The following is a 72089-nucleotide window of genomic DNA, read 5'->3' as shown; positions in this document are numbered from 1 at the left end:
TCAGGCAGGGGGTTCTCGGAGCGGCGGGCGGCGTCGGGAGCACCGCGGGGTCGAGCCCCCGATCTGGATCGATGGGGGAGGGAGAGCGAGCGACATGGGGAGCGGGGAACGAGGGGGAGTGCGGGGTTCAGGAGCGAAGGAAGTGGGGATCGAGTGTGGGGGGTCTCCCGTGGCGGCGCTGGAGGGAGAGGGAGGTGAGGATCGTGAGGGAATGGGGTTAGGCTAGGGTTAGGTCGGGGAAGTCGGGCCATATAGACCAGGGAGGGGTGCAGGGAATGGGCCGGCCTGACTGGTGGCCAGGTTGGCCGTGGCACATTAGGGGGCTTCTTTTCCTCTCTTTTTTGTTAGTTTGTTTTCTGGTTTTGTGTTTTCTCCTTTTTCTTTTATTTATTACTCTTTTCTGTTTTAATTCATTTTGAAATATTTAGGCACTTTCTAAAACTATGTTTTCTTTACTATAATTACCCTTGTAATATTCAGCACTCACCGAACATTTTTGTTTCAACTTTTGAAAACTTTTGTTGTTTGACATATTTTGAATTTAAATTTTGAAACGGTTTCGAATCATTGCGAGGTTAGCAACAGTAACCGAGGTGACGTGGCATGATTTTCGTGGGATTAATGTAGCATGATTATCCGGGCGTTACAAATCTCCTCCACTACAAGAAATCTCGTCCCGATATTTAAGAGGGGAAGTAAGGGGAAGGGATTTGGTTGCAAAATTCTAATGAGCCTTCTCGGTCTTGGTTGCTCTTCTCGAAGAGGTCAATCCATTACTTGAGGTCTCCATTTCTCTGCTTCAGTTCATCATGATGAAGTCGGCATCCTTCCTTCGAGAATTCCGTCGTACTTACGTAAGAATAAAGGGGGTGGGTATTCCGGGGGAGCGAACCTCTGCAAGGTTGACTATCGGGTCTATAATATCGGGAAGGTGGCGGAAGTAACTCTCGAATTGAAACTTAAGAAATTATCGGGAGCAAAGTAAGAAGGCGCAAAATAGAAGTTTCAAGCGCATAGGCAATCGTTCAATGCCTAGTCAAAAGTTGAAAGGGTCTCAGGGCAACGTGAATAAGTATTGCATCTGATACCAGAATAGATCACTAGGAATGTGGCTCGCGAATTGCATACGAAGCCAAGCGTGAGGATTAACTTTGGAAACAGGGTGTACCGGAGAGTCAGGTTTCGATCGTGGGACCTGTGGGTATGGGCCCACCATGTGGGTTAAAAGTTGGAAGGGTGGTGACATCTTGCACGATCATGTAAGCAAGGCATGTCAGAGGATAGTCTGTCGGTTATGTCGGCAACAACATCGGTACCAAGGGCGAGGGATGAAGAGAACCATTTTCCTGCTCGTTGAACGAGGCGGACCAATAAGTAGAGTTCTCATCCATCGGCGGTTACCGGAATGCTATCAACAATAGTAACAGGGTCTTACTGACAGAGTTATACACCGAGGTGTTTGCACAAGCAGGGAATTATTACTGCTTTTATCATATAAATCACAATAAGGGTTAAAACAAACCAATGGAAAGGGAAAAGTGTCTATCAGATTTAATCAGAACAATGGAAAGAAAAATGTGTTTAAACACATATTTCGGGGCTATGTCCTTCCCAAGGACAAGCAGAGCATGAAATCCATGACAGGATATAACGTAGAAAACCATTTAGGTAAGGGGGAAAGGGCTTTCATGACATTACCCAAGCAACGTGTTTGGATAACTAGGCAAGAAACATTTAGCTTTGGGCTTCAAATGTTTTTGTTGAAAGTCAAAGTACCACAGACATGCTTCGAGATAGCACTGACATGGTCTTCAAGCAAAGTTCAGACCTTGGAAACACAAAGGATCCATCAGGATAACTTATTAAACAAGGCATTCAAATTCTTCATGGAAAAATGGTTCTCCTTGCTAAAAAGGAAATTATAACAATAGGTCCTCCGGTCAGGTGTGCTAGGCATGACATCACCTTACCGAGTCATATAAAGACCAATGTTATAACTCTTGGAAATATGTTCCCACCATCATATCTGACTGAGATTCAGATCTGATTGGTGTCAGGATACCTCAGACCCAGGATGCCTGAGAAGAAAAGGTGCAAAAAAAATTGACGAGATGACATTGTAAGATTCTCGGGAAATGTACTATGGAAGGGAGTTACAGAACAAGAGCTCATCATTAAACTAATGAAGGGATAATGAGGTAATTGATGAACTCAGTGACAATTCAGCGAGATTTCAAAAGGATGGGTTTCCACAATTATGTGAACAAGGAGATAACATTTGTCAGATCAAATGATATAATGATGTATGCTCGAGGAAAGCACACACAATTGAACATTGATTGAAACGTGCACCCGAAAGATGGGCTTAGGTAGCATGATCAACGTTAGAATGGTGGTTCAACAACCAATAGTCTAAGAACGAACTATCGACCATCAACTTCAAAGCAATAGGGTTGTTAGAAGTACAAAATCCACGCAGTACCATTCACTTGTTGGAATCCCGGTTAGAATCAACACGGGGACCAAGAAGGGAAGGTTATGGTGAGAAGTATTACTTGCATCAATAATTCATAAGAGGTGGTGAAAGTCTCATGACATTCTTGACAAGACAGATGGTAATACTCCAAGGTAAAGAAGAACAATTGTTGGATAGCATGAAACTCAAGGTACAACACAAAACAAGAACAGGTTTTGTGTTGGAGGGAATGCAATAATGTTGTCGATGTTAACCCAAATCATCGAGGGGGCAAGCATGGAATTTCTCATCAGGAACTCAATGTACGTCTCGAAAGAAGTTAAAATGTTGACGATGATCATGACACATTTATCGAGAGGTTTCAAGAAGATGTAATCGATCGGCAAAGACATCACATCAAGGAAATGGTGAAGTAAAAGGTTACTATAACCATAGATAAGATGCCACCTCAGAATTCGGAGTTGTCTCTCAAGACAAACAATATGATGCGGAAAGTTCGATGTAAGCTTAGAGCACTGTCAGGATTGTGTCCCGGGGGGAAGGACCAGGTAGCATCGTTAAAATTTAGCACAATAATGATATAGCCGATTAGTCTAGGAATGACTTGAAGGATTATTAATCTCATAAGCAACGAAAATTACTTGGGGTTATCGAACCGGAATGTGGAATCGGTTCATATATCGGTGTTCTCGGTTGATGACAACCCAGAACCCGCGAAGTGACTATGACGGGGAAAGGCACTACTTCATCAAAAATGCATAAGATGTAGTGCAATCGGTTGATATCCTCAAGATATCAGGGGGTTAATACTCGGAGGTAGATCAAAATAGAGGTTGGGCTAGGGTATTGCTCTGCAGAAGACAGGTGCTTAAACTTGCACGAGAAAAGGTATTTACAGGAGAACATGGTCGGAACCACGATTGCAAAAGGCCGGATCCCGGATATAAGAACTTATACCAAGGGAATAATTACTTTAAGAGAAGCTTTAATGATAAGATCTACATCGTGTCCATGGGCATGAACACAAAGTTCAAGGTCGACTCCCACTTCTCCTATGCATGACCTTTCATTCACTCCTCAAAATAAAAATGATTACAGTGTCAAAACCTACCCGGTGAATTACCAGATGAGTATGACTCGTGAAAACTTTCGGGTTCACACAGATTATGGAAAGCATAGGTTCAACCCATCGGGGCAACTTAGAACATATACCATGAACTTTAGGGTCAATTAACACGTGCTCGAAGTAGAGCATGGTTGACAAGGCATATGATATAACTTGCCAAAGGTAGAAGACATAATTTACCAAAGGCATTGTGTATCAGGGGAGAAACTCTCAAGGTTATTGGAAATGAAGGACATGATCGGATAATAACCAAGCAAATGGTCTCGCGGACCACAAGGAACCTGATGTGAGTACCGGTACTCAATCAGAAGGGAAAAGAATGCAAGGTATCAGATTATAGAAACCATTGACTAATTAATTCAAATCTCAAATGCAAAGGAATTGTGATTTCCAAATCAAGGGATCAGAAGCAAACGCTCTGATTAAGGATGGATAAGTTGAGTAGACTTAGGGGTACAACCGACGGCAATTCGGTTGGTCGAGAACCAGTTCATGTTTAAAATGACGTCTGATCCGGAAGGATGAATTCTAGGATTTCTACTGAGGATTGCGAGCATTCACCACCTATCAAATCAAAGGCTAAAAATGATAATGACAAGGGATACTAATGAATATTGCTAGACATTTGGAATGCAACCATAATGCAAGCAGACAAGTATTTGCACAGCAACAGCTCGCAGAGAATTACCGGAAGACCGGATAGTATGTCAATGTACCTTGTGGACCATATGATCAACTAGTAATGAACAGTTCCTCGATAAGGGTGAAGAATTATTCATAGGGGTATTCATGCGGCAAGGAACTGCAAGGCGGTAGGCACAATGTATTCTCGGAACAATAGAGAAAACTTCGGGGTATCTGGTAACAACAAGAATCAAGGGGGGATGATCGTATGAATGGCAACTGTAAGTAGTTATCCATAAGGATTTATCGGTGGTCGGGAGTAGCAAAAGTGGTGGGCACAAAGTCTCGAGAGAATATCGAAGAGTATCTTCGGAATCTTCGCGTAGCAGGCCATCATGTGGGATGAAGGGGCTCTCCAGGAGAAGTAGTTACGAGAACCTAGAGTCAGATTTAGTAAAATCGTTTAACCCGAATAAAAGAGAGATTAGAGTCCCAGAGTAAGGATCGAGGAGTAAAAGATCCTAATACCACCCAATGGTGACGAGGGCCCATAGGCCGCACAACCATGTTAGTAAAACAGTTTTCATCGACTAGACTCAACTTCGGCCAAGGAGTGTGGAAGGGGGATTCCTATAGGCAGTCACCTCTGATACCAACTTGTGACGCCCCCGATTCAATCGTACACTAATCATGCACGCAAACGTGTACAATCAAGATCAGGGACTCACGGGAAGATATCACAACACAACTCTAAAAACATAAATAAGTCATACAAGCATCATATTACAAGCCAGGGGCCTCGAGGGCTCGAATACAAGAGCTCGATCATAGACGAGTCAGCGGAAGCAACAATATCTGAGTACAGACATAAGTTAAACAAGTTGCCATAAGATGGCTAACACAAACTGGGATACAGATCGAAAGAGGCGCGGGCCTCCTGCCTGGGATCCTCCTAAACTACTCCTGGTCGTCGTCAGCGGCCTCCACGTAGTAGTATGCACCTCCCGAGTAGTAGTAGTCGTCATCGACAGTGGCGTCTGGCTCCTGGACTCCAACGTCTGGTCGCAGCAATCAGGTATAGGAAAGGGGAAAAGGGGGAGCAAAGCAACCATGAGTACTCATCCAAAGTACTCGCAAGCAAGGAGCTACACTACATATGTATGCATTAGTATCAAATGGAAAAGGGGTAACATATGTGGACTGAACTGCAGAATGCCAGAATTAAGAGGGGGATAGCTACTCCTATCGAAGACTACGCTACTGGTAACCTCCATCTTGCAGCATGTAGAAGAGAGTAGATGGTAAGTTCACCAAGTATCATCGCATAGCATAACCCTAATCGATGATCCTCCCCTCGTTGCCCTGTGAGAGAGCGATCACCGGTTGTATCTGGCACTTGGAAGGGTGTGTTTTATTAAGTATCCGGTTCTAGTTGTCATAAGGTCAAGGTACAACTCCAAGTCGTCGTGTTACCGAAGATCACGGCTATTCGAATAGATTAACTTCCCTATAGGGGTGCACCACATTTCCCAACACGCTTGATCCCCTTTGTCCGGACACACTTGTAGGATCGAAAGTATGTCTAGAGGGGGGGTGATTAGACTACTTGACCAAATAAAAACTTAACCTTTTCCCAATTTTAGTTCTTGGCAGATTTTAGCTAATTTTGGGACAAGTCAAGCAATCATCACATAATTCAAGCAAGCATGCAAAGAGTATATAGGCAGCGGAAAGTAAAGCATGCAACTTGCAAGAATATAAAGGGAAAGGTGTGGAGAATTCAAACGCTATTGGAGACACGGATGTTTTTCCCGTGGTTCGGATAGGTGGTGCTATCCTACATCCACGTTGATGGAGACTTCAACCCACGAAGGGTAACGGTTGCGCGAGTCCACACAGGGCTCCACCCAAGGGGAACAGTTGCGTGAGTCCACACAGGGCTCCACTCACGAAGGGTCCACGAAGAAGAAACCACCCACAAAGGGTCCACGAAGAAGCAACCTTGTCTATCCCACCATGGCCAACGCCCACACATGACTTGCCTCACTAGCGGTAGATCTTCACGAAGTAGGCGATCTTCTTGCCCTTACAAACTCCTTGGTTCAACTCCACAATCTTGTCGGAGGCTCCCAAGTGACACCTAGCCAATCTAGGAGACACCACTCTCCAAGAAGTAACAAATGGTGTGTAGGTAATGAACTCCTTGCTCTTGTGCTTCAAATGATAGTCTCCCCAACACTCAACTCTCTCTCATAGGATTTGGATTTGGTTGAAAGAAGATTTGAGTGGAAAGCAACTTGGGAAGGCTAGAGATCAAGATTCATATGGTAGGAATGGAATGTCTTGGTCTCAACACATGAGTAGGTGGTTCTCTCTCAGAACATATGAGTTGGAATTGTGTATGTGCTCTGATGGCTCTCTACATGAATGAAGAGGAGGTGGAGGGGTATATATAGCCTCCACACAAAATCCAACCGTTACACACAGTTTTCCAATCTCGGTGGGACCGAATCAACAAACTCGGTCGGACCGAAAAGGTAAACCTAGTGACCGTTAGAGATTTTCGATGGGACTGACATGCAACTCGGTAGGACCGATATGGTTAGGGTTTGGGCATAATGTAATCTCGGTGAGTTTGGCTTAGGGTTTAGGTCATATGTGGATATGGGAAAGTAGTTGAGGGTTTTGGAGCATATCACTAAGCACATGAAGCAAGAGGCTCATTAAGCAACACCTCATCCCTCCTTGATAGTATTGGCTTTTCCTAAAGACTCAATGTGATCTTGGATCACTAAAATATAAAATGAAGAGTCTTGAGCTTTTGAGCTTGAGCCAATCCTTTGTCCTTAGCATTTTGAGGGTTCAACTTTCACATCCATGCCATGCCAATCATTGAGCTTTCCTGAAATAATCATCTTGGAATAGTATTAGCTCAATGAGCTATATGTTGTTATGAATTACCAAAACCACCTAGGGATAGTTGCACTTTCAATCTCCCCCTTTTTGGTAATTGATGACAACATATAGATCAAAGCTTCGACAAATGATAATAAGCAAGAAATATATCATCGCTTTGAGAAGTATGTGATAAGTAAGAGCTCCCCCTAAATTTGTGCATATTTAAAATTTGCTTTGGACTGCAAATGCACAAAGAGTTAGAGTCATGGGTTACTCTTCCATGTCACATACATCTTGGTGGAGCGCTCAAAATGATAAGAATGAAATACATGCACTCATCACCAAGAAAAGTGAATGATCACACAAGATAGATATGATAATAGTATTAAGCAAGCATTAAGTGTAGCTTATGATCAAACACATGATCATCAATGTCTCACAAATAATGACGTAGCATCTCAGGCACTCAAAAGAAAACAAGTTCGAAAAACCACCAAATAAAGCAAGAGAGAAAAGCAACACTCTCTCTCTCTCGAAGCCTATGATCTATACCTCTTCTCCCCCTTTGGCAACAAGTTACCAAAAAGTTCCTAGAAAATGCATAGTGCTAAATCGACGCTCAGGCTTGATCTTCAGGTGGTGGTGGAGTCCGGATCACTCCAAGGATGAAGGCTTCGGTAGATGCTGAAGTAGTCGCTGGAGTTGGAGCTGAAGTAGATGCTGGAGCTGGTGAAACTGAGGCTGTGGCTGGTGCTGAGGTGGTGGCTCTTGTGTCAGCAACTGGCACGGCAGATGACCTCGGGCCTCGTGGCACTCTGGCAAAGGCATGAGTGGTAGTCCTGCCTCTCCTCTCCTGCATGTCCTCCTGGAGCTGCTCCACTGCAGACTGAACTTCCGTTACCTTGACATCCAAGTCATAAAACTTCTGTTCCATGATTCTCTCTAGGCTTTGCTGATTCTGAGTGAGGGTGGCCAGACTTTGCTCAATCCTCAGCGTGGATGCAATCAAGTAACCAAGCTGCTCTTGTTTAGTCTTCAAGAAATACTCAGATGCCTCCTCTTGAGTAGGCATCTTGGCAGCTTTCTCCTTCCTCGCCTTCTCCTTCTTCGCGTATGCTTGGGCAGATGATGGCTCGTTCTCGGTCATGACAACTTGATTGTCCTCGAAATCTGGACGGATGGGCAAATGTTCCTTGTCCAATAAATATATGCCCGTGCCCATCTTGGAGTTGATGAGCTCCTGAATTTGAGGGGCATATCCGCAGCTCCTCTTCTGATCTGCTGCAGTCCTCTTGATTGTTTCCACTATGAGGCTCATCACCTTGAACTTCTGAGGCACATCAAACACATGTAGCAAGTTGATAGCATGGCCTCTGATCATCTTGTGATCTCCAGACTTGGGCAGTAAGGTGTGCCTTAGTATCCAATTGATCGTAGGCAGTCCTGACAGAAGGTAATGCACATACCCAAATTTGAAGGTGTCAAGAGCTTCATTGGGAATTTCCTTGTACATATTGGACATGGAGTTATGGTCCATCTTCTTCTTGGCATAGATATCCAAGTCATCATCTTGCTCCTCTGGGGCATTTATGATCTGTGCCCACTCAGCAACTATGGATTGGTACCTTGTACCCTCAGACATCCATGTGATCCTCCCATCTGGATAAAAGTGTGCCGTGGAGTAGAACTGCATGATAAGCTCCTCGTTCCACTTTGTGAGCTTCTGCCCAACAAAGTCAGCTACTCCACAAGCATTAAAGCTGTCATATACTCCTGGCTAGTGTTCCTCCTTCTCCTTGATGTATGTCCAATCAACCCATCGCATATCACAGACAATGGGCTTCTTATCTAGCAGCACTGTCTCATAAAAATCCTGCTGCTCCTTGGTGTGAAACCTGTAGTCCATGGCAGTCCTTCTTCTTGAAGCATATGGGTCTGCTTCTCTCCACTTCCTCAGCCCTGAATCTCTCCTGAGCTTCATATCCTCAGCCACAGGATGAGCATCGTTGTGGTCTGGGATCTTGGGCTTTAGCTTTCTCAGGACATTCTCTTCCTCTTCTTCAGCAACAGTCTCAGGCACTGGGGCCTTGTTCTTCTCAGCTGCAGGAATGCTCCTTGTATTCCTCTTTGGTTTTGGCTTGGATGCATCTTTGGGCTTAGATGCAGTAGCCCCTGACCTTATGGCATCACCCATCAGCTTGGGTGCCTTGGGTGCTGGTGCAGCTACCTCTTCTTCCTCTTCCTCTTCCATGATGGAAGCTTTTCCAAGCACTCTAGCCACAGTCTTCTTCACCCTTTCCTTTCTTTTCTTGCCCTCTGCAGCAACTGGCTCTTGGGGAGTGGGCTTCTCAGTTGAGGCTCTTGCCTTTGACATGGGCTGCCTGCCTGCTGGCCTTTTGATTTTCAGCCCTGGCTTTGTGCCTTGAGCTGGCTCAACTCTCTTGGAAGTGGCTTCTTCCTCTGCCACATAGTCCTCATCTTCGGAATCTGAAGTCCTCTTCTTCCTTTGTCTCGTGGCAGCCTTTGGCAAATTGCTAGGAGTGCTCCTGCTGCCTTCATCAGATGAACTGGAGGGACTAGTGCCCTCACTCATCACCACTTGCTGCTCTGACATATTTTGGCTATCACTTTGATCAGACATGCTGCAAACTGACTGCTGACCCTGTGAATAGATTATAGATGAGATAGAAAAGATGAGCATCACAAAATGCAGAGATTTTTGCAAAAGAATGATCCAAAAACTTAGTTTTAGTTTCCCACTGAAATCATCTCGGATCTACCGATTTTCAAACTCGGTGATACCGAAGCAGTTTTGGAACCTAAACTAGTGAACTCGGTAGGACCGAGTCACAGTTCGGTGGCACCGAGACTGCTAGGGTTTCACTGAGTTCAAAAATCGGTCACACCGATAAGTAATTCTCGGTCAGACCGAGTCTCACTTGTGCAATGGCAAGAGCCAAATCGGTGGGACCGAGTTTTTCAACTCGGTGGGTCCGAGATGGTTTCGGCGGAAACCTAACCCTAAAATTTTCGAATCAAACCTAATCTACGGGCGTTTTGACTGGATAGGAGTGTTTCAATCGTGGCAAGAATCATGAAGAACACAATGTGCTAGGAATTGGACGGGGAATAGCACTGTGATCAAGTCCATACCCTAGTTCGGCGGAGACTTGCTACGGCGGCAACGGCGGGGCAGAATTCCCGTTGACGGCGACGGAGACCAGCGACTGGAGGTTGCTGGCGGCGAGAAGACGATCCGGAGACCACGAGGGCAGAGCAGGCTATCGCGCGGGCGAAGGGGTTCGGAGAAATTTCCAAAATTTTGCCCGTGACTATATATAGCCCGACCCTGTCGGTGTGACCGAGTGGAATGACTCGGTGGCACCGAGATTCATAACTACGTGCAGTTACTGAAACTCGGTGTGACCGAAAGGTTCAAATCGGTTGCACCGAGATCGAAAACCTAGATCAACTTAATGATCTCGGTAGGACCGAAAGTGGAGTATCGGTCAGACCGAGAATCATAAAGAGGTTTTGGAAGTTTAAGTCTATGACGAATCGGGGACTCCGAGCGCTCCTCACACAGAGTGGTTCGAATCTGACTTGATCAAATTTTGTGATGCAGCATGAATAGAGTTTGAGACGAGAAAAGCATAGATAGCTAGAGGAGGTTCTTAGGCATTCTTGTCCATCCACTTGGCAAAAAGAAATAAGGACGAACAATCAAAACAACAAGTGGATGTCCTCGAATGAGTAAAATATGCAACCAGCATGCTCACACAATAAGATGACAAATGAAGTATGTGACAAGGCATGCACAACCAATTCTAGCATCTATCAAGCAATTTGCGATGACTAGGTCATCTATATATGAGTATATTGACTTAGGAGTCAAGTGAGAGCACTTGATCATAGGTCATACTCATCGTTTAAGCTCAAGTGGGGTTACCACTTTTACATAAAGCATTGTTTTGTTCACATCTTTAGAGTTGCTTTAGCTCAAGTCTTAGAGTAAAGCTCCCCCTAGATGTGATATCCCCCCTAAGAGGGATGAACTAACCTTGGGTTTTATCGATGATGACTTCATGTAGATATTGAAGATGTGGATGCTCAATGTTGATGTAGATCTCTTGGAGCTATCCATTTGAGTGAATTGCACTTTCAATACCTACATGGGTTAGTCCCACAAGGAACAAGCAAGGATATCCATAAATATAGAGTGATGCACACACAAAAAAGATGTCCATGAAAACTTTTAGGTTACCTTGTCCCTTGTCTTACCAACAATAGGGTTTGTGACTCCTTGAACTAGTGCAAGATGTGGAAGTTGATTGCACTTGTTCTTGCCAAAATGATAAGAGTGAAGTATGTTGGCGGAGTCACCCTCAAGAACTCTCTAGTTCTTCTTCTTTTGGATCCACACCATCTTGATGGGAATCCTTGGAGTTGTAGTCGTACTTGATGAAGTGGAACTTGAAGTAGTCTTGGGAATCCACTTGACTAAGGTCTTTGGAGCTTCTTCAAATGCATCAATTTCCTCTTGAAGCTTGTCCTTGCCTTTTTGCTTGTAGTCTTGTGGTGGAAGATCATCTTGAGCTTGTGTCCCCTTGAAAGAAGTATACTTCTCTTGTTGGGGGACAAACTTTGTCTTGGGGTATTGATCTTCTTCCCATTCAACTCCATTGGCATTGAACTTTCGTTCAAAACCAACACCTTGATTCTTCCGGTGCATTCCTTGCTTGCGCACAATTTCCTCGAATTGCTTACTCCCGGCAAGGCTTTTGTACACTCCTTTCTCTATAATTCCCTTCAATAAGCTATTTTCTTGCTCAAGTGTAACTTGGCTAAGAGAATCATTAGTGGAATCAAGAGAACTACTAGAAGCAACAATATTGGATTTAGCATGATCATTTTTATTCCTAGAGGAAGAATCTTTCTTCTTACTAGACTTGACTTGAGGCATGTAAGTGGATAAGAGTAAACGCTTGGCAATGTAAGAAGAACTTTTCTTGCGGAGATCATCATTGATTTCCTTTAAGAACTCATGCTCTTGCTCAAGATTGAGCTTTTCAAAGCGTAATTTCTCATGAGCTCTTAAAAGTTCTCGATGATCTTCGAAGATGGTTTCATGAGCTAACTTAAGAGTGTTTAGTTCTTTAGTTAGGGCCTCAATCTTCTCCTTATCATTGTCATTCATTTTATCTTGATTAGCATGTTTAATTGACATTTCATCATAGTATTCATCACTAGAGTTGTCACCAAGCAAATCATCACCTAACAACTCATCTTCATCACTATTGAAATCAACATACTCGGGGTGTGTTACCTTAGGACCTTTGGCCATGAAGCATCTTCCAATTCCTTCATTTGGTGAGTCAAATATGTCGTAGGAGTTGGTTGACACAAGTGCTAGACCGGCAACACCTTCATCTTGAGTATCTTCGGAGCCGGAGTAATAACTTCTCTCGGAGTGGCTGTCGGAGTCGGAGCCGGATACCCATTCACCAACATGAGCTTGATGTCTTCGTCTTGTGTAGCTCCTTGATGATTTTTCCTTCCTTTCCGAATCCTTGCTTCTCCGTGAGTATCTTCGTTCATAACAATCATCTCTACTCCTTCTCTCTCTTGGTGGTGATCCTTTGCTTCTTCTTTTTGGAGAATCTTCTCTTCTCTTGTAGGGAGCCATACACTCATTGGAATAGTGTCCGGGTCTTGCACAATTGTAGCAGTTTCGCTCTCGACTAGAAGATCTTTTGTCATTGTAGGACCTTGACTTGGAGCTTCTATCTTTGCTTCTACTCTTGTAGAACTTGTTGAAGTTCTTCACCATTAAGCTCAATTCTTCATTGAAGTCTTGTTTCTCACTTGATGATGTAGGGGCTTCACATGAGGCTTTATAGGCACCACTTGATTTGTTGTGAAGTTCCTCTTTATCCTTAAGTGACATCTCATGAGCAACAATTCTTCCAATCACCTCCGTTGGCTTGAGATCTTTGTAATTGGGCATCATTTGGATCAATGTGCACACGGTATCATATTTTCCATCCAAGGCTCTTAGAATCTTCTTGATGATGAATTTATCGGTCATCTCTTCACTTCCTAAGCCGACAATCTCATTTGTGATGAGAGCAAGCCTAGAGTACATTTCAGCGACACCTTCACCATCCTTCATCTTGAACTTGTCAAGTTGGCTTTGAAGCACATCCAACTTGGATTCCTTGACGGAGTCGGTACCTTCGTGCATATCAATCAAAGTGTCCCAAATTTCCTTCGCATTCTCAAGGTGGCTGATTTTGTTGAATTCTTCGGGGCACAATCCGTTGAAGAGAATATCGCAAGCTTGAGCATTGTATTGCAACATCTTCAACTCATCCGCGGTAGCTTCACGGTTCGGTTCTCTCCCATCAAAGAAGTCACCTTGCAAACCAACACACACAATAGCCCAAACGGCGGGGTTATGTCCAAGAATATGCATTTTCATTTTATGCTTCCAACTAGCAAAATTAGTACCATCAAAGTAAGGACCTCTACGGTGATAATTTCCCTCGCTAGACGCCATACTCTCCTAGGTTGTGAAACCAAGGCTATGACCACCAAAAGCTATGGAGATCAAAGCAAATGGAAACCTGGCTCTGATACCACTTGTAGGATCGAAAGTATGTCTAGAGGGGGGGGTGATTAGACTACTTGACCAAATAAAAACTTAACCTTTTCCCAATTTTAGTTCTTGGCAGATTTTAGCTAATTTAGGACAAGTCAAGCAATCATCACATGATTCAAGCAAGCATGCAAAGAGTATATTGGCAGCGGAAAGTAAAGCATGCAACTTGCAAGAATGTAAAGGGAAGGGTTTGGAGAATTCAAACGCAATTGGAGACACGGATGTTTTTCCCGTGGTTCGGATAGGTGGTGCTATCCTACATCCACGTTGATGGAGACTTCAACCCACGAAGGGTAACGGTTGCGTGAGTCCACACAGGGCTCCACCCAAGGGTAACGGTTGCGCGAGTCCACACAGGGCTCCACCCACGAAGGGTCCACGAAGAAGCAACCACCCACAAAGGGTCCACGAAGAAGCAACCTTGTCTATCCCACCATGGCCATCGCCCACACAGGACTTGCCTCACTAGCCGTAGATCTTCACGAAGTAGGCGATCTCCTTGCCCTTACAAACTCCTTGGTTCAACTCCACAATCTTGTCGGAGGCTCCCAAGTGACACCTAGCCAATCTAGGAGACACCACTCTCCAAGAAGTAACAAATGGTGTGTAGGTAATGAACTCCTTGCTCTTGTGCTTCAAATGATAGTCTCCCCAACACTCAACTCTCTCTCATAGGATTTGGATTTGGTGGAAAGAAGATTTGAGTGGAAAGCAACTTGGGAAGGCTAGAGATCAAGATTCATATGGTAGGAATGGAATGTCTTGGTCTCAACACATGAGTAGGTGGTTCTCTCTCAGAACATATGAGTTGGAATGGTGTGTGTGTTCTGATGGCTCTCTCATCGAATGAGAAGAAGGTGGAGGGGTATATATAGCCTCCACACAAAATCCAACCGTTACATAGTTTTCCAATCTCGGTGGAACCGAATCAATAAACTCGCTCGGACCGAAAATGTAAACCTAGTGACCGTTAGAGATTTTCGGTGGGACTGACATGCAACTCGGTAGGACCGATATGGTTAGGGTTTGGGCATAACGTAATCTCGGTGAGACCGATTACACAAACTCGGTGAGACCGAATTTGGTAATTAGCTAACCAGAGAGTTGGTCAGGCAAACTCGGTGGGACCGATTTGCTCTTTCGGTGAGACCGAAAAGTTACAAAGGGGAAACACTGAGTTTACATTGCAATCTCGGTGGGACCGATTCGCTCTTTCGGTGGGACCGAAAAGTTACGAAAGGGAAACAGAGAGTTTGCAACCCCATCTCGGTGAGACCGAGATCCTTATCGGTAGAACCGAATTGCTAGGGTTTGGCAGTGGCTAATGACAAGTGAAAACTCGGTGGCGCCGGATAGGAAGAATCGGTAGGACCGAGTTTGGCTTAGGGTTTAGGTCATATGTGGATATGGGAAAGTAGTTGAGGGTTTTGGAGCATATCACTAAGCACATGAAGCAAGAGGCTCATTAAGCAACACCTCATCCCTCCTTGATAGTATTGGCTTTTCCTAAAGACTCAATGTGATCTTGGATCACTAAAATATAAAATGAAGAGTCTTGAGCTTTTGAGCTTGAGCCAATCCTTTGTCCTTAGCATTTTGAGGGTTCTACTTTCACATCCATGCCATGCCAATCATTGAGCTTTCCTGAAATAATCATCTTGGAATAGTATTAGCTCAATGAGCTATATGTTGTTATGAATTACCAAAACCACCTAGGGATAGTTGCACTTTCAACACTTTTCTGGGTCATGCCCGGCCTCGGAAGATCAACACGTCGCAGCCCTACCTAGGCACAACAGAGAGGTCAGCACACCGGTCTAAATCCTATGGCGTAGGGGTCTGGGCCCATCGCCCATTGCACACCTGCACATTGCGAGGGCGGCCGGAAGCAGACCTAGCCTAGCAGGCGTTCCAGTCCAATCCGGCACGTGCTGCTCAGTCGCTAACGTCACGAAGGCTTCGGCTGATACCATGACGTCGAGTGCCCATAACTGTCCCCGCGTAGATGGTTAGTGCGTATAGGCCAGTTGCCAGACTCAGATCAAATACCAAGATCTCGTTAAACGTGTTATCTTGAATTAACCGCGAACGCCGACCAGGGCCAGGCCCACCTCTTTCCTAGGTGGTCTCAACCTGCCCTGTCGCTCCGCCACAAAGTAACAGTCGGGGGCCGTCGGGAACCCAGGCCCACCTCTACCGGGATGGAGCCACCTGCCCCTTCAGCCCCCAACTCCGAACAGTATCATAAGTAATGTACAGTATAAAGTATATAGCATATGCCCGTGATCACCTCCCGAAGTGATCACAGCCCAGTAGTATAGCATGGCAGACGGACAAGAGTGTAGGGCCACTGATGGAACACTAGCATCCTATACTAAGCATTAGGATAGCAGGTAAAGGTAACAACAGTAGTAGCAAGGACAGGCTATGCATCAGAATAGGATTAACGGAAAGTAGTAACATGCTACACTACTCTAATGCAAGCAGTATAGAGAAGAGTAGGCGATATCTGGTGATCAAGGGGGGGGGCTTGCCTGGTTGCTCTGGCAAGGAGGGGTCGTCGGGACGTAGTCGAACTCGATGGCATCAGTGCCAGTCTCGGGGTCTACCGGAGAAGAAGAGGGGGGAAGAAACAGTAAATACAAAGTAAACAAAGCATCACAAAGCATAACATGGCAATACGCGGTGCTAGGGGTGGCCTAACGCAGTACTAGGTGCTACTGGCGAAGGGGGAAAACATCCGGGAAAGTATTCCCGGTGTTTGACGTTTTCGGGCAGATGAAATGGAGGAGGATTGTTGCGTGTTCTCTATGCTAGGGATGTGTGACGGATGAACGGGCTGCATATTCGGATTCGTCTCGTCGTTCTGAGCAACTTTCATGTACAAATTATTTTCATCCGACATACGGTTTATTTTCTATGAATTATTAAAGTTTTTAAATCATTTTGGAAAAACAGAATTAATTTAAATAGAAAACAGGGTTATGACATCATCATGACATCAGCATGATGTCAGCAGTCAACAGGGCTGTTGACTGGGTCAAACTTACATGTGGGGTCATTCTGTCATAGACCTAACTAAACTACCATTTTTAATTAACTAAATTAGGTAGTTAGGCTAATTTAAACATAGTTAATTAAGTTAATTTATTGATTTGCTAATTAATTAATTGATTAATTTTATTTGTTATTAAAATTCGTTCTAAACAGGGGGTGGGCCCCTGTGGTCAGTGGCACAAGGCCACGCCCTGGCTATGGCACACACACACAGGGGGCCATCTACGGCCATGGTGTGGCCAGGGGAGGCACTGGCCGCGCCGGAGAGGCCGGCGAGCGAGGGCGGAGGCGAGCGGCACCTGGCAGCGGCGGCCGTGGCGGATGCGGCGCAGGCGGGCGGCGGCGCTGGCAGAGCAGAGCCGCGGCTGGACGAAGGGGGAGGTCACTGGCGCGGCAGTGGGGGCTGCAAGCATGGGCGGTTTCCGAGGAGTGCGCGCCCAGGCGGCCAACAGCGCGCGGAGGCGCAATAGATGGGGGTGGCGATTGGAGGCGCATGGCACGCGGATGTGCGAGCGCGGCCAGGGACGGCATCGTACGGTGAACGAAGCGTGCTCACGAGGCCCTGTAGTTGTGCTAAAAATGAGCTCGGGAAGGCGCCGGAGCTCGGGGTCGCGATGGTCGATGACAAGGGCGGAGATGACGCGATGCAGCCGCTGGGGAGGAGGAGAGCCGTCGGGCAGGGGGTTCTCGGAGCGGCGGGCGGCGTCGGGAGCACCGCGGGGTCGAGCCCCCGATCTGAATCGATGGGGGAGGGAGAGCGAGCGACGTGGGGAGCGGGGAACGAGGGGGAGTGCGGGGTTCAGGAGCGAGGGAAGTGGGGATCGAGCGTGGGGGGGTCTCCCTTGGCGGCGCTGGAGGGAGAGGGAGGTGGGGATCGTGAGGGAATGGGGTTAGGCTAGGGTTAGGTCGGGGGAGTCGGGCCATATAGGCCAGGGAGGGGTGCAGGGAATGGGCCGGCCTGACTGGTGGCCAGGTTGGCCGTGGCCCATTAGGGGGCTTCTTTTCCTTTTTTTGTTAGTTTGTTTTCTGGTTTTGTGTTTTCTCCTTTTTCTTTTATTTATTACTCTTTTCTGTTTTAATGCATTTTGAAATATTTAGGCACTTTCTAAAACTATGTTTTCTTTATTATAATTACCCTTGTACTATTCAGCACTCACCGAACATTTTTGTTTCAACTTTTGAAAACTTTTGTTGTTTGACATATTTTGAATTTAAATTTTGAAATGGTTTCGAATCATTACGAGGTTAGCAACAGTAACCGAGGTGACGTGGCATGATTTTCGTGGGATTACTGTAGCATGATTATCCGGTCGTTACAGGACAGCACCCGCGGCAGGAGATGCGGACGAAGCGGCGGTGGTGTGCACCGCGAGCTCGTGCACGAACAACGAGGCGGCTGGTGGAGTCGAGAAGAAGGAGCCCATGCTCCTTGTCCCGAGCGGGGACTGCACGGCGGCTGCGTCCAGCGGGCGGGACAGAAGCGCCGCGAGGGAGGCCAACAGGAACCCTGCGTTGGTAGATCCGGATGCGGCGGCACTCGATGGCGGCGGTAGGATCGGAAGTGAGGCGGCGGCGGCGGTGTCTGGTGATTAGGGTTTGGGCGGAAGCGTACGTAACCTAACGTGATACCTTGTAAGACAATAGGTTTATGGGGAAACCGGCACTACCCTCTAGGGGTGACCTTTCATATATATAACTAGTTGAGCCGTTGCGCCAAATGGCGCAGAGACCCGCTAAAGCCATGTTGTCGATGAAAATAGTTTAATTTTGCAAGAACCTATTCAATATTGGTAGTACAAAGCTCATGTGTTAAACGACGTTATATTGAAAATGTGGTTATCGCGGTGCGAAATCCGAGTTTGAAAAAAAGATATTTGTGTAACATGTACAAACCAGCTAAGGAAGCATTGTTTTAGTTGAAAATATGGTTATAATGATTAGATATCTGAGTTTGAAAAAAAGATATCAAAAAGAAAATTCATGGTTTAGTTGTGAGGAAGCACATATGGTAACAAATTTAACCCCTCTTAATAAAAAAAGAAGAGGCATGTTGTGTACAATAAGATGTATAATAAATTTACCCCTTGCGCCACAGGTCTCATTTGAAACAAAGAGTTATTCGACAATAAATGCTTGACAAATTGGCAATAATAAGGATCCTTTTAATAATGAAATTTGAAAGAAGCATAGCTTCAAACTATGTAATAGAGTTTTCAAAATGCAGGCATTCTCCCTATATAATTTTGCTATTTAAGTTGGAACTTAGGAATCCATGTCACGGTTTATCCTCGATACATTGTTGGTAACTCTCCCCTCCCACTCTGGATCCATAGCATTTCGTCCTTCACAACCCCTTTATAGTCTTGACTGGTTTTGAATGTCACGCTGGAAACACCATTCCTGCTCAAATAATAGCAAGCTATAGATATCGAGCAACAATATAGTGTGAATAACTGAACATGGAAATCTGACAGTAAGACTAATGGAACACAAAGTATACCTCCTGCAATTTCTTCCATCTTCCATTCAATTCTATGGGAAAAGGTTGCAACATGAGGAATAGCCTGCAGAAATAGATAGTATCAAATACTGCACAAGTCAATAAAATGTTACTGCTAGCCATAGTCCATACATTCTATCTCTTATTGTACTTTTTGCATCCTACTACGACTCAGAGCACATACATGACATATCCTGGTAATGCCATAATTGTTGTTAGGGACTGAAATGAGTTGTCCAGGTTTTTACTGGTAAATCAATTCAGTTTACATGCAACTAATAAAATTTTCCAGGGAAATGTTGTAGTGATATCATGGTGGCGCAAGCATAGAAGTTGTTATCGAGTGGAAAGAACAGTCTAGATTTTCAGTACTGAATTTGTCCGACCTAGCATTGCAGAAAGCTAAAGTTTATTAAGAGCATTATCTCCCAACACACAGAAGGAATCCAAAAGCTGCAAACAGTGATACGCCTAAAAAATTACAGCATATTATTAGCTGAAAGATCAAGATGTTGTGTGATATGTGACAGAATACTCATTGTATGCTGTACATGAGGAGGTTTGTGAGCAAATTGACGGACTGTTAAATGAGTCATAGGACAGTACCGGATAGAGCATTCACTTCTTCAAAATGTATTCAATAAACTGAAAGAGAAATGCATCATGTTACAGGTGTAGCCAAGTACAGTTGAAAGCAAAATTGATATAGCTTTGTAAAGTTGAAAGTATAAAACTTCACACAAGGTAAAGCAAGTCAAATCAGAGGGGAAAGGAGGGCAGGAACATGCACCTGGAGCAAGAGGGGGCACAATCTCGTGTTCTGTCTTTCTGAAATAGAGAACACTTATATATCAACTAAAATAGGTTCAGGAGATGAACAATCAGATAGAGCTGCTCAAATGCATTAATAACTTCCCTTCGGCCTTGCAGACAACACTACAAGAAGAGGCTTCGTAACTCAACCACATCATCTATACAAAGGGCAAAAAGAAAAGGAAATTGAATTGTGTGTACGCATACACTGGAAGACACTGCAGACCAGTTCCTAATGCTTCTCTAGGTCTTACAGCCATCGGTTAATCCGTGAGAAGGAGAACGGAGAAAAACAAAGTGTAGATCTTAGTCTCTAAGGCATTTCATCAATCATGTAAAGATCTAAAGATGAAGCGGTTCTGGATTTGGGTTGGGAAATTGGCCGAGCAATTATGACCAGGCTGCACCAATAAGTCCTTGCCAACATGTAAATTATCCAGTCAATAGAAATGGTATACCTTCGTAAATAACCTGTCCTATTTAGACAAATAAATTTGTAATCTTTTATTAATCCAGGACAAAGTGAGATGGCAAGGTCTTCAGAAACATCCAGCCGACAGTCTCAAATTAGAGGCTTGAATTAAAAAAAGGATCTTCAACTACTTCAACACACTATCAAAGGCGAGCATTCCACCTTGTTCAAGCAGGCTGTCAGATCAATTTTTAAATGATTCTCATGTTGCCCAAAACAGAAATTGGATAAGGGCTCTGCCCCATTAGCTTAGATCTTTTTTCTTTTGTTTCTATTTTCACCTTTCCCTTTGTAACATACTGTTTTTTAATGAAAATATACCATAGAACTATTGTTCTGCAGTTTGCTATTCAAAAAAAGTGAAGTTACCTAAAGGGCTATGTCCATCTTCTTCAGTCCTATTCACACTGAGAGGAAATAACAGAAAACTCGCAAACATGACCCAAAAAATAGATCTTCAGTCCTATTCATATGGTTCATATGTACCAATGCATGGTTTTTGTATATAAATAGAAAATTTTGAAGACACATATTCCAGTTTTCTTTATTTACAGGAACACCATAGAGATCACATGCCTATAGTTTGCCATGCAAGATTATGCAAATTAATAGCTAGAGCGACATTTCACTACAACAATTAGTGGATAATGTATTTGACTAAAGTAGTACTATTATAGTGTCTCTATTGTATCTCAAGAATTAATTGGATGTTTGTACAACAAATACTATTCATAAGCAATTGTCACATGCTTTCTTATTACATCTAGTCCAGCAAGATGGATCCATATCCATAATTGGCGTTGTAATGAACTGCGGTTTCTTTCAAAAAATTAGTCTGAGAATTGGACAAATATGCTTCTGTGTACAACAGAAAGAGTGAGCACGGGGGGCATCAAGTTACCATGACCTCCAAAACATGTATAACAACGGAAACAAGTGGACAAATCCTGCTCACATGCATACATGAAATATAAGCAACACGAGAACGAACAACACACAACGCCCGACCATATCCGGAACATTTAAATGATCGGCATGACATACAGATATTTAAAAGATCACCAAGGCAGACAGTGTGACACGAAGATACTGAAAGTAAAACACGCACACATGTAGTAGAAAGGAAAGAAGAAAACCTTGATGAGTCGAATGACACAGCAACAGAAGAGATCGTACAGCCTGCGAAAGTGCGAAATACACAAAGAAAACAACCGGTCAGAGCACAACGACACATAGGCATGCAATGAACACTCAGCCAGTCAGAGAAGCAACAGAACGGCCTATTTACCGGAGGCAGCAAGCAGAAGCACGTTGGGTAAGCAGCAGGACGGACGAGAAGAAGAAGCGCCGGCAACAGGAGAAGTACGCTGAACCATAGAACAAGCATCAGCACACATGCATTTCATCAAACATTCTATAGGCAAGCACAAGAGGAGTGTACTAACCTCAATGAGAAGGAGAGACGGACCCAAGGCTCGACGCAAACGACAACAGGAAACCGTACCAAACTGCCCATGAAGGAAACGAAGGCAAACATGCGAAATTAGCACGACGAATCCAAAGCAGCGGCGAAGAACATACGAACCAGAGAAGGACGAACCTCAACCAGCAGCAACATCGAGCAGAGGAGGCCCATCGGAACAGAGCATGGGGCTGCCGCATCTCAGCCACCAAGCGGCACAGCGAGGCAATATATCCCAGTCCATCTGTCCTTTCCCATCATAGTTTCATTCATCTTCTAGATGACTAACACGATTAGCACATCAACCAAGAAAATAAGAGGAACGATGAACATCACACGGAAAAAACAAGAACGATGAACATCACCTCAGCAGGAGAAGAGGTAGATCGATTGGGCTATTTGTCCTCGGCCGCCAGCGGCATGGTCGGAGGGCGATGCTTCTCCTCTTCCAGATCGTTCTCGTCGGCGGCCCGGAGATCCTTGTTGACTGCTACCTCTTGAGCACTGCGTTGGTTTTCCCTTGAAGAGGAAAGGGTGATGCAGCAAAGTAACGTAAGTATTTCCCTCAGTTTTCGAGAACCAAGGTATCAATCCAGTAGGAGGCTACGCGCGAGTCCCTCGCACCTACACAAAACAAATAAATCCTCGCAACCAACGCGACAAGGGGTTGTCAATCCCAACACGGTCACTTATGAGAGTGAGATCTGATAGATATGATAAGATAATATTTTTGGTATTTTTATGATAAAGATGCAAAGTACAATAAAAGGCAATGAAAATAACTAAGTGTTGGAAGATTAATATGATGGAAGATAAACCCGGGGGCCATAGGTTTCACTAGTGGCTTCTCTCAAGAGCATAAGCATTTTACGGTGTGTGAACAAATTAGTGTTGAGCAATTGACAGAATTGAGCATAGTTATGAGAATATCTAGGTATGATCATGTATATAGGCATCACGTCCGAGACAAGTAGACCGACTCCTGCCTGCATCTACTACTATTACTCCACACATCGACCGCTATCCAGCATGCATCTAGAGTATTAAGTTCATAAGAACAGAGTAACGCTTTAAGCAAGATGACATGATGTAGAGGGATAAACTCAAGCAATATGAAATAAACCCCATCTTGTTATCCTTGATGGCAACAATACAATACGTGCCTTGCTGCCCCTACTGTCACTGGGAAAGGACACCGCAAGATTGAACCCAAAGCTAAGCACTTCTCCCATTGCAAGAAAGATCAATCTAGTAGGCCAAACCAAACCGATAATTCGAAGAGACTTGCAAAGATAACCAATCATACATTAAAGAATTCAGAAAAGATTCAAATAGTGTTCATAGATAAATTTGATCATAAACACACAATTCATCGGTCTCAACAAACACACCGCAAAAGAAGAATACATCGAATAGATCTCCACGAGAGAGGGGGAGAACATTGTATTGACATCCAAAAAGAGAGAAGAAGCCATCTAGCTAATAACTATGGACCCGAAGGTCTGAGGTAAACTACTCACACATCATCAGAGAGGCTATGGTGTTGATGTAGAAGCCCTCCGTCATCGATGCCCCCTCGGACGGAGCTCCGGAACAGGCCCCAAGATGGGATCTCGTGGATACAGAAAGTTACGGCGGTGGAATTAGGGTTTTGGCGCCGTTTCTAATCGTTTGGGGGTACGTAGGTATATATAGGAGGAAGGAGTACGTCGGTGGAGCAACAGGGGGCCCGCGAGGGTGGAGGCCGCGCCTGGGGGGTAGGCGTGCCCCCCTACATCGTGGCTTCCCTGTTGGTTGCTTGACGTAGGGTCCAAGTCTCCTGGAACATGTTCGTTCCGAAAATCACGTTCCCGAAGGTTTCATTCCGTTTGGACTCCATTTGATATTCTTTTTCTGCGAAACTCTGAAATAGGCAAAAAATAGCAATTCTGGGCTAGGCCTCCGGTTAATAGGTTAGTCCCAAAATAATATAAAAGTGGATAATAAAGCCCAATAATGTCCAAACCAGAAGATAATATAGCATGGAGCAATCAAAAATTATAGATACGTTGGAGACGTATCAAGCATCCCCAAGCTTAATTCCTACTCGTCCTCGAGTAGGTAAATGATAAAAACAGAATTTTTGATGTGGAATGCTACTAGGCATAATTTCAATGTAATTCTTCTTAATTGTGGCATGAATATTCAGATCCGAAAGATTTAAGATAAAAGTTTAATATTAACATAGAAATAATAATACTTCAAGCATACTAACTAAGCACTTATGTCTCTTCAAAATAACATGGCCAAATAAAGTTATCCCTACAAAATCATATAGTGTGGCTATGCTCCATCGTCATCACACAAAGTATTCAAATCATGCACAACCCCGATAACAAGCCAAGCAATTGTTTCATACTTTTAATGTTCTCAAACTTTTTCAATCTTCACGCAATACATGAGCATGAGCCATGGACATAACACTATAGGTGGAATAAAATGGTGGTTGTGGAGAAGACAAAAAGGAAGTAGATAGTCTCACATCAACTAGGCGTATCAACGGGCTATGGATATGCCCATCAATAGATATCAATGTGAGTGAGTAGGGATTGCCATGCAACAGATGCACTAGAGCTATAAATGTATGAAAGCTCAACAAAAGAAACTAAGTGGGTGTGCATCCAACTTGCTTGCTCATGAAGACCTAGGGCACTTGAGGAGGCCCATTGTTGGAATATACAAGCCAAGTTCTATAATGAAAATTTCCCACTAGTATATGAAAGTGACAAAACAAGAGACTCTCTATCATGAAGATCATGGTGCTACTTTGAAGCACAAGTGTGGAAAAAAAGGATAGTAGCATTGTCCTTTTTATTAATTTTTTATTTGTCCTTTATTTTTTTATTTGGCCTTTCTCTTTTTTTGGCCCTTTTTTTGGCCTTTCTCTTTTTTTATTTGGGACAATGCTCTATTAATGATGATCATCACACTTCTATTTATTTACAACTCAAAGATTACAACTCGATACTAGAACAAAGTATGACTCTATAGGAATGCCTCCGGCGGTGTACCGGGATGGCAATGATGCATGAGTGACTTATATGAAAGAATTATGAACGGTGGCTGTGCCACTACTAATATGTCAACTACATGATCATGCAAAGCAATATGACAATGATGGAGCGTGTCATGATAAACGGAATGGTGGAAATTTGCATGGCAATATATCTCGGAATGGCTATGGAAATGCCATGATAGGTAGGTATGGTGGCTGTTTTGAGGAAGGTATATGGGGGGTGTATGATACCGGCGAAAGGTGCGCGGTATTAAAGAGGCTAACAATGATGGAAGGGTGAGAGTGCGTATAATCCATGGACTCAACATTAGTCATAAAGAACTCACATACTTATTGCAAAAATCTATTAGTTATCGAAGGAAAGTACTACGCGCATGCTCCTAGGGGGATAGATTGGTAGGAAAAGACCATCGCTCGTCCCCGACCGCCACTCATAAGGAGGACAATCAATAAATACACCATGCTCCGACTTCTTAACATAACGGTTCACCATACGTGCATGCTACGGGAATCACAAACTTCAACACAAGCATTTCTCAAATTCACAACTACTCAACTAGCAAAACTCTAATATCAGTATCTCCATCTCTCAAAACAATTATCAAGCATCAAACTTCTCTTAGTATTCAAAACACTCATAAGAAAGTTTTTACTAATCTTGAATACCTAGCATATTAGGATTATTTAAGCAAATTACCATGCTATTTAAGACTCTCAAAATAATCTAAGTGAAGCATGAGAGATCAATAGTTTCTATAAAACAAATCCACCACCGTGCTCTAGAAGATATAAGTGAAGTACTAGAGCAAAACTATATAACTCAAAAGATATAAGTGAAGCACATAGAGTATTCTAATAATTTCCAAATCATATGTGTCTCTCTAAAAAGGTGTGTACAACAAAGATGATTGTGGTAAACTAAAAAGAAAAGACTCAAATCATACAAGACGCTCCAAGCAAAACACATATCATGTGGTGAATAAAAATATAGCTCCAAGTAAAGTTACCGATGGGAGTAGACGAAAGAGAGGATGCCTTCCGGGGCATCCCCAAGCTTTGGCTTTTTGGTGTCCTTAGATTATCTTGGGGGTGCCATGGGCATCCCTAAGCTTAGGCTCTTGCCAGTCCTTGTTCCATAATCCATCAAATCCTTAACAAAAACTTGAAAACTTCACAACACAAAACTTAAAGTAGAAAATCTCGCGAGCTCCGTTAGCGAAAGAAAACAAAATACCACTTCAAGGTACTATAATGAACCCATTCTTTATTTATATTGGTGTTAAACCTACTGTATTATAACTTCTCTATGGTTTATAAACTATTTTACTAGCCATGGATTCATCAAAATAAGCAAACAACACACGAAAAACAGAATTTGTCAAAAATAGAACAGTCTGTAGTAATCTATAGCTAGCCAAGTCTGGAACCCCAAAAATTCTAAAATAAATTTCTGGACGTGAGAAATTTATCTATTAATCATCTGCAAAAATAATTAACTAAATAGAACTTTCCAAATAAAAATGGCAGTAGTTCTCGTGAGCGCTAAAGTTTCTGTTTTTTACAGCAAGATTAACAAGACTTTCCCCAAGTCTTCCCAACGGTTCTACTTGGCACAAACACTAATTAAGCACAAAAAACACAACCAAAACAGAGGATAGATAAATTATTTATTGAGTAACAGCAAGGATAAATATTGGGTTGTCTCCCAACAAGCGCTTTTCTTTAAATCCTTAAAGCTAGGCATTGATAATTTTAATGATGCTCACATGAAAGACAAGAATTGAAGCACAAAGAGAGCATCATAAAACATGTGACAAACACATCTAAGTATAACATACTTCCTATGCATAGGCATCTTATAGGCAAACAAATTATTAAGGCAAGCAAAAACTAGCATATGCAAGGAAGCGGAAACAAACAATAGCAATCTCAACATAACGAGAGGTAATTTAGTAACATGAAAATTTCTACCACCATATTTCCTCTCTCATAATAATTGCATGTGGGATCATAAGCAAATTCAACAAAATAACTATCACACAAAATATTTTCAACACGATCCATATGCATGCAAAGTTGACACTCTTCCAAAATAGTGGGGTTAACATTAACTAAAGTCATGACCTTTCCAAACCCACTTTTATCAAAAAATTCATAAGATTGAAAATTATCTGAATATATGTGGGATCTAAAGTTGACACTCTTCCAAACCCACTTTCAATATTATTGCAAACACTATTATCAATCTCATATTCATCATGGGGAGTAAATAAATGTTCAAGATCATAAGAAGAATCACCCCAATCATGATCATTGCAACAAGTAGAGGACATAACAAAACTAGCATCCCCAAGCTTAGGATCTTGCATATTATTAGCACAATTTACATAAATAAAATCATTGAAGTCATGCTTTTTATTCAAAGATCTATCGTGAATCGCTTCATAAAGTAATTCATCACACTTTTCAGGTTCACGAATTTCAAGCAAAACCTCATAAAGATAATCTAGTGCACAAAACTCACTAGCAATTGGTTCATCATAATTGGATCTCTTAAAAAGATTACCAAGTGGATGAGGATCCATAAATCTTAGGTTCTCTGTTTAGTAAAAAAATAAACAACTATTCCAACCATACGAGCAAACAAGAAATGGGCAAAAAGAGGCAAATAGAGAAAGAGAGGGAGGATGGAGAGAGAGGGCGAATAAAACGGCAAGGGTGAAGTGGGGGAGAGGAAAATGAGAGGCCAATGGCAAATAATGTAATGCGGGAGATAAGGGTTTGTGATGGGTACTCGCTATGTTGACTTTTGCGTAGACCTCCCCGGCAACGGTGCCAGAAATCCTTCTTGCTACCTCTTGAGCACTGCGTTGGTTTTCCCTTGAAGAGGAAAGGGTGATGCAGCAAAGTAGCGTAAGTATTTCCCTCAGTTTTTGAGAACCAATGTATCAATCCAGTAGAAGGCTACGCGCGAGTCCCTCACACCTACACAAAACAAATAAATCCTCGCAACCAACGCGATAAGGGGTTGTCAGTCCCTACACGGTCACTTACGAGAGTGAGATCTGATAGATATGATAAGATAATATTTTTGGTATTTTTATGATAAAGATGCAAAGTAAAATAAAAGGCAACGAAAATAACTAAGTGTTGGAAGATTAATATGATGGAAGATAAACCCGGGGGGCATAGGTTTCACTAGTGGCTTCTCTCAAGAGCATAAGTATTTTACGGTGGGTGAACAAATTACCGTTGAGCAATTGGCAGAACTGAGCATAGTTATGAGAATATCTAGGTATGATCATGTATGTAGTCATCACGTCCGAGACAAGTAGACCGACTCATGCCTGCATCTACTACTATTACTCCACACATCGACCGCTATCCAGCATGCATCTAGAGTATTAAGTTCATAAGAACAGAGTAACGCTTTAAGCAAGATGAAATGATGTAGAGGGATAAACTCAAGCAATATGAAATAAACCCCATCTTGTTATCCTCGATGCCAACAATACAATACATGCCTCGCTACCCCTACTGTCACTGGGAAAGGACACCGCAAGATTGAACCCAAAGCTAAGCACTTCTCCTATTGCAAGAAAGATCAATCTAGTAGGCCAAACCAAACTGATAATTCGAAGAGACTTGCAAAGATAACCAATCATACATAAAAGAATTCAGAAAAGATTCAAATATTGTTCATAGATAAACTTGATCATAAAGCCACAATTCATCGGTCTCAACAAACACACCGCAAAAGAAGATTACATCGGATAGATCTCCACGAGAGAGGGGGAGAACATTGTATTGACATCCAAAAAGAGAGAAGAAGCCATCTAGCTAACAAGTATGGACCCGAAGGTCTGACGTAAACTACTCACACATCATCGGAGAGGCTATGGTGTTGATGTAGAAGCCCTCCGTCATCGATGCCCCCTCCGACGGAGCTCCGAAACAGGCCCCAAGATGGGATCTCATGGATATAGAAAGTTACGGCGGTGGAATTAGGGTTTTGGCTCTGTTTCTGATCGTTTGGGGGTATGTAAGTATATATAGGAGGAAGGAGTACGTCGGTGGAGCAACAGGGGCCCACGAGGGTGGAGGGTGCGCCTGGGGGGGCAGGCGCGCCCCCCTACCTCGTGGCTTCCCTGTTGGTTGCTTGACGTAGGGTCCAAGTCTCCAGGATCATGTTCGTTCCGAAAATCACGTTCCCGGAGGTTTCATTCCGTTTGGACTCCGTTTGATATTCTTTTTCCGCGAAGCTCTGAAATAGGCAAAAAACAGCAATTCTGGGCTAGGCCTCCGGTTAATAGGTTAGTCCCAAAAATAATATAAAAGTGGATAATAAAGCCCAATAATGTCCAAAACAGAAGATAATATAGCATGGAGCAATAAAAAATTATAGATACGTTGGAGACGTATCATCGACTGCACGCACGCCGCGACACAACTCATCGTGGCGGGAGGCGTCGAGGCCGAGGCCGGCGGCGCCGCCTGGACGAGGCCCTCGGCTCGGTCGTAGGACTCGCTGAACGCATCGAGGCAGCGGTGGAGGTCCATGAGCGCCACCATGCACCCGGGCTCGCGGACTGCGGCGGCCGCGGCGTCGACCAGCGCGTAGTAGGCACCAATCCATCTCTCTCTCCAACTGCAGATGGAGGTGAGGCACGCACGATGCATCGGTCAGCCAGGCCCCACAAGTACATGCACCGGGCAGCTGCAGTCTATCCTCTCTCTCCAAAGTCCAAAAGCAGACGAGAGGCAACACCACGCACAGGAAAGGCGTACACGTGCACTAGACACAGGAGTAGCAGCCGACGAGCGGGACCGGAGCAGCGGCGGCCCACACATCATCGCGCTAGTACAAACGCGTGTGCACAATCCGGGTGCACATCGTCGACCCACCCCTCTGCAGCTGACACAGGAGGCAGTAACTCCCCACGATGCACGACGCGGGAAGCGCGTGAGGAGCGTCGGGCCAGGAGTAGTTGACCGAGGTAACGAGGAAATATCGTATACACGAGACATGTAATCACCGCAGCTGATGAGCGGGACCGGGGCCAGCACTGGCCCACCCGTCATGAGGACAGCACAAGCACAGGCGCAAAACGCGAGGAGCAGCGCACAGCACCCGCGACCCGGACTTCCTCGCATGCACGCAGTGCAGCAGGACAGGCTGCCCCATGCACCCAACAAGCTGGCACCCAGCCAATGGAATTCGGCCCGAGCCCACATGTCATCCGCTGGCCAAGATCTACCGGCGGGTGAAAACACACAAGTGAAAATGCAACGACCATCGAACGGACAAGAACAAAAAAAGACCGGGTTGACTAAAATTGAACGGTCAACAAATCTTGCCATCGAGGGAGCGCCCTGGGAGCGAGTTGCCCAACCTCATTATTAGTTTATAAATGAGTGGGATACTCATTATTAGTTTAAATGAGTGGGATACAACATTACAATATACACGTATGAATACGGAGGCTATACAGTCTAACAAGCTAGCACGCTCCTCTGTGGGATCCACCTGCGGACGATCCTTCCGTGTGGCCCCGCGTCCATCGGCGGCGACCACGTGCCGGACCGGACGGCCCAGAGGAAGGGGTGGCCGGATTGCACCATCCCGAGCGCCAGCTCGTCAAGCTGCTCGTCGGAGACATGGGCCCGCATGCCAAATGACACGTAGATCACTGACTCCGATCGCTCCGCCATCTCGTCGAGCCAGGCGAGGCACCCCTTGGGGTCCTGCTCTTCCACATGCTCCGGCAGCGAGAAACAGAGGGCCTGCCAGCCAGGCGCGCGCGTCTGGCTGGTAGAACGACATGAAGGCCGATACGTAGTCCTCCTCCAACATGGCGAAGCTGTTGACCAGGACGCCCCAGTTGTGCCCGTCAGAGTCGTCGATGTCATCGATAAGGAACCGTGTCACTGGATCCTCGGCGTCGGCGATCTTGGCGATCATGTCCGGGACATCCGTAGCCATGATCCTTACGTATTCCGACATGCGGGACACGTGGAAGCTTGTGCCGTGCTGGGCGCTGGACGACGGTGGGCTCGGGATGAGCGATTTGCAGGTGGCCATGGAGAAGCAGGACATGCCGTGGAACACGATGCGGTGGACGCCTGCGTCGGCCGCAATGCGGTGCGTGAACCCGAGGAAGAAGTCGGAAATGAGCACGAGCGGCGGGGCCGGGAGCGACGCCATGAACTTGATGTCTACCACAGTCTACACAACCTTCTTCTTGTAGACGTTATTGGGCCTCCAAGTGCAGAGGTTTGTAGGACAGTAGCAAAATTCCCTCAAGTGAATGACCTAAGGTTTATCAATCCGTAGGAGTCATAGGATGAAGATGGTCTCTCTCAAGCAACCCTGCAACTAAATAACAAAGAGTCTCTTGTGTCCCCAACACACCCAATACAATGGTAAATTGTATAGGTGCACTAGTTCGGCGAAGAGATGGTGATACAAGTGCAATATGGATGGTAGATAAAGGTTTTTGTAATCTGAAAATCTAAAAACAGCAAGGTAACTAATGGTAAAAGTGAGCGTAAACGGTATTGCAATGCGTTGAAACAAGGCCTAGGGTTCATACTTTCACTAGTGCAAGTTCTCTCAACAATAATAACATAATTGGATCATATAACTATCCCTCAACATGCAACAAAGAGTCACTCCAAAGTCACTAATAGCGGAGAACAAAAGAAGATATTATGGTAGGATACGAAACCACCTCAAAGTTATCCTTTCTGATCGATCTATTCAAGAGTCCGTAGTAAAATAACATGAAGCTATTCTTTCCGTTCAATCTATCATAGAGTTTGTACTAGAATAACACCTTAAGACACAAATCAACCAAAACCCTAATGTCACCTAGATACTCCAATGTCACCTCAAGTATCCGTGGGTATGATTATACGATATGCATCACACAATCTCAGATTCATCTATTCAAACCAACACAAAGTACTTCAAAGAGTGCCCCAAAGTTTCTACCGGAGAGTCAAGACGAAAACGTGTGCCAACCCCTATGCATAGGTTCATGGGCGGAACCCACAAGTTGATCACCAAAACATACATCAAGTGGATCAATAGAATACCCCATTGTCACCACAGGTATCCCACGCAAGACATACATCAAGTGTTCTCAAATCCTTAAAGACTCAATCCGATAAGATAACTTCAAAGGGAAAACTCAATCCATTATAAGAGAGTAGAGGGGGAGAAACATCATAAGATCCAACTATAATAGCAAAGCTCGTGATACATCACGATCGTATCACCTCAAGAACACGAGAGAGAGAGAGAGATCAAACACATAGCTACTGGTACATACCCTCAGCCCTGAGGGAGAACTACTCCCTCCTCGTCATGGAGAGCGCCGGGATGATGAAGATGGCCACCGGAGAGGGATTGCCCCCTCTGGCAGGGTGCCGGAATGGGTCTAGATTGGTTTTCGGTAGCTACGGAGGCTTCTGGCGGTAGAACTCCCGATCTATTGTGCTCCCCGAAGTTTTTAGGGTATATGGGTATATATAGGAGGAAGAAGTACGTCAGTGGATCTCCGGGCTGTCCACGAGGCAGGGGCGCGCCCCCCACCCTTGTGGGCATCCCGTGACTCTCCTGGTCCATCTCCAATACTCCGTGGGCTTCTTCTGGTCCAAAAATAAGTTCCATGAAGTTTCAAGTCAATTGGACTCCGTTTGATTTTCCTTTTCTGCGATACTCAAAAACAAGGAAAAAACAGAAACTGGCACTGGGCTCTGGGTTAATAGGTTAGTCCCAAAAATAATAAAAAAGTGTATAATAAAGCACATAAACATCCAAAACAGATAATATAATAGCATGGAACAATAAAAAATTATAGATACGTTGGAGACGTGTCAGCATCCCCAAGCTTAATTCTTGCTCGTCCTCGAGTAGGTAAATGATAAAAACAGAATTTTTGATGTGGAATGCTACCTAACATATTTATCCATGTAGTTCTCTTTATTGTGGCAAGAATATTCAGATCCATAGGATTCAAGACAAAAGTGTAATATTGACATAAAAATAATAATACTTCAAGCATACTAACAAAGCAATCGTGTCTTCTCAAAATAACATGGCCAAAGAAAGTTATCCCTACAAAATCATATAGTCTGGCTATGCTCCATCTTCATCACACAAAATATTTAAATCATGCACAACCCCGATGACAAGCCAATAAATTGTTTCATACTTTTGATGTTCTCAAACTTTTTCAATCTTCACGCAATACATGAGCGTGAGCCATGGACATAGCACTATAGGTGGAATAGAATGGTGGTTGTGGAGAAGACAAAAAGGAGAAGATAGTCTCACATCAACTAGGCATATCAATGGGCTATGGAGATGACCATCAATAGATATCAATGTGAGTGAGTAGGGATTGCCATGCAACGGATGCACTAGAGCTATAAGTGTATGAAAGCTCAAAAAGAAACTAAGTGGGTGTGCATCCAACTCGCTTGCTCACGAAGACCTAGGGCATTTTGAGGAAGCCCATCATTGGAATATACAAGCCAAGTTCTATAATGAAAGATTCCCACTAGTATATGAAAGTGACAACATAGGAGACTCTCTATCATGAAGATCATGGTGCTACTTTGAAGCACAAGTGTGGTAAAAGGATAGTAGCATTGCCCCTTCTCTCTTTTTCTCTCATTTTTTTGTTTTTTTGGGACTTCTCTCTTTTTTTGGCCTTTCTTTTTTTTCTTTTTTTCGTCCGGAGTCTCATCCCGACTTGTGGGGGAATCATAATCTCCATCATCCTTTCCTCACTGGGACAATGCTCTAATAATGATGATCATCACACTTTTATTTACTTACAACTCAAGAATTACAACTCGATACTTAGAACAAGATATGACTCTATATGAATGCCTTCGGCGGTGTACCGGGATGTGCAATGATGCATGAGTGACATGTATGAAAAAATTATGAACGGTGGCTTTGCCACAAATACAATGTCAACTACATGATCATGCATAGCAATATGACAATGATGAAGCGTGTCATAATAAACGGAACGGTGGAAAGTTGCATGGCAATATATCTCGAAATGGCTATGGAAATGCCGTAATAGGTAGGTATGGTGGCTGTTTTGAGGAAGGTATATGGTGGGTGTAAGATACCGGCGAAAGTTGCGCGGTACTAGAGAGGCTAGCAAAGGTGGAAGGGTGAGAGTGCGTATAATCCATGGACTCAACATTAGTCATAAAGAAAACACACATACTTATTGAAAAAATCTATTAGTTAATGAAACAAAATATTACACGCATGCTCCTAGGGGGATAGATTGGTAGGAAAAGATCATCGCTCGTCCCCGACCGCCACTCATAAGGAAGACAATAAATAAATAAATCATGCTCCGACTTCATCACATAACGGTTCACCACACGTGCATGCTACAGGAATCACAAACTTCAACACAAGTATTTCTCAAATTCACAACTACTCAACTAGCATGACTCTTATATCACCATCTTAATATCTCAAAACAATTATCAAGTATCAAACTTCTCATAGTATTCAATGCACTCTATATGAAAGTTTTTATTATATCCCTCTTGGATGCCCATCATATTAGGACTAGTTTCATAACCAAAGCAAACTACCATGCTGTTCTAAAGACTCTCAAAATGATATAAGTGAAGCATGAGAGTTCATTAATTTCTATAAAATAAAACCACCACCGTGCTCTAAAAAGATATAAGTGAAGCACTAGAGCAACAACAAACTACTCCAAAAGATATAAGTGAAGATCAATGAGTAGTCGAATAATTATGCAACTATATGAAGACTCTCTAACATTTAAGAATTTCAGATCGTGGTATTTTATTCAAGCAGCAAGCAAAACTAAATAAAATAAAATGACGCTCCAAGTAAAGTTACCGATGAACGAAGACGATAGAGGGGATGTCTTCCGGGTCATCCCCAAGCTTAGGCTTTTGGTTGTCCTTGAATATTACCTTGGGGTGCCTTGGGAATCCCCAATCTTAGGCTCTTGACACTCCTTATTCCATAGTCCATCGAATCTTTACCCAAAACCTGAAAACTTCACAACACAAAACTTAACAGAAAACTCGTAAGCTCCGTTAGTATAAGAAAATAAATCACCACTTAGGTACTGTAATTAACTCATTCTAAATTCATATTGGTGTAATATCTACTGTATTCCAACTTATCTATGGTTCATACCCTCCGATACTACTCATAGATTCATCAAAATAAGCAAACAACACATAGAAAACAGAATCTGTCAAAAACAGAACAGTCTGTAGTAATCTGTATCAAACGTATACTTATGGAACCCCAAAAATTCTAAATTAAATTTCTGGAAGTGAGGAATTTATATATTAATCATCTTCAAAAAGAATTAACTAAATATCGCTCTCCAATAAAAAATGGCAGCAATTCTCGTGAGCGCTAAAGTTTCTGTTTTTTTACAGCAAGATCAACAAGACTTTCCCCAAGTCTTCCCAACAGTTTTACTTGGCACAAACACTAATTAAAAACATAAAACCACATCTAAACATATTCTAGATGAATTATTTATTACTAAAAAGGAGAAAAAAGCAAGGAAAAAAATAAAAATTGGGTTGCCTCCCAACAAGTGCTATCGTTTAATGCCCCTAGCTAGGCATGATGATTTCAATGATGCTCACATAAAAAATAAGAATTGTAACATAAAGAGAGCATCTTGAAAAATATGACTAGCACATTTAAGCCTAACACACTTCCTATGCATAGGGATTTTGTGAGCAAACAACTTGTGGGAACAAGAATCAACTTGCATAGGAAGGTAAAACAAGGATAACTTTAAAACTTTAAGCACATAGAGAGGAAACTTGATATTCTTGCAATATGTAAAAGCATATATTCCTCCCTCATAATAAATTTCAGTAGCATCATGAATGAATTCAACAATATAACCATCACATAAAGCATTTTTTTCATGATCTACAAGCATAGAATTTTTATTACTCTCCACATAAGCAAATTTCTTCTCATGAATAGTAGTGGGAGCAAACTCAACAAAATAACTATCATGTGAGGCATAATCCAATTGAAAGATAAATCATAATGACAAGTTTCATGGATATAATTATTCTTTACAGCATACAAGTTATCACAATAATCATCATAAATAGGGGGCATGCTTTCATCATAATAGATTTGCTCATCAAAACTTGGGGGACAAAAAATATCATCTTCATCAAACATAGCATCCCCAAGCTTGTGGCTTTGCATATCATTAGCATCATGGATATTCAAAGAATTCATACTAACAACATTGCAATCATGCTCATCATTCAAATATTAAGTGTCAAACATTCTAATGCATTCTTCTTCTAACACTTTGGCACAATTTTCCTTCCCATCATACTCACGAAAGATATTAAAAAGATGAAGCGTATGAGGTAAACTCAATTCCATTTTTATAGTTTTCTTTTATAAACTAAACTAGTGCTAAAACAAGAAACAAAAAGATTCGATTGCAAGATCTAAAGATATACCTTCAAGCGCTAACCTCCCCGGCAACGGCGCTAGAAAAGAGCTTGATGTCTACTACACAACCTTCTCCTTGTAGACGTTGTTGGGCCTCCAAGTGCAGAGGTTTGTAGGACAATAGCAAATTTCCCTCAAGTGAATAACCTAAGGTTTATCAATCCGTAGGAGGCATAGGATGAAGATGGTCTCTCTCAAGCAACCCTGCAACCAAATAACAAAGAGTCTCTTGTGTCCCCAACACACCCAATACAATGGTAAATTGTATAGGTGCACTAGTTCGGCGAAGAGATGGTGATACAAGTGCAATATGGATGGTAGATAAAGGTTTTTGTAATCTGAAAATATAAAAACAGCAAGGTAACTAATGGTAAAAGTGAGCGTAAACGGTATTGCAATGCGTTGAAACAAGGCCTAGGGTTCATACTTTCACTAGTGCAAGTTCTCTCAACAATAATAACATAATTGGATCATATAACTATCCCTCAAAATGCAACAAAGAGTCACTCCAAAGTCAATAATAGCGGAGAACAAACGAAGAGATTATGGTAGGGTACGAAACCACCTCAAAGTTATCCTTTCTGATCGATCTATTCAAGAGACCGTAGTAAAATAACATGAAGCTATTATTTCCGTTCAATCTATCATAGAGTTCGTACTAGAATAAAACCTTAAGACACAAATCAACCAAAACCCTCATGTCACCTAGATACTCCAATGTCACCTCAAGTATCCGTGGGTATGATTATACGATATGCATCACACAATCTCAGATTCATCTATTCAAACAACACAAAGTACTTCAAAGAGTGCCCCAAAGTTTCTACCGGAGAGTCAAGACGAAAACATGTGCCAACCCCTATTCATAGGTTCATGGGCGGAACCCGCAAGTTGATCACCAAAACATACATCAAGTGGATCAATAGAGTACCCCATTGTCACCACGGGTATCCCACGCAAGACATACATCAAGTGTTCTCAAATCCTTAAAGACTCAATCTGACAAGATAACTTCAAAAGGAAAACACAATCCATTACAAGAGAGTAGAGGGGGAGAAACATCGTAAGATCCAACTATAATAGCAAAGCTCGCGAGACATCAAGATCGTATCACCTCAAGAACACGAGAGAGAGAGGGAGAGAGAGAGATCAAACACATAGCTACTGGTACATACCCTCAGTCCCGAGGGAGAACTACTCCCTCCTCATCATGGAGAGCGCCGGGATGATGAAGATGGCCACCGGAGAGGGATTGCCCCCTCCGGCAGGGTGCCGAAACGGGTCTAGATTGGTTTTCATTGGCTACAGAGGCTTCTGGCGGCGGAACTCCCGATCTATTGTGCTCCCCAAAGTTTTTAGGGTATATGGGTGTATATATATGAGGAAGAACTACGTCGGTGGATCTCTGGGTTGTCCACGAGGCAGGGGGCGCGCCTAGGGGGTGGGCGCGCCCCCACCCTCGTGGGCAGCCCGGGACTCTCCTTGTCCATCTCCGATACTCCGTGGGCTTGTTCTGGTCCAAAAATAAGTTTCGTGAAGTTTCAGGTCAATTGGACTCCATTTGATTTTCCTTTTCTGCGATACTCTAAAACAAGGAAAAACAGAAACTGGCACTAGGTTCTGGGTTAATAGGTTAGTCCCAAAAATAATATAAAAGTGTGCAATAAAGCCCATGAACATCCAAAACAGATACTATAATAGCATGGAACAATCAAAAATTATAGATACGTTGGAGACGTATCAGAACTCCGCGAAGGGCTCCCGCAGGAGCGCCGTGGCGTGCAGGAACATCGGGTATAGGTCCAGGCCAGGCAGGGTGTCCGTGGACTCGACGCCGGATGGCAGTGGCGGCAGTGACGGGAATGGGAGAACGGCGAGCCGCACCGACGCCGGGAGGCGGCTGCGGGCGAAGGCGAGGTTGGCGGGCATGACGATCATGGTGATGCGGAGGTTCTTTTGGTGCTCGGTGAGCGCCCTGGTGAAGTGAAGCAGTGGCAGGGTGTGGCCCTTGGCCATGAACGGGAACAGGACCACGTGGTCGCGGCCGGCCTGGTTGCCCGTGCCGTTCGCGGCATGGGTTGGCGCAGCGGCACCGTTGGTGGTGGTGATGGCCATGGCAGGGCATTGTCGTGTATGGTTTGCAAGTTGGGTTCTGACTTGTGAAGGGTGGAAGTCTATGGTGAGGTGTATATATAGAGAACTCAGATTTTTTGTCGAAAGAGACAACCTATGCGAGCGAATTGCCAAAAAGGATCACATGCAGATGAATTTGACAAAAAAGGCCCCCTGGCCCGTGGCGGCAGGCGCGGTAGGTGACACGTGGCACCTGCTGCCACGGCAGGAGCCGGTGGGCCCTGCCGCCACGGCAGGAGGCGGCCGTGCGGGGTATAACGTGTTTGTACAGCGCCAGCGGCCGAGACGGAACGAGCCACACATTGTGGGCCACACTGCCACCGGGCGAGGCGGCGAGCGTTGCGGCTGCCGCTCCCTGGCCGACAGCCCCTGCTGCACGCGGGCCGAGGCGTGGGCCAGGCCGCCACCGCAGGAGGCGGCTCCTCTATTGCTGCTGCACGCGCGACAGGTTCCCTGTTGCAGACGGCACTGATTCCAACGTGCGCGAACGACGATGAATTTGATGGGCAGGAATCTAATGAGTGACGACTTTGATGCCCTGCTGCTACCCGGGAATCACTCCGGCTTTCTTCAGCGGATGCGATGGCACTGTGCGAATCACTCATTCGCTGCGGGAATTCGATACTACGGAAACCTGTTGTGCCGACACTACAGGGATCCAAAAATTTCCCGCCTAATTTCATCTGTTCGCGCTTATTTTCTCACCGTCATTTGTCGTCTGGGCCTATAAAAGGAGACACTGAGGCTCTCATCATCCTCGTCCAGCCATCGTCGAAATCGCCACTGCGCGAAGTGTGTAACACATTTTTTCAGTCAGTATGAGTTTGCCTTGCTCGGATCAAAGCATTAGGCCGAGGAAAATGAAGAATGCAAGTTCGCCTCCGGGGTTGGAAGTCCTGCGGTGTTGGTGTGATGATCTTTGCAAGGTGAAGAAGGTGACGGATTTTTCAGATTGGTTGGGCATGAAGTTTTTCATATGCGCCAATTATGAGGAAGATCCACACGTAGCTATTTCAGAGTTCGACAAGCCTCCGGTATGCTTTAACCATCACGAATAGATATTGTTGGTATTTTGATTGATTCTTTAATAACATTCTTGTTTCTTGTTGTAGTCTCCTTTGCCTCTGTGCATGTACTATCATTGGATTGACACAGAGATGCCGGCTTGGGCAGTGACTGAGATTCGTGAAAGAAGTCGCCGTGCGTGGAATAGTTTCTATGCGGAAGAGCGACGCGAGAAGGCGGAAGCTGAGAAGAAAGCAGAGCAAGAGAGAGAGAGAGTTAAAAGAATACTATGCGGAGCAACACCCTTTTTTAGGATTTAGGAAAGAAAAATAGGGAAGAGGCTCGTCGCATGGAGGAGTAGGAACGACAGCGAAATGAGTCTCATGAGGCGGAGAGATAGAGAAAGAAAGAAAGGGCTCGTGAGGCCAAGGCAGTTGAAGAAGACGATGGAGAAGGAAAATATCCACGCTGGACTCAGTAGATTCCTGTGGTAGTATTTTAAATTTCTCAATCGTATGTATCTTAATTTCTGCAGTTTAATGTAGCTTTATTTCAATAGTACGATGCATCTTATTTTCAGTTGTACCGTGTTGTAATTCAAAAAATATATAGTTTTAGAATAAAATGTGGCATTTTCTTTCCCTCCACTAATTATTGAACATTGTGCAACAACTACAAAATGAAATTATGATAGAACATAATGCCATACAATAAGACAGTACAAACTAATAGCGCAAGTACATCTGAATTAAACGGTAGAACTGGAATACCACTACAGGAATCAGCTATTTTGCCGTCTGCCACGGCGGACGGCAAAGGCATGAACGGCGGATGGCAAAGGCCTTTGCCGTCAGCCGCGGACGGCAAAAGGCTCCGGCAAAGTAGGCTACGGTAAACAGCTACTTTGTCGTCTGCTTCCTGATGGCTGACGGCAAAGGCCCTTCGCCGTCTGCGGCGGACGGCAAAGAGAGCGGACGGCAATAATTGCGCTGTCAGTCCGTTAAGTGGCTAATGGCAGGCCTTTGCCGTCCGCCGCTGACGGCAAAATTTCTAGTGTCTTTGCCGTCCGCCGTATGATGTCATCTACACGTCACTACATGGCAGGTTCTTTGCCGTCTGCCACTGATGGCAAAGTCTTTGCCGTCTGCCACTGTAGGCAAACTGACCAAATGGGTCAGCTCCCAGGAAGCACAGCTGGATGCCACGTGTCTTCTTTGCCGTCCGCGGCAGACGGCAAAGAGCCCGTTGCCGTCGGTGGCAGACGGCAAAGAGCCTGCATATTGGCTCTTTTATCTGTTTTTTATTAAATCCAACAATTTTCATCACAAATATATATGACATATATAGATATATTTCAAAAGGCCCATTACAGAGCAAACATATAAGATATCCAACACATAACTTCATCATCCAACCATATATATTACATGCATAGTTCCATCATACATAACAAGTTCAACATAGAGGCATCCAACCATATATATTACAATAGTTTCATCCAACGATACATGCATAGTTCAACGATACAAAAGAAACAGAGAAAGGGATAAGGAGCACTCCATCTATGCAAGCTTTCGTCAAGTGAATGAAATCTGCAAAATGAAAAATAAGAAAGTTAGAACAAGAAGAGTAGAACAAGAAGAAGAGTAGAACAAGAAGAAGACTAGAACAAGAAGAGTAGAACAAGAAGAAGACTAGAACAAGAAGAGTATGTCATTTATGAGCTAACTTACGTGAAATGGATCATATATGAGCTAACTAAGTTGAAATGGGTCGTTTATGAGCTAGCTAAGGTGAAATGGATCATTTATGAGCTAACTTAGTTGGAATGGGTCGTTTATGAGCTAACTAAGGTCAAATGGATCGTTTTTGAGGTAACTAAGGTGAAATGGATCGTTTTTTAGCTAACTTAGGTGAAATGGATCATTTATGAGCTAACTTAGTTGAAATGGATCGTTTTTGAGCTAACTTAGGTGAAATGGATCATTTATGAGCTAATTTAGTTGAAATGGATCTTTTTGAGCTAACTTAGGTGAAATGGATCATTTAAGAGCTAATTTAGGTGAAATGGATCGTTTTTTAGCTAACTTGGTGAAATGGATCGTTTATGAGCTAAATTAGTTGAAATGGATCGTTTATGAGATAACCTAGGTAAGATGGTCATTTTGGAGTTAACCTAGGTGAAATGGGTCAATTTTAAAGCTAACGTAGGTAAAATGGATCATTTAGGAGCTAATCTAGGTAAAATGGGTCATTTTTGAGCTAACTTGGATGAACTGGATCATTTATAAGCTAACCTAGGTAAAATGGGTCATTTTAGAGCTAACTTAGGTAAAATGGATCGTCTATGAGCTAACTAAGCTAATTATGCAATTTTTGACATAAGTAAGCTAAGTACAGATCGTTTTAGAGCTAACTTAGGTAAAATGGATGGTTTTGGAGGTCAGTAAGCTTATTAAGTCATTTTGGAGGAGAAGAAGCTAAGTCTAGGTCATTATGGTAAGCATTGGAGGAAATAAAGCTAAGTCTAGGTCTTTATGCATGTGTTAAGCAAAACACTAGATAAACTTACCAAGATCCAGGAGGTGTAGGAGCGGGGTGGCTCGTGTCGGTAGCTGGAAAAGGATCATGCGATGCTTGTCTGGAGTGACGCTGCACCAAAGATCATTTCCAATGTCTTGTTAGCATGATGACACTCAAATGTTAAGAATAGCAAGTAATGTCCATTCAAATAAAACTCACCGTGGTCCCAGGAGCAATCACTGGCATCGGCGGAGCGGTCTGACCTGTCTTCTCGCACACAGACTGCACATTTGGTTTTGACGACTCAGTCATACTAGTTAGTAATGAGACAAACACTACATGAATGTTTTGGCTAATCTGCAGAAGAAACTTACCACAAGGAGCTCGTACATGGCCCTTGCCTGCATGTCATTCCGTGCCCTCTCCTCCTCCATCATCTTTGTCGTCCTCTCCTCCAACTCCCGCTGCCTCTCCGCCGCCTCCGCCAGAAGTTTCTCCGTTCTATCTCTCTCACTCTGTATAGCAGCCTGCAACACCACTCACATGACATTTGTTCTGGCGTCATCTAGTTCGGTTCTTTTGCCTGTTTTGTGCGATGTCATCTCTGGCCGTTCCTTCGACCATGAACGTAAGTCTTGTACGAATTGCATACCGGAACACAACGGGATTTGGTCTGTGTCTTCTCACCCATAGGTTGTCTAACTATACCTGGAAGACCTCAAATGGGACAATAGTTCAAGTCCGCATAGTCAAGCCTAAATAAGGCACATCCTTTCTCACAAGCATGTATCTTCTCATAGGGCATCTTCAGTGCACGGAGGATTTTTTCCGACTGGTACAGGTTTGCAGGCATGGCCTTTGGGTAGAAAGCGTCCAAATACTGTCATAATTGCGTCATAGCATTCTCTGCCCAAGTTGAACTGAGCCTTCAGAGCCATTACTTGTGAGATGGCATCCAACTGACAAAGCTCAGTGTGCTCGTGGAGCGGACGTTTCGAAGACTCCAACATTTCATTGAAGGCCTTTGCAGATTCCTCCATCTCCTCGTCTGAATCCCGAGCATCATCATAGCCTTGCACCATGTTTTCCATCCCGGTACCATGCTCGTCGGTGCGACGATGATCCACCTCAGCTCGGTCACGTTGGGTAGACTCACCATGAAATGTCCACACCGTATAATCAGGCGTAAAACCATTCTTCTGCAGGTGTTTACCCATTTCTGCCTCTGTCCTCTTTTCCCAATTGCCGCATCGGAAACAGGGGCACCAGGTTTTCTCTCGCCATTTGCAAATGCGGCTTGCACAAACCCCTTAGTTTTTGAACCATTCAGCGCTCCATTTGTTCTGACCAGTGTGACCGGTATACATCCAAGCACGGTCACTCATCTTGACTTTCAGAGCTACTGGACACACAACAATTATATATGTAATTCACCATGTATATATTCATCAGTTGATCTACTTTGTCAATTTTATTACGTCCATGCAACCTACACTCTAATAGGTAATGATAGGTCCTAATCCCACCCGTGTATGTGTAGATTGGGTTCATTTTCCCATGCTATGCTCCGGATCCGACGCAAAATTTTGGCAGCACCTCCCCGCTGTTCTCCTGATACACGTCTCTGCAATAAACAGAGAGGATGTGTACCCGGAGAACAACAGGGGAGGCACTGACGAAATTTATGCGTCGGATCCAGAGCAAAGCATATGAGAAAACGAACCCAATCTACACATACTCGGGCTGTCGGATAGCGTGGACAATCGAAAGAATTCAAGGTTATAAATGCAAATGCATGCATATTTATTAACTATGACGCTTTCGAACGGGAGACACATATTGGTTACGCATACTGATGATTCAAGACACATATATAGCTAGCTACAAGTTTCATGGAATAGATCAAATAATTAATGGGGGAGAAGGACATGTCATTTGTGCTCACCCACGAACGAAGGGGCAGAGCTCGTCAAACGCACGGCGCGGTCGTCGAACACCAAACCTCGCAGCGATGAAACAACTGCACATTTAAATCTACCCGATCAACACAATTATATATGATGTTTTTCATAACAAAATCGAAAAATATATGACCTAACTAATAATTCACAAATATATAACCCCGTCGGCCTTTGGAAGGCCAAAGAGCACCTTTTCGGGAGGTTTAGGGGGTCGGGGTGTCATGTCGGTGTCGGGGTGCTGTTTCGAGGTTAGGGTGTCGTGTCGGGGTCGGGGTGTCGGGGTGTGGTGTCGTGGTCTGTGTGTCGGGGTGTGGTGTCGGGGTCGGGGTGTCGGGGTCAGGGTGTCGGGGTCAGGTGTCGGGGTGTGGTGTCGGGGTCGGGGTGTCGGGGTGTTTCCTTCTATCCTTCTTCTTCTTTCCTTCTCTTCTTTTTTCTTCTTCTTTCCTTTCTTCTTCTTCTTCTATCCTTCTTCTTCTTCCCTTTCTTCTTCTTCTTCTTCTTCTTCTTCTTCTTCTTCTTCTTCTTCTTCTTCTTCTTTCCTTTCTTCTTCTTTCCTTTCTTCTTCTTCTTCTTCTTCTTCTTCTTCTTCTTCTTCTTCTTCTTCTTCTTCTTCTTTTTTCATCTTTTTTCTACTTCTTTTACTTCTTTTCTTTTCTTCTATTCTTCTTCTTCTACTTCTTCTACTTCTTTTCTTCTTCTTCTTTTTCATCTTTTTCTACTTCTTTTCTTTTCTTCTTTTTCATCTTTTTTCCACTTCTTCTTCTTTTCTTCTACATATTCTTTTTTCTAACACTAACACTAAATTTTCTTCTTTTCTAACACTAAATCTAACACTAACACTAACAATTAAACAAGAATTAAACAGCAAAAAAAAGAAAAACAGAAAAAAACCTCACCGGAGCAGGGGGCGACGCTGGCGCCGGGGTGGTGTGGGTGGGGGGGCGGCGGGCTCCGGGGCAGTGGGATGGCCGGGCGGCGGGGGGCGGGGCGCGGCGGGGGGGGGGGGCGGGGGGCGGGCAGCGCGGGGGCGGGGGGGGGGGGGGAGGGGGTGGGAGCGGCGGCGGCGCCGGACGGTGATGGGCGGTGGCGGGTGCGGCGAGGGCGGGGGCGGGGGCGGCGGGGGCGGGGGCGGAGGAGGTCGAGGGAGAGAGATGAGTAACGGGCGGGGGAGGGGGCTCGGCCGTTAGTTAGGTTAGTTAGGGTAGCCTTTGCCGTCCGCCCTCCTTTGCCGTCCGCTTTTCTTCATATTTGCCATCTGCGGCGGACGGCAAAGCGGGGGGACGTTAAGTATTTTTTAACCAGCTCCTCAGTGGGCCCCCCCTCCCTCTTTGCCGTCTGCTAGCGGACGGCAAAGATTCTTTGCCGTTAGCTAGCGGACAGCAAAGAGCTGGCTGATGGCAAAGGCTTTCTTTGCCATCAGCCAGTTCTTTGCCGTCTGCTTTCGGGTAGCTGATGGCAAAGAGCTTCTTTGTCGTCCGCTAGCTGATGGCAAAGAGCTGGCAGATGGCAAAGTAGCTGATTCCAGTAGTGTACAGCTTAAAAACTACATGAAGGCATCATAGTCATCCTCCGTCGATGCAGAAATCTTGCCCTTCGAGGATGCAGAATTCTTACCCTTGGATGATGCAAAACTCTTGCCCTTCCAGGATGCAGAACTCTTGCCCTTGGACGATCCAGAACTCTTGCCCTTCGACGATGCAGAACCCGGAAGCGGCTGCATGAAGATATTATCTTCGTCCTCGCTGTCGTCAGTCCATAAATATGGATTCTTTGCTGCAGTCCTTCTGAAAGTTTCACTCTTTGGCTCCAGTACCTTCTTCCACCTTTCATGCAACCTAAGAAGTTCTTTACGTACCTCCTCATAGGTCCTTTCAAGCCACCCAGACCTACGTAATTCGTGAGCCAACTCATTCATTATGGTGTCACTATCGGTGAGTTCGTCCCATGTAACTATCCTTTTGCCCATCCTGAAATCGGTGGCTAGGCTCAGAACACATCTGCTCATCCCAGGATGAAAACTATGATCGAAAGGATAACTAGACATCTCGACTACACTGCACTGGACTGCTTATCCACCTCCGTGTGAAGGGGGTTTTATAGGTAGAGAGGAGAAAATGGCGCGAAAGAATGACTGCGGTATTGCGGGAACATATGGCGGGAAGGGGTTGGCGGGAAACGGGTGGCGGGAAGATATGGCGGGAAGGGGTTGGAGGGAAACGGTTGCACAGTATTCATAAGCCAAAAAAAATTATTTTGGCCTAACATAAGCCGAAAAGTGAAGCGGGATAGTATGGCGGGAGATATAGGCGGGAAACACTGGATTAAATCGAAAAGTCTAATACTGATATGTAGATACAATGGGTCGCACACGTGAATAGATGAATCACCCTAGTTGACGACGGCCACCTGGCCTTTCCTTAGGACCGGAAAGCAACAAGCGATTAGGTGGTCGAGTTACATGTAGACCGCGGCCGTACTCCACTTCGGCTTCCTGTGTCTACGACTCCTGCGTAGGTGGTGGAGTCTGGAATCCTTATTGCGAACCTGATGCGTAATTGTAAGCGTATGGTTGTGACTCCTCGGGGATAAAAGATGGGCCAATAACGTTCCCTCTGAAGAAATCTGTAACTAATGATGTAACTATGTCGCCATGATCATGTGATGTTCCCCGGATGCGTGTGTTGAGGCCACGTTGGGTGTCCTCATCGTCCCAATTAACATCAGGTATATCTTGCACATAGAAATATTGTAAACAAACTGTTAGAGGATAATATATGATATCAATGTTAATGCATTAAAATATAAACATGACTACCAGATCAGATTCCTCACATATACTGTCTTGTATGTGGTACTGGTTTAAATCAACAGCGCCGTTCGACGGAGACGGGGTGGACTCCAGAAATGGGCCACGTAAGGTTGGAGGTTGGAACGATGCAGGCATTCTGGGTCCAAATCTAAGCTGTTTGTTTGGTTAGAAATTGACCCGCACAGTTCTCAAACCACTTCACGGCCCTCAAGAGTCCGCAGTTTCCAGGGGCCAAAAAAGGAAATTCACATTCACATTGGCTTTGTCTCAAAAAAAAAAAAAGGATTCTCACTGGCTGAAGGTGCTGTTGATGAACCGCAGTCTTGAAGCACCGTTGTATTCCTTAATCTTCTCCATCTGTCGCTTGTAATCTATACAATGGTGCTTCAATTTAAGATAAAATCTACACAAAAAAGATGCACATCAACGTTCTATTCTTATTCTTGTTATCGGTAAATCTTCAATTATGTGTGCATGTTTAGAGTTCTTTTAGGCGCATTTGTCAAAATTGCCGCACACGGCGATCGTTTGAAATTTTCTTTGAGAAGTAGTTTCATCTCTCCCGTCACACAATTTCGTATAGTAAGTTTTATGTTTCGACTGTCATATATGAATATGCACGTTCTATTGTAGCATGGGTGTTCATGTGTGTGAACTTATTTTCTTCAACCTCTCTCACATACCCTCTTGTTCAACTACTTTGTCAATCCACTGCTTTCGCGAGAGGTCTACGTGAAAAAGATGTGGATTGACGATGTAATTCCATTCCAGCAATTGATTCCAAGTTTCGTTAACTGTAACTCCTCAATTTCATGTTCAACTTTGGATTTATTTAGATGAATTTCGTCAAATTCATTGCACGTGATCGCTTGCTTGAAATTTTCTCTGACCCTAACTTCATCTCGTTGTTTCACACAACTCATATTGTAAGTATTAATTACGACACTCATTAATGTGCACCTAACCAAACAGCTAAAGGTTGCATCTGGAAAAGCATACAGAGGCAACCAAACGTTGTGCTTCTGTTTCCACTCTCATGTGAGGAGAGGCAACACACGCAACCAAACAACTTGCAAAATATGGCTCAGAACTCGTATCGCCTAGATCAGGCTCTGCCTGTCTAGATTCCCTGGAAACCCAAAAATGGTGCGAGCATCCAAACATACCCTATACGTACCAGCCCAGATTCCAGAATGCGGACGCAACAACACAGAGAAGTCAACTTCTCCAGCGTGAGACTGGAGAAGTGGAGGTGGTTTTGCAGGAAGTGCGCTGAAGCAAAGATTTGAGACTTACCATTAACTGTGTTATTTCCAAGGCGCCATTGCCTCTAAAATAACAGCCGGATACAAGGTCAGACCAGATTTACTTAGCAGGTGCAGGAGCTAGTCAGGTCCTGTGTGGTTGAAATCTTCTTCTGGGGGTAGTTCCCAGACCTTGCTCAGTTATTGCCACACACAAAAAGACCTTCCCCGATTCAGCAATATGGCCTTTGTGCATGTAACAGCAACATGCTAGGAGTCTTCCTCAATTCAGTTCTAGCACAAGTTTGTTTTCTCTTTCATAGCACCGGAAAACTTGTCAACCTAGCCTGGTATAGTCTGATCATCTGATCATATGAACAAAAACCATAGATTAAAATAGCCCGCAAAATTGTCGCGATAGCTGCGCTATAGCTGCCTAGGAGCCTCGCCGCAATGCTATGGCTGCTGCCGCGAAATCCTCCACAACTCCCTATAAATGGCTCAACAATGAGCAAAACCCTCCGGAAATCATCTCCCCCATCAGAATTTTTTTCGCTATTTGCCGCGATTGCCCGCTATGGCGGCCACTATAGCTGCTGGGAGAGGCCACCGCGAAATCGTTTCTCCCGCAATTTTAATCTTTGACAAAAACTGACAGAGGTGGCACGCTACAAAACCAGAGCATAGCAAAGAAAAATGGCTATAAAGCATGCATGCCATATTCAGATTTCAGAACCACATAGTAGTTGATTCATCACTAGTAATGCATTACGTTAGATAACATGATAAGATAACGCTGGTCTTTTCAGTACTTCTGCCAGCTTAGATACTAGCATGTACTCTTGGTACTCCTAGTTGAGACCTGGTTTAACCGAAGAGATAGCATGCCTCCAAACTTTAACATTGTGATCTCACTACAGCAGTCAATGATTCCCCAAGAGGCTTGGATTGATCTTGCATACATATATACATACATCAAACAAATTAGCCATGCATCGAGCAGCGAAAAGGGTCGTTGACCGTAAGGTCGGATGATTTCTGCAAAATAAAACCAATGTCTACTTTAGTCAACACCAGCAACACTTTAGAGGCCCATGCTCGAAACCGTGGACACCCCAGTCTGTCTATCATCTCATTCACCTCGTTCGGCAAGGAATTTTGTTCTTTAGGTGGCACAAGCACCAAAGACTGCAGCTCCAGCGCATCCTTGGAGATGAACTTGAGGAATTCAAATTCGTTTTGATGCCCTTGATATTTGTGGATAACCATCCTTTTGACATGTGATCGCAAGCATTTGATCGGACTGGCCTCCAGCCAGAACTTGGCATGGTGCTCCCCAGTGGGTTCATAGCCAGGTACGGATGGATCGTGCAGGAGAGACTGCAAATTTATGCCAGTGCGTAAACAGTTCAGTTACATATATGGATCATGCTGCTAGTAATTGATTATAACATCGCCAAATGATCAACTAACTGAAAAGAATTGGGAGAAACCTCGATGTGAAGCATGTCAACATTGGGAAAGCATCTAAGGAAGCTGGCAAGCATGTTGACCTCCTCGAAAACACCAAAATTCACCTTCAAGGCCAATATCTTGACGCCTGGAAGCACAGTTCTTGGGCTCACCATTATGTTTGGCTGCAATGCGGTGCACCAAGACAGATACACATCATACTGATTAACTGTTCTTGACTGATGGAAAAATAAGTATTATACTCATTAACAGTTCTTGATGGATAGACAGACTGACAGATACACATCATACTCACACATATGAACCACAGTGTACTTGATGGATGGATGGAATAATTTGCACCAAAAGAAATATAAATATCATAACTCATTAACTGTTTTATAACCGTAGAGAAGACCCTGGTGGATGGATCTCAGTGGATGTAATGATTTTCTAAAATCCTAAATAATTTCATGCTTGAGATAGATCACCTATCCTCTTGTACGCCCTGACAAGATTTATGAACATATGCAACACCCTTTGACCATTTAAAAAAAAAATCATGTTGAGATAGAGATGGAGAGGTAACCGTACCTCGATGACATCATCGCCGATCTGCAGCTTGTGAGCTCTCGGCTCCAGGTAGCCAAACACCCGCAGGTTGGGTGCACAGGTAATCTTGACCCTCATACCAGCACCTCCAACAGCACTAGGAGGCGGTTCCACCAGGATAAGGCGATCCAAGAGCGGCGTTTCCATCACGACCTCCTTCACCGGGGATCCTCCAACGACCACGCAATTGAGGCTTTGGCTGCGGAGACGCACATGCTTGGGCTTGTTTTGGGCGAGCAAAAGGGTCTTCAGAACGGGGCTGGCAGCAACCAAGCACTCCAGGTCATGATCGCTCATGTCAATCCTTAACATATTGAGATTGTGGAGGTGAGGAAGAAAGACATCGGCTACGTGGGAGACGTCGGAGGGGAACGTCCAGAAGCCCAGCAAGAGGCGCTGGAGCGAGTCGCAGCGGAGGATTTCAGCGGGGAGGCGCGGGGAGGTACGCTGAGGCTGGATGTGCATGTTGACGAGGGCGAGCAGCTGAATGCCCTTGGTGACGAGGAGGCGCGGCCACTCGGCGAGGTTATGGTCCAGGGAGGCGAACCTGCATCCGGCTAGGCGGACGGCGCGGAAGGGACCCGGGTGGTCGGCAAGGACCCGGGAGACTATCGCGTCACGGGCGGACCCGTGCAGTTCGACATCGTCGAGGACGAGCGGTGTGGAGTGCCAGATGTGGCGCCAGCGGCGGGCGAGGGCGGTGGTTCGGGCGGCGTCCGTGACGGGGAGGCCGGAGGAGATGATGGCCCGGAGGAGGTCGTCCGGGAGGGCGCTGAATCGGTCCTCGCCGTCGTAGCCAGCGGTGGGGAGGAGGGGGGCGGCGCCCTCGGCCATGGTGGTGACGGGAGGGTTTGGTATGACCAGCAAAAGCCCGTGCGTTGCAACCAATGTTGAGGATATCGTTAGCGTTTTGTTTGGCTGCAGATTAAAGATATGGATTAATTGATTTTATCTGTCGACTAATAATTGGTCATTTTCTGGCAAATCCTAAATTCCCGACATTAAGATATGATATATTCAACACAAAAATAACATGGAACATAATTCTTACCGTTATTATTTGCTTTTGAATCTTTGTACGATAAATCGTTGAATTGAATTTTTTTTGAATAGTGGTTGCAATCGAAAAAAAATCATAATATTCAATGGTCATGATCACATTTTGCTACATCATCGATATACATTATCACTTCCAATTTTTTGAAATCATGAAAAGAATTTGGAACAGTGAACATTTATTTAAAAATCATGCACATATTTGACATCATGAACATTTTTTAAATTCGTGAAATTTTTTACAAATTTACAAAAAAAAATCAAAAATCAAGAACATATTTTGAACTCATGAACATTTTATACTATTTGCAAATATTTTCTTACAATTGTGAATATTTTTTTAAATAATTTTCTTGTATCGGAGAACATTTCTAGAATCGACGGACATTTTTTGGAATTTGGTGGAACCAGTTTTGAATTTCATGAACATTTTTTTGATTTAACGAACATTTTTTGAAATGCATGATCATTGTATGAATCAGCAAACATTTTATGAATGGGTAAAATGTTTTATAAATCACGAAAATTTTGGATTTTTAGACTATTTTTCCATTAATGGACATTTTTTCTGAATTTGTTAAATTTTATTGAATTTCATTAACATTTTTTAATACACAAACTTTAAAAAAATCATGAGCATTTTTTGATGTCCCAAACATTTGTTTTCAAAATTGTATTTTTTTTAATATGTGCACATTTAAAAAAAATAGGAACCTTTTTTGAACCCACCAAATTTTATGATTTATTAAACATTTTATTTAAAAATTCCATCTTTTAAAAAATTTCGGACCTTTTTTGAATTACAAATTATTTAAAGGATAAAAAATGAAAAGAAACAAACAAAATTTAAAAACAGGCCGCCCGCACATGTGTCGGCCCAAACGGGCACGCTACGTCTTCTCCCAACACACAGCGTGCAATATAGGCGGTCTCTACATGGGTCGGCCCAGGCTGGGGATTCCTCTGTGTGAATCGTTTTTTGTCACTTATAAGTGGCATCGATGGGTAATATTTAGCAAATTTGGAGGCAATTCGTGTGACGTACTGCCACAAGCAATAGACCCTTTATTATTAGGTATAGATTCTAGCCGGAATGGAGTGGCCCACGAAGCATTGTTTCACTTTCCTTTTTTCTCTCTCTCTCTTTTTGAGATGGGCTCACTCTTTTTTTATCTAGGTTTTTCTTATCGTTTATGCCACTAATTGTATTCCACTACTCACTTTTACCATCAGAAGTAATGACTACTCAAAAATCTTATTATTCTGTGAGATGCTTGCTAAAAACTGCCAACAGATACCTAAAAATGCCATCGTTCCATTAGATGTTTCCTCAAAACTACCATCAGACACCGTTATTTTTCAGCTCTAACCTATTGACCATGTTATATGGCAAAATATTCCTAGACCCACATGTCAGCTTTCTCTATCTCATTATGGTAAGTGTGAGCCCCACTTATGAGGAGTAAGCAAGCAAATAGTTTTAGAGAAAAATAAGAACATTATTGGGATCAAGTGGGACCCACACTTTATCGTAGTGAGATAGATGGAGAGCTGTCATGTTGTTCCATGGGTATTTTGGTCATTATAACATGGTTAACGGACTTTGAGCTGATAATAATGGTGTATGATGGCAATTTTGAGGAAGCGTCTAACGGACCAATTGCATTTTTGAGCAGTTAACATTTCTAGTAGCAAAACTGAGTAGTCGGACACAACTAGTGCCATAAATAATAAAAACCCTTTTATCTATGATAGGTTAGTGAAATTCCTATTTTTATCCAAGCTTGTATATTCAGATGCAATTTTTGTCATCTCATCAATGCCACCTCTTATATTGGCCCTATATATATATATCCGAGCAGACAGCTCGGACACTAACCGGTCAAGAAATTGCGACCCAGTTAGCTCCCATAAACCGATCCTATGTGTATGGGCTGATCGACACCCCTCACTTCCGATAGGGGAGGCCCGGACAGGCTCAGACACATTCGTCGCGTCGGATCTAATAGGTGGGACCCACCCCAAATTCCATAAAATCGCCCCAACCTAGCCGGACATGTCCCTTTCCTCTCATATATTCTCCCTAGTCCGTGTCGGCCCTCCCGTAGCACGGCCTTCGTTCCGACCCCACAACGAGGGCGGGCCCGTGGTACTAGGGGTACCCAGGTCCGTCTGCCTATAGCCCATGGCGCGGAGCCAACAGAAGGCCCAAGATGGCCCACCGCCAGGGCTTCATGGGCAAGGCCCTCGCGAGGACCTCGCCTCGTGAGGACTTCGCCTCGCGAGGCGCGCGTCATCATGTGTCGTCAGGAGCCTCGTGAGGCGGCCTCCCGAGGCCACTTGGGGAGGCGTGCAGAGCAATGATCAGGCAACGGAGTTGCGCGGCCCTGTGTCCTCAAGTGGGTGACACGCTCAGTGACGAGCGGAACCAGAAGGGCGCCAGTAGGCGCAGATGAGGAGGCATTCCTCATCCGTGCTAAGGGAGCAAGGGCAGCGCACCCGTTCCCGAAGCAATCCCCAAAGGTTGCCACTTTGGTGCAAGAAGACCAGGACGACTGGCTCGTCAGGACGGATGTCATCACCAAGCCCACCGGCGCGTCATGGCAGGGAGCTTTAGCAGGCAAAGAACACCTTTAGTCAGGATAAGTTGTACTCCTATTCCCCTTCGAATTTGGCTGTTGTGGCAACCCTTCCCGCCTTGTGTTTTCGCGGGAAGAGGACCAAGGCCGGTATAAGTAGAGACAAGGCGCCACAATAGAGAGGGATCAGACCAGATCCTTGGGAAGCCTCGCACTTTCCCTTGTACCCCCATACTCACTCTCCCTCACGAGCCAATCCACCCACAAAGCAGGAGTAGGATTTTACACCGCTAGGTAGCCCGAACCTGGATAAACTGTCATGTTCGTAGTTTGTCTTTCCCCTCGCTCGAGCACCCCGGAGCATCGTCGTGAGGTAGTGTGGAGCTGGGCAGGGCTTGGCGAGTTTCCCCACGCACACCACAGAGTTTAAACCTTTCTTGGGTCCCCGGAGCCCCAATTCCGACATTTGGCGCACCAGGTAGGGGTGTGCCAAAGTTCTTCCGCTTCGCTCCTGTTCTTGCTCCACCATCTCCATGACCGACGCTCTCCGTGTTCGAGCCGAGCGCAGGGCGGCTCGCACCGCTCGGACGGTGCCCGTGGGACGCCTCAGCCATCGCCACTCATTCAATCCCGTGAACATCGACGCTGACCCTGCCGTTTTCCTGAGCGCCATGGGTTTTCTGTCTTTCACCGACCACCTGCGTCGGGTGGACTGGCCGGCGAGCTCCAAAGTGGTGATGCCCCCGTTTTACGACGGTGCTGCTGACCCCAAGGAGTTTCTTTGGCTCTACACTCAAAGCATCTTGGCGGCGGGCAGATGCGACAAGGCCATGTCGAACTGATTCCCATGGCTCTCGCGGGCGCCCCGCGCTCCTTGCTCATCAGCCTTCTCCGGGCTTCTGTCTCTTCCTGAGATGAGCCCCGCGACCGATTTGCTGTGTGCTTCGCATTCCAGGGGCCCCACACGATCGCGTGCATCCTCGGCGGGTCCTAGGGGCCTGCAGCCAATCGCCACTCCAAGCAGCACTTTCGCGAGGCAAACATCGAACACCCCAGCTCAAAGCTTCATAGTGTCGCGCGCAGCCTGAATGCACCGTCACCTTCGATTTCCAAGATCACCCCAAGTCCGCAGTCACCACTGGAGTGCTTCCCATGCTGTGTACCCCCACCATCAGCAACGTGGCGGTCACCAAGACCCTCATCCATGGAGGTGATGGCATCAACGTGATCTCCAACGCAACCTTCGAGACGCTTCAGGTGCCCTATGACCAGCTGGTGCCCACCAGGCCCTTCTCAGGGGTGACCAACGGGTCGATCGCTCCCCTAGGCAGGTGCACCTTCCGGTCACCTTTGGCATCCGTGACAACTACCGCACCGAGCTCATTGACGCCGACGTGGCCCACATCAGCCTCCCGTACAATGCCATCCTAGGGTACCAACGCACTCGCCAAGTTCATGGCGGCGACCCATCCTGGCTACAACATCATCAAGATGCCCGACAGCGGCGGGGCCATCACTATAGTCGGAAGCAGGGAGGATGCGGTCCGATCCCTCAACCGTGCTTACAAGGCTGCGGCAGCTTCGCGCCAGGACGCCAAGGACAAGGTCGAGTCCCCGGAGGCCGCCCCTGCAAGGAAAAAAATAGTTGTTCTCTTTGGATCGCGTCAAAAGAAAGAAGGTGTCAGTTGACGACAGCGGCTCGGGTCCTACCTTCACCATCGGCATAGGTCTTTCCCCTGAGTAGGAAAGCGCACTTGTCGCTGTCCTCATGACAAACAAGGATGTGTTCGCCTGGAAGGCGTCTGACCTGTCCGACGTCCCGAGGGAGGTCATCGAGCATCACTTGGCGGTGTGTCCTAACATGCGCCCCATCAAGCAGAAGGCACGGCACCAAGCGCCGGAGAAGCAAGCGTTCATCGTTTAGGAGGTGCACTTGCTGCAAGAAGCTGGGGTCATTAGAGAGGTGCGTCACCCTGAGTGGCTCGCCAAACCGGTCATCGTCCACGCATGTCCGTCGATTTCACGAGCCTCAACAAGGCCTGCCCCGAGGATCCCTTCCCGCTCCCCCGCATTGACCAAATCATGGACTCTACCGCCGAGTGTGACCTACTATGTTTCCTGGACGCTTTCTCCGGCTACCAGCAGATCAAGATGGCAAAGGAGGATGTTGAAAAGATGGCCTTCATCTCCTCGTGCGGTGTGTTCTGCTACATCTGCATGCCTTTCGGCTTGAGGAGCACCGACGCCACATTCCAGTGGTTGATGTGCATCACGCTAGGGCTGCACCTAGGAAGGAACATGGAGGCTTACGTCGATGACATTGAAGTAAAATCACGTGAGGCCAAGACATTAATCAAAGATTTGGAAGAAACATTTGCCAACCTGCGCACAGTAAGCGTGAAGCTCAACCCTGACAAGTGCATCTTTGGGGTTCCTCTGGCAAGCTCCTCTGCTTTCTCGTCTCCCATCGAGGGATCGAGGACAAACCCGAGCAGATCAAGGCCATCGAGAAGATGCGCCCGCCAAGACCTTCAAGGAAATGCAATGGCTAGCAGGGTACATCGCTTCCCTGGGGCGCTTCATTTCCAAGCTCGGCGAGCGTACCTTGCCGTTCTTAAAGATCATGAAGAGGATGGGCTCCTTCGAGTGGACCCAGGAGGCGACGCGACCTTTGAAGACCTCAAGAGGTACCTCACGATCCCGCCCATCATGGAGGTGCCGCGTTTTTGCGAGCCCTTGATCCTATACTTGGCAGCTACCCTGCAGACTGCCGGCTTCGCGCTCCTGGCGGTGCGGGAAGAGCGCGTGAAAGCCAAGGAGAAGCTTTTGGAGACTCACAAGCCCTTTGGGCTCCCTGGACCTTTCGGACATGGGAGCCACCGGAGCCCCGCGAGCCCCCAAGGCCTCATGCCGGCGTCCCCAGGTCACCCATGCCCTTTGCGCTTCACGAGGCCCCCGATGACGATGACATGTACCTAGGGTAGGTTAATAGGCCTGGCCTAGACACCCTTCCCAAGGACACTGCCCTACAGTCAAAAGCATTCAAAGTACAACAGCGTCCACCGATTGAAATCATCCCAGAGCGCGGCCCACTCGACGAACGCGATTTCATTCGACTTCTCTATAATAAGCCGACCACATCAGATGTCACTCGGAGTATAGAAGATCTAAAGTCCCTCGGGATGGCAACGGCCAGGCATTCACTCTGTAGTCTTAATGATCATTTATATACCTTTATTATTGGCGTTACCAGTAATGCCCCACCTTTATGTACATTGAACCTCCTTGTAACGTGGGATGGCTAGGGTCTTGGCGCACTCTATATAAGACACCCCCTCCACTGGCACAAGGGTTGGCACCCTTGTAACTTCACGCATATTCCAATCGACCAAGCCTCCATGCACCAAGACGTAGGCCTGTTACTTCCTCCGCGAAGGGCCTGAACTCATAAATCCTTGCGTGCACAACCTCACTGTAGATAGGATCTTGCCTCTCCATACTTACTCCCTATTCTATTGTCAGACTTACTCCCACGACAGTTGGCGCCCACCGTGGGGCAGGTGTCTTAGCGACTTTCCGGTGAGGTTGCGATTTTTTCTGGTTCCCATCATCATGGTTTCCGACGGTGGATTGGCTAAGGGCCGCGAGATCTGTCTCGGCTCTCTCGTTTTCATAGCCGACGACTCCGCTTGGCTCCAGGAGGCCCCCCTCGACGTCGAGACGCTCCCCGTCCGTGGAGCTACTCACTTTCGTGCGTGCGTCCGCGGCGTCTTTCTGTGGCAGCCGTCGAATCAGTATCCGTGGGCTCCCGCGGCATCTTCGCCCCCCGCCGTTCGTTGCTTCAAGCGGTCCGGTCGATCGTGACTCCAGCGGTGGGTGAAGCAAGCGGTGGCCCGTCAGTCGGCCACCCCTCAGGTCACGACAATCGAGCCCGATGAATCGCTCTATGGATTGTTCGACACGTCAAATGGCTCCGTCGAGACCCTGTCCGAGTGCGACAGCAGTGACCCTGCAACAGAAGTCCTGGTGGTCAATGCGCTGCACAATCCGCATGGCTTCCGTCGCGGTGATGGCGGTGATGGTGGCGGCGATCCATCACACATTCATGAGGAATATCATCCTGAAGCCCTCACTTCACAGCAGAGGGAAGAGTTGCATCATCGCAACGACGAGGCGCTCCATACTCCCATCGTCGAGGAAACCGCCGAGGCGCGGGCCTTGGAGGCTGCGCGCCTGGCCACTTTGGCTGAGCACACACGACTGGAGAACCTTCGACATTCACTCAACGAATGCGCTCGGCAGCAGATTCCTGAATCTAGTCGACGGCGACAGTTGTTTTTGCCTGAACCTCGGGTATACCGCACTCCAATTCAGAATCTAACAGCTACGGCCCGAATAGCGGAGTCAATCCAGCCATCTCAATCAGAGGCTGGAAGAGGTTTGATGCAGATTAGGGCACTACTCCGGGTCGCGGGAGAGCAAAACACAACTATTTCTTAGTCTCGCAATAGGATCCACAGCAGATCGGTCGTAGCTGACATGGTTCACTCGGCTCACAGCCCAAGATCACCCCTGCGGCGTGAGGGACGTGAGCATCGCCAAGAGTAGTATATGGGTCGGAATCATGAGCAATATGATCACCGACTCGGCCGCGATGATCTCCGTCGGGTGCCTACGCCTCCACCGAGGAGCGGATCATATGTGCCCCGGTAATATGTGTTGGGGAACGTAGCAGAATTTTAAAATTTTCTACGCATCACCAAGATCAATCTATGGAGTCATCTAGCAACGAGGGAGAGGAGTGTGCATCTACATACCCTTGTAGATCGCGAGCGGAAGCGTTCAAGAGAACGGGGTTGATGGAGTCGTACTCGTCGTGATCCAAATCACCGATGACCTAGCGCCGAACGGACGACACCTCCACGTTCAACACACGTACGATTGGGAAGACGTCTCCTCCAACTTGATCTAGCAAGGGGGAAGGAGAGGTTGATGGAGATCCAGCAGCACGACGGCATGGTGGTGGAAGCAACGGTGATCTCGGCAGGGCTTCGCCAAGCTCAGGGAGAGGGAGGAGTGTCACGGGAGGGAGAGGGAGGCGCCAGGGGCTAGGGTGCGGCTTCCCTCCCTCCCCCCACTATATATAGGACCCCTGGGGGTGCGGGCCCTAGGAGATGCAATCTCCAAGGGGGGTGGGGCGGCCAAGGGGGTGGAGTGCCCCCCAAGCCAAGTGCCACCCCTAGGGTTTCCAACCCTAGGCGTCGGGGGAGGCCCAAGGGGGCGCACCAGCCCACTAGGGGCTGGTTCCCCTCCCACTTCAGCCCAAGGGGCCCTCCGGGATAGGTGGCCCCACCCGGTGGACCCCCGGGACCCTTTCGGTGGTCCCGGTACAATACCGATTACCCCCGAAACTTTCCCGATGGCCGAAACTTGACTTCCTATATATAAATCTTCACCTCCGGACCATTCCGGAACTCCTCGTGACGTCCGAGATCTCATCCGGGACTCCGAACAACTTTCGGGTTACCATATACTAATATCTCAACAACCCTAGCGTCACCGAACCTTAAGTGTATAGACCCTACGGGTTCGGGAGACACGCAGACATGACCGAGACGACTCTCCAGTCAATAACCAACAGCGGGATCTGGATACCCATGTTGGCTCCCACATGCTCCTTGATGATCTCATCGGATGAACCACGATGTCGAGGATCCGATCAATCCCGTATACAATTCCCTTTGTCAATCGGTACGTTACTTGCCCGAGACTCGATCGTCGGTATCCCAATACCTCGTTCAATCTTGTTACCAGCAAGTCACTTTACTCGTACCGTAATGCATGATCCCGTGATCAACCACTTGGTCACATTGAGCTCATTATGATGATGCATTACCGAGTGGGCCCAGAGATACCTCTCCATCATACGGAGTGACAAATCCCAGTCTCGATTCGTGCCAACCCAACAGACACTTTCAGAGATACCCGTAGTGTACCTTTATAGTCACCCAGTTACGTTGTGACATTTGGCACACCCAAAGCACTCCTACAGTATCCGGGAGTTGCACAATCTCATGGTCTAAGGAAATGATACTTGACATTCGGAAAAGCTCTAGCAAACAAACTACATGATCTTTAAGCTATGCTTAGGATTGGGTCTTGTCCATCACATCATTCTCCTAATGATGTGATCCCATTATCAATGACATCCAATGTCCATAGTCAGGAAACCATGACTATCTTTTGATCAACGAGCTACTCAACTAGAGGCTCACTAGGGACGTGTTGTGGTCTATGTATTCACACATGTATTACGATTTCCGGATAACACAATTATAGCATGAACAATAGACAATTATCATGAACAAAGAAATATAATAATAACCATTTTATTATTTCCTCTAGGGTATATTTCCAACAGTCTCCCACTTGCACTAGAGTCAATAGTCTAGTTACATTGTGATGAATCGAACACCCATGTAGTTCTAGTGTTGATCATGTTTTGCTCTAGGGAGAGGTTTAGTCAACGGATCTGCCACATTCAGGTCCGTATGTACTTTACAAATATCTATGTCTCCATTTTGAACACTTTCACGAATGGAGTTGAAGTGACGCTTGATATGCCTAGTCTTCCTGTGAAACCTGGGCTCCTTGGCAAGGGCAATAGCTCCAGTGTTGTCACAGAAGAGAGTCATCGGGCCCGACACATTGGGTATGACTCCTAGGTCGGTAATGAACTCCTTCACCCAGATTGCTTCTTGTGCTGCCTCCGAGGCTGCCATGTACTCCGCTTCACATGTAGATCCCGCCACAACGCTTTGCTTGCAACTGCACCAGCTTACTGCCCCACCATTCAAAATATACACATATCCGGTTTGTGACTTAGAGTCATCTAGATCTGTGTCGAAGCTAGCATCGACGTAACCCTTTACGACGAGCTCTTCGTCACCTCCATAAACGAGAAACATATCCTTAGTCCTCTTCAGGTACTTCAGGATATTCTTGACCGCTGTCCAGTGTTCCATGCCGGGATTACTTTGGTACCCTCCTACCAAACTTACGACAAGGTTTACATCAGGTCTGGTACACATCATAGCATACATGATAGACCCTATGGCCGAGGTACAGGGGACGACACTCATATTTTCTCTATCTTTTGCCGTGGTCGGGCATTGAGCCGTGCTCAATCTCGTACCTTGCAATACAGGCAAGAACCCCTTCTTTGACTGATCCATATTGAACTTCTTCAATATCTTGTCAAGGTACGTACTCTGTGAAAGACCAATGAGGTGTCTCGATCTATCTCTATAGATCTTGATGCCTAATATGTAAGCAGCTTCTTCAAGATCCTTCATTGAAAAACACTTGCTCAAGTAGGCCTTTATGCTTTCCAAGAATTCTATATCATTTCCCATCAACAGTATGTCATCCACATACAATATGAGAAATGCTACAGAGCTCCCACTCACTTTCTTGTAAATGCAGGCTTCTCCATAAGTTTGCGTAAACCCAAACGCTTTGATCATCTCATCAAAATGAATGTTCCAACTCTGAGATGCTTGCACCAGCCCATAGATCGAGCGTTGGAGCTTGCACACCTTGTCAGCATTCTTAGGATCGACAAAACCTTCCGGCTGCATCATACACAATTCTTCCTTAAGGAAACCATTAAGGAATGCCGTTTTGACGTCCATTTGCCATATCTCATAATCATAGAATGCGGCAATTGCTAACATGATTCAGATGGACTTCAGCTTCGCTACGGGTGAGAAAGTCTCATCGTAGTCAACCCCTTGAACTTGTCGATAACCCTTAGCGACAAGCCGAGCTTTATAGATGGTCACATTACCATCCGCGTCTGTCTTCTTATTAAAGATCCATTTATTTTCTATGGCTCGCCGATCATCGGGCAAGTCAGTCAAAGTCCATACTTCGTTTTCATACATGGATCCTATCTCGGATTTCATGGCTTCCAGCCATTTGTTAGAATCTGGGCCTGCCATCACTTCTTCATAGTTTGAAGGTTCACCGTTGTCTAACAACATGATTTCCAAGACAAGGTTGCCGTACCACTCTGGTGCGAAACGTGTCCTTGTGGACCTACGAAGTTCAGTAGCAACTTGATCTGAAGTTTCATGATCATCATCATTAACTTCTTCTCTAGTCGGTGCAGGCACCTCAGGAACAATTTCTTGAGCTGCGCCACTCTCTGGTTCAAGAGGTAATACTTCATCAAGTTCTACTTTCCTCCCACTTATTTCTTTCGAGAGAAACTCTTTCTCTTGAAAGGATCCATTCTTGGCAACAAAGATCTTGCCTTCGGATCTCAGGTAGAAGGTATACCCAATAGTTTCTTTAGGGTATCCTATGAAGACGCATTTTTCTGACTTGGGTTCGAGCTTTTCAGGTTGAAGTTTCTTGACGTAAGCATCGCATCCCCAAACTTTTAGAAACGACAGCTTAGGTTTCTTCCCAAACCATAATTCATACGGTGTCGTCTCAACGGATTTCGACGGAGCCCTATTTAAAGTGAATGCGGCAGTCTCTAAAGCATAGCCCCAAAATGACAGCGGTAGATCGGTAAGAGACATCATAGATCGCACCATATCCAATAGAGTGCGATTACGACGTTTGAACACACCATTAATTTGAGGTGTTCCAGGCGGCGTGAGTTGTGAAACTATTCCACATTTCCTTAAGTGTGTGCCAAATTCGTGACTCAAGTATTCTCCCCCACGATCTGATTGCAAGAACTTGATTTTTCTGTCACGTTGATTCTCAACATCACTCTGAAATTCCTTGAACTTTTCAAAGGTCTCAGACTTGTGTTTCATTAAGTAGACATACCCATATCTACTCAAGTCATTAGTGAGGGTGAGAACATAACGATAGCCACCGCGAGCCTCAATGCTCATTGGACCGCACACATCAGTATGTATGATTTCCAATAAGTTAGTTGCTCGCTCCATTGTTCCTGAGAATGGAGTCTTGATCATTTTACCCATGAGGCATGGTTCGCACGTGTCAAATGATTTGTAATCAAGAGACTCCAAAAGTCCATCTGCATGGAGATTCTTCATGCGTTTGACACCTAGGTGACCAAGGCGGCAGTGCCACAAGTATGTGGGACTATCATTATCAACCTTACATCTTTTGGTATTCACACTATGAATATGTGTAACATTACGCTCGAGATTCATTAAGAATAAACCATTCACCAGCGGAGCATGACCATAAAACATATCTCTCATATAAATAGAACAACCATTATTCTCGGATTTAAATAAGTAGCCATCTCGAATTAAACGAGATCCTGATACAATGTTCATGCTCAAAGCTGGCACTAAATAACAATTATTGAGGTTTAAAACTAATCCCGTAGGTAAATGTAGAGGTAGCGTGCCGACGGCGATCACATCGACCTTGGAACCATTCCCGTCGCGCATCGTCACCTCGTCCTTCGCCAGTCTCCGCTTATTCCGCAGCTCCTGCTTTGAGTTACAAATGTGAGCAACCGCACCGGTATCAAATACCCAGGAGCTACTACGAGTACTGGTAAGGTACACATCAGTTACATGTATATCACATATACCTTTAGTGTTGCCGGCCTTCTTGTCCGCTAAGTATTTGGGGCAGTTCCGCTTCCAGTGACCACTTCCCTTGCAATAAAAACACTCAGTCTCAGGCTTGGGTCCATTCTTTGACTTCTTCCCGGCAGCTTGCTTACCAGGCGCGGCATCTCCCTTGCCGTCCTTCTTGAAGTTCTTTTTACCCTTGCCTTTCTTGAACTTAGTGGTTTTATTAACCATCAACACTTGATGTTCCTTTTTGATTTCCACCTCCGCTGATTTCAGCATTGAATATACCTCAGGAATGGTCTTTTCCATCCCCTGCATATTGAAGTTCATCACAAAGCTCTTGTAGCTTGGTGGAAGCGACTGAAGGATTCTGTCAATGACCGCGTCAGCCGGGAGATTAACTCCCAGCTGAGTCAAGCGGTTATGCAACCCAGACATTTTGAGTATGTGCTCACTGACAGAACTATTTTCCTCCATCTTACAACTGAAGAACTTGTCGGAGACTTCATATCTCTCGACCCAGGCATGAGCTTGGAAAACCATTTTCAACTCTTCGAACATCTCATATGCTCCGTGTCGCTCAAAACGCTTTTGGAGCCCCGGTTCTAAGCTGTAAAGCATGCTGCACTGAACGAGGGAGTAATCATCAACACGTGACTGCCAAGCGTTCATAACGTCTTGGTTCTCTGGGATGGGTGCGTCACCTAGTGGTGCTTCTAGGACATAATCTTTCTTGGCAGCTATGAGGATAATCCTCAGGTTCCGGACCCAGTCCGTGTAGTTACTGCCATCATCTTTCAGCTTGGTTTTCTCTAGTAACGCGTTGAAGTTGAGGGTAACATTAGCGTGGGCCATTTGATCTATAAGACATAGTGTAAACATTTTAGACTAAGTTCATGATAATTAAGTTCATCTAATCAAATTATTCAATGAACTCCCACTCAGATAGACATCCCTCTAGTCATCTAAGTGAAACATGATCCGAGTCAACTAGGTCGTGTCCGATCATCACGTGAGACGGACTAGTCAACATCGGTGAACATCTTCATGTTGATCGTATCTTCTATACGACTCATGCTCGACCTTTCGGTCTTCCGTGTTCCAAGGCCATGTCTATACATGCTAGGCTCGTCAAGTCAACCTAAGTGTATTGCGTGTGTAAATCTGTCTTACACCTGTTGTATTCGAACATTAGAATCTATCACACCCGATCATCATGTGGTGCTTCGAAACAACGAACCTTCGCAACGGTGCACAGTTAGGGGGGAACACTTTCTTGAAATTATTACGAGGGATCATCTTATTTAAGCTACCGTCGTTCTAAGCAAATAAGATGCAAAACATGATAAACATCACATGCAATCAAATAGTGACATGATATGGCCAATATCATTTGCTCATTTTGATCTCCATCTTCGGGGCTTCATGATCAACATTGTCACCGGCATGACACCATGATTTCCATCATCATGATCTCCATCATCATGTCTTCTTGAAGTTGTCTCGTCATCTATTACTTCTACTACTATGGCTAACGCTTTAGCAATAAAGTAAAGTAATTACATGATGTTTATGTTGACACGCAGGTCATAAATAAATTAAGACAACTCCTATGGCTCCTGCCGGTTGTCATACTCATCGACATGCAAGTCGTGATTCCTATTACAGGAACATGATCAATCTCATACATCACATATATCATTCACCACATCCTTTTGGCCATATCACATCACACGGCACATGCTGCAAAAACAAGTTAGACGTCCTCTAATTGTTGTTGCAAGTTTTTACGTGGCTGCTATAGGTTTCTAGCAAGAACGTTTCTTACCTACGCCAAAACCACAATGTGATATGCCAATTTCTATTTACCCTTCATAAGGACCCTTTTCATCGAATCCGATACGACTAAAGTGGGAGAGACAGACACCCGCCAGCCACCTTATGCAACTAGTGCATGTCATTCGGTGGAACCAGTCTCACGTAAGCATACATGTAAGGTCGGTCCGGGACGCTTCATCCCACGATGCCGCCAAATCAAGATAAGACTAGTAACAACAAGCAAATTGACAATATCCACGCCCACAACTGCTTTGTGTTCTACTCGTGCATAGAAACTACGCATAGACCTAGCTCATGATGCCACTGTTGGGGAACGTAGCAGAATTTTAAAATTTTCTATGCATCACCAAGATCAATCTATGGAGTCATCTAGCAACGAGGGAGAGGAGTGTGCATCTACATATCCTTGTAGATCGTGAGCGGAAGCGTTCAAGAGAACGGGGTTGATGGAGTCGTACTCGTCGTGATCCAAATCACCGATGACCTAGCGCCGAATGGACGACACCTCCGCGTTCAACACACGTACGGTTGGGAAGACGTCTCCTCCAACTTGATCCAGGAAGGGGGAAGGTGAGGTTGATGGAGATCCAGCAGCACGATGGCGTGGTGGTGGAAGTAACAGTGATCTCGGCAGGGCTTCGCCAAGCTCAGGGAGAGGGAGGAGTGTCACGGGAGGGAGAGGGAGGCGCCAGGGGCTAGGGTGCGGCTGCCCTCCCTCCGCCCACTATATATAGGACCCCTAGGGGGGGCGCCGGCCCTAGGAGATGCAATCTCCAAGGGGGGCGGCGGCCAAGGGGGTGGAGTGCCCCCCAAGCCAAGTGGGGCGCCCCCCACCCCTAGGGTTTCCAACCCTAGGCACAGGGGGAGGCCCAAGGGGGGCGCACCAGACCACTAGGGGCTGGTTCCCCTCCCACTTCAGCCCATGGGGCCCTCCGGGACAGGTGGCCCCACCCGGTGGACCCCCGAGACCCTTTCGGTGGTCCCGGTACAATACCGATTACCCCCGAAACTTTCCCGATGGCTGAAACTTGACTTCCTATATATAAATCTTCACCTCTGGACCATTCCGGAACTCCTCGTGGCGTCCGGGATCTCATCCGGGACTCCGAACAACTTTCGGGTTACCTTATACTAATATCTCAACAACCCTAGCGTCACCGAACCTTAAGTGTGTAGACCCTACGGGTTCGGGAGACACGTAGACATAACCGAGACGACTCTCCGGTCAATAACCAACAGCGGGATCTGGATACCCATGTTGGCTCCCACATGCTCCTCGATGATCTCATCGGATGAACCATGATGTCGAGGATTCGATCAATCCCGTATACAATTCCCTTTGTCAATCTGTACGTTACTTGCCCGAGACTCGATCGTCGGTATCCCAATACCTCGTTCAATCTCGTTACCGGCAAGTCACTTTACTCGTACTGTAATGCATGATCCCGTGATCAACCACTTGGTCACATTGAACTCATTATGATGATGCATTACCGAGTGGGCCCAGAGATACCTCTCCGTATACGGAGTGACAAATCCCAGTCTCGATTCGTGCCAACGCAACAGACACTTTCAGAGATACCCGTAGTGTACCTTTATAGTCACCCAGTTACGTTGTGACGTTTGGCACACCCAAAGCACTCCTACGGTATCTCTCATGGTTTAAGGAAATGATACTTGACATTCGGAAAAGCTCTAGCAAACGAACTACATGATCTTTAAGCTATGCTTAGGATTGGGTCTTGTCCATCACATCATTCTCCTAATGATGTGATCCCGTTATTAATGACATCCAATTTCCATAGTAAGGAATGTTGGGGAACGTAGTAATTTCAAAAATTTTCCTACGCACACGCAAGATCATTGTGATGCATAGCAACGAGAGGGGAGAGTGTGATCTACGTACCCTTGTAGACCGACAGCGGAAGCGTTAGCACAACGCGGTTGATGTAGTCGTACGTCTTCACGGCCCGACCGATCAAGCACCGAAACTACGGCACCTCCGAGTTCTAGCACACGTTCAGCTCGATGACGATCCCCGGACTCCGATCCAGCAAAGTGTCGGGGAAGAGTTCCGTTAGCACGACGGCGTGGTGACGATCTTGATGTACTACCGTCGCAGGGCTTCGCCTAAGCACCACTACAATATTATCGAGGATTATGGTGGAAGGGGGCACCGCACACGGCTAAGAATATGATCACGTGGATCAACTTGTGTGTCTAGGGGTGCCCCCTGCCCCCGTATATAAAGGATCAAGGGGAGGAGGCCGGCCGGCCCCTATTGGTGCGCCAGGAGGAGTCCTCCTCCTAGTAGGAGTAGGACTCCTACTAGGAGGGGGAAAGAAGTGGGGAGGGAGAAGGAAAGGGGGGCGCCGCCCCCCCTCTCCTAGTCCAATTCGGACCAGGGGGGAGGAGGTGCACGGCCCACCTTTGGCTGCCCCTCTCTCTCTCCACTAAGGCCCATATGGCCCATTACTTCTCCCGGGGGTGTTCCGGTAACCCTCCGGCTCTCCGGTTTTCTCCAAAATCACCCGGAACACTTCCGGTGTCCGAATATAGCCGTCCAATATATCAATCTTTATGTCTCGACCATTTCGAGACTCCTCGTCATGTCCGTGATCACATCCGGGACTCCGAACTAACTTCGGTACATCAAAACTCATAAACTCATAATATAACTGTCATCGAAACCTTAAGCGTGCGGACCCTACGGGTTCGAGAACAATGTAGACATGACCGAGACACGTCTCCGGTCAATAACCAATAGCGGAACCTGGATGCTCATATTGGCTCCTACATATTCTATGAAGATCTTTTATCGGTCAGACCGCATAACAACATACGTTGTTCCCTTTGTCATCGGTATGTTACTTGCCCGATATTCGATCGTCGGTATCTCAATACCTAGTTCAATCTCGTTACCGGCAAGTCTCTTTACTCGTTTCGTAATACATCATCTTGCAAGTAACTCATTAGTTGTAATGCTTGCAAGGCTTATGTGATGTGCATTACCGAGAGGGCCCAGAGATACCTCTCCGACAATCGGAGTGACAAATCCTAATCTCGAAATACGCCAACCCAGCATTCACCTTTGGAGACACCTGTAGAGCTCCTTTATAATCACCCAGTTACGTTGTGATGTTTGGTAGCACACAAAGTGTTCCTTCGACAAACGGGAGTTGCATAATCTCATAGTCATAGGAACATGTATAAGTCATGAAGAAAGCAATAGCAACATACTAAACGATCGGGTGCTAAGCTAATGGAATGGGTCATGTCAATCACATCATTCTCCTAATGATGTGATCCCATTAATCAAATGACAACAGATGTCTATGGTTAGGAAACATAACCATCTTCGATTAACGAGCTAGTCAAGTAGAGGCATACTAGTGACGTTTGGTTTGTCTATATATTCATACAAGTATTATGTTTCCGGATAATACAATTCTAGCATGAATAATAAACATTTATCATGATATAAGGAAATAAAATAATAACATTTATTATTGCCTCTAGGGCATATTTCCTTCAGTCTCCCACTTGCACTAGAGTCAATAATCTAGTTCACATCGCCATGTGATTCAACACTAATAGTTCACATCACCATGTAATTAACACCCATAGTTCACATCGTCATGTGACCTATACCCAAAGGGTTTACTAGAGTCAATAATCTAGTTCACATCGTTTATGTGATTAACACCCAAAGAGTACTAAGGTGTGATCATGTTTTGCTTGTGAGATAATATTAGTCAACAGGTCTGTCACATACAGATCCGTAAGTATTTTGCGAATTCTATGTCTACAATGCTCTGCACGGAGCTACTCTAGCTAATTGCTCCCACTTTCAATATGTATCTAGATCGAGACTTAGAGTCATCCAGATCTGTGTCAAAACTTGCATCGACGTAACTTTTTATGACGAACCTTTTGTCGCCTCCATAATTGAGAAATATTTCCTTATTCCACTAAGGATAATTTTGACCGCTGTCCAGTAATCTACACTTAGATCACTATTGTACTACCTTGCTTAACACAGTGTAGGGTATACAATAGATCTGGTACACAGCATGGCATACTTTATAGAACCTATGGCTGTGGCATAGGGAACGACTTTCATTCTCTTTCTATCTTCTGCCGTGGTCGGGCTTTGAGTCTTACTCAATTTCACACCTTGTAACACAGCCAAGAACTCTTTCTTTGACTATTCCATTTTTGAACTACTTCAAAATATTGTCAAGGTATGTACTCATTGAAAAAACTTATCAAGCGTCTTGATCTATCTCTATAGATCTTGATGCTTAATATGTAAGCAACTTCACCGAGGTCTTTTATTGAAAAACTTCTTTCAAAACACTCCTTTATGCTTTGCAGAATAATTCTACATTATTTCCGATCAACTATATGTCATTCACATATACTTATCAGAAATGCTGTAGTGCTCCCACTCACTTTCTTGTAAATACGGGCTTCATCGCAAGTCTGTATAAAAATATATGCTTTGATCAACTTATCAAAGCGTATATTCCAACTCCGAGATGCTTGCACCAGTCCATAGATGGATCGCTGGAGCTTGCATATTTAGTTAACACCTTTAGGATCGACAAAACCTTCTAGTTGCATCATATACAACTCTTCTTTAATAAATCCATTAAGGAATTCAGTTTTGTTTATCCATTTTCCAGATTTCATAAAATGCGGCAATTGCTAACATGATTCGGACAGACTTAAGCATAGATACGAGTGAGAAACTCTCATCGTAGTCAACACCTTGAACTTGTCGAAAACCTTTTGCGACAATTCTAGCTTTGTAGATAGTAACACTACTATCAGCATTCGTCTTCCTCTTGAAGATCCATTTATTTTCTATGGCTTGCCGATCATTGGGCAAGTCAATCAAAGTCCATACTTTGTTCTCATACATGGATCTCATCTCAGATTTCATGGCCTCAAGCCATTTCGCGGAATCTGGGCTCATCATCGCTTCCTCATAATTCGTAGGCTCGTCATGGTCAAGTAACATGACCTCCAGAACTGGATTACCGTACCACTCTGGTGCGGATCTCACTCTGGTTTACCTACGAGGTTCGGTAGTAACTTGATCTGAAGTTACATGATCATCATCATTAGCTTCCTCACTAATCGGTCTAGTAGTCACAGGAACAGATTTCTGTGATGAACTACTTTCCAATAAGGGAGCAGGTACAATTACCTCATCAAGTTCTACTTTCCTCCCACTCACTTCTTTCGAGAGAAACTCCTTCTCTAGAAAGGATCCATTCTCAGCAAAGAATATCTTGCCTTCGGATCTGTGATAGAAGGTGTACCCAACAATTTCTTTTGGGTATCCTATGAAGACGCACTTCTCCGATTTGGGTTTGAGCTTATCAGGTTGGAACATTTTCACATAAGCATTGCAACCTCAAACTTTAAGAAACGACAACTTTGGTTTCTTGCCAAACCACAGTTCAGATTGTGTCATCTCAACGGACTTAGATGGTGACTTAGATGGTGCCCTTTTAAACGTGAATGCAGCTGTCTTAATGCATAACCCCAAAACAATATTGGTAGATCGGTAAGAGACATCATAGATCGCACCATATCTAATAAAGTACGGTTATGACGTTCGGACACACCATTATGCTATGGTGTTCCAGGTGGCGTGAGTAGTGAAACTATTTCACATTGTTTTTAACTGAAGGCCAAACTCGTAACTCAAATATTTTACTTCTGCGATCATATTGTAGAAACTTTCATTTTTGTTACGATGATTCTCCACTTCACTCTGAAATTCTTTGAACTTTTCAAATGTTTCAGACTTGTGTTTCATTAAGTAGATATACTCATATCTGCTCAAATCATCTGTGAAGATCAGAAAATAATGATACCTGTCGCGAGCCTCAATATTCATTGGACCACATACATCAGTATGTATGATTTCCAACAAATCTGTTGCTCGCTCCATTGTTCCGAAGAACAGAGTCTTAGTCATCTTGCCCATGAGGCATGGTTCGCAAGCATCAACTGATTCATAATCAAGTGATTCCAAAAGCCCATCAGCATGGAGTTTCTTCATGCGCTTTACACCAATATGACCTAAATGGGAGTGCCACAAATAAGTTGCACTATCATTATTAACTTTGCATCTTTTGGTTTCAATATTATGATTATGTGTATCACTACGATCGAGATCCAACGAACTATTTTCATTGGGTGTGTAACCATATGAGGTTTTATTCATGTAAACAGAACAACAATTTATTCTCTTACTTAAATGAATAATCGTATTACAATAAACATGATCAAATCATATTCATGCTCAATGCAAACACCAAATAACACTTATTTAGGTTCAACACTAATCCCGAAATTATAGGGAGTGTGCGATGATGATCATATCAATCTTGGAACCACTTCCAACACACATCGTCACTTCACCCTTAACTAGTCTCTGTTTATTCTGCAACTCCCGTTTCGAGTTACTAATCTTAGCAACTGAACTAGTATCAAATACCGATGGGTTGCTATAAACACTAGTAAAGTACACATCAATAACATGTATATCAAATGTACTTATGTTCACTTTGCCATCCTTCTTATCCGCCAATCACTTGGGGTAGT

At 45.1% G+C, this 72089-nt stretch overlaps 2 protein-coding genes and 1 pseudogene across 9 annotated transcripts; all 3 read right to left on the bottom strand.

Annotated features, from left to right (window-relative positions):
- Nucleotides 1-18904: 18904 nt before the first annotated feature.
- Nucleotides 18905-22542, bottom strand: LOC125536429. Of its 7 annotated transcripts, none has more exons than XR_007295039.1 (8): nt 22228-22542; nt 22073-22135; nt 21916-21994; nt 21764-21806; nt 20133-20278; nt 19949-19987; nt 19343-19406; nt 18905-19242 (listed from the first exon to the last, which is right to left on the bottom strand). XR_007295039.1 is itself a non-coding variant. In XM_048699646.1 (7 exons), exons 1-7 carry the CDS (start codon nt 22287-22289, stop codon nt 19223-19225), a joined length of 369 nt encoding a protein of 122 aa, XP_048555603.1. In that variant the 5' UTR covers nt 22290-22542; the 3' UTR covers nt 18905-19222. The 7 variants fall into 7 exon arrangements, 2 of the variants coding, with proteins under 2 accessions (XP_048555603.1, XP_048555604.1); XR_007295036.1 differs by having other exon boundaries at nt 20133-20170; XR_007295037.1 differs by having other exon boundaries at nt 19343-19987.
- An 8095-nt stretch (nt 22543-30637) lies between these two features.
- LOC125535451 lies at nt 30638-38789 on the bottom strand (annotated as a pseudogene).
- Nucleotides 38790-49215: 10426 nt separating this feature from the next.
- LOC125536427 (putative F-box/FBD/LRR-repeat protein At3g49480) lies at nt 49216-51303 on the bottom strand. Of its 2 annotated transcripts, XM_048699645.1 has the most exons (4): nt 50396-51303; nt 49843-49986; nt 49490-49729; nt 49216-49387 (listed from the first exon to the last, which is right to left on the bottom strand). In XM_048699645.1, the coding sequence occupies exons 1-4, from the start codon at nt 51245-51247 to the stop codon at nt 49334-49336; spliced, it is 1290 nt and encodes a 429-aa protein (XP_048555602.1). In that variant the 5' UTR covers nt 51248-51303; the 3' UTR covers nt 49216-49333. The 2 variants fall into 2 exon arrangements, with proteins under 2 accessions (XP_048555602.1, XP_048555601.1); XM_048699644.1 differs by having other exon boundaries at nt 49216-49729.
- Between the last annotated feature and the right edge of the window lie 20786 nt (nt 51304-72089).

Source organism: Triticum urartu, chromosome 2, assembly GCF_003073215.2.
Source record: "Triticum urartu cultivar G1812 chromosome 2, Tu2.1, whole genome shotgun sequence".
NCBI classification, from domain to species: domain Eukaryota; kingdom Viridiplantae; phylum Streptophyta; class Magnoliopsida; order Poales; family Poaceae; genus Triticum; species Triticum urartu.
This window is presented reverse-complemented; position numbering and strand designations above follow the sequence as displayed.

What these genes read in the sequence shown, in the direction of transcription:
- LOC125536427 (XM_048699644.1), bottom strand. Translation starts at nt 51,247, where the DNA reads ATGGCCGAGGGCGCCGCCCCCCTCCTCCCCACCGCTGGCTACGACGGC. An exon ending in TCGGCGATGATGTCATCGAG is followed by an intron (nt 49,987 to 50,395) that starts GTACGGTTACCT and finishes ACCGCATTGCAG; the next exon opens with CCAAACATAATGGTGAGCCC. An exon ending in TTGACATGCTTCACATCGAG is followed by an intron (nt 49,730 to 49,842) that starts GTTTCTCCCAAT and finishes ATAAATTTGCAG; the next exon opens with TCTCTCCTGCACGATCCATC.
- LOC125536429 (XM_048699646.1), bottom strand. Translation starts at nt 22,289, where the DNA reads ATGCGGCAGCCCCATGCTCTGTTCCGATGGGCCTCCTCTGCTCGATGT. An exon ending in GCTTCTGCTTGCTGCCTCCG is followed by an intron (nt 21,807 to 21,915) that starts GTAAATAGGCCG and finishes GCACTTTCGCAG; the next exon opens with GCTGTACGATCTCTTCTGTT. An exon ending in GTGTCATTCGACTCATCAAG is followed by an intron (nt 20,171 to 21,763) that starts GTTTTCTTCTTT and finishes TCTCTATTTCAG; the next exon opens with AAAGACAGAACACGAGATTG.